The sequence below is a fragment of the Phragmites australis genome, chromosome 4 (assembly GCF_958298935.1).
Source record: "Phragmites australis chromosome 4, lpPhrAust1.1, whole genome shotgun sequence".
Taxonomy (NCBI): domain Eukaryota; kingdom Viridiplantae; phylum Streptophyta; class Magnoliopsida; order Poales; family Poaceae; genus Phragmites; species Phragmites australis.
Window position 1 is genome coordinate 49287028 of NC_084924.1, and position 70955 is coordinate 49357982.

Sequence of the window (70955 nt, forward strand, 5' to 3'; positions counted from 1 at the left end):
TCCAACGCCTTGCCAAATGGATGGTTTTGCCATTCATCTCCCCGTACCTATCAAATTATTGCATTCATGTTCTATGGCTGCTGCAACCTGCAATGGTGAAATGCATTGTGCTAGCTATGATATTAGGCTAGAGAGTGCAACCGCACGTATCCACTGCTTGCATTTGAGCTTTACGGCCATGCTTATTTTCTCACAGTTTCCTTGCACTTCCAACTTTCTGGGTCCTCGATATATTCCATGATGTTAATGCAGAACTGAAATGAGTAAGTCTTCACTGGCTTGATGTTAATACAAAGCTGAAATGTGTTGATGTTGGCACAACGCTGAAATGACTCGAATAAGTAGCGGTAAAGAGAATCACCTAGTTCTAGGCAGTAGAACTGTACAATAGCTGCTGTATTTCAGGAATTCAGGACCAGTTTGTTTTTCCCTCGTGTGGGTTGATTTCAGAATGGAAGTTGGCAAATTTCTTCTCCCTTCCTTTGTGTCCCTTAACGCCTGAAACTGAGTAGCAATTGCCAGTGCGCCTGGGTTGCGCCATCATGTTCTGATGTTCTTGCTTTTTCCTTTTGTCGGTTTCTTAACGAGACGGTCGCACTGGTTAAGCAAACATGAATGTTGTTTTGTCCATTCTGTTGAGCTGCGGTGCCCTGAAATGTTGACCTGTGCTGCTTTCTGGGCATTTCATTTCGAGTGTGCCATCATCTGACTTACGGAACTGCGTCAACCTCTCATGCGATCGAATGCTTCATGGTCTTTTAGTTGGGTCCGCGCGCGCAAAAAGGGAATTATCAGGAATTCAAACAAATGATATGATGGTTATTGCAAATGTTAATACAAAGCAAACTTATTACAACCGCTCTGGATGATATCTTAACAAGAGAAAAAAAGTTGAAACAGAACAGAAACGAAGTTCAATTACGAGGAATGGGTAGCCTACATGCATAGGGAGGTACAAAATTCAAAGAAATCAGCACGATTCACAGCAAACTTTTCGTTTACTATACATCAATCAACATTGTCATCAGATGTAGTAATGTAGTCTTCGTGAATATATATCGCATCGTTTAAAGGAACACGTCCGAAATAATAGCAAGAAACATTGCGTATCGATTGACCAAGTCCTCCAGTATTTTAGGAAAACTCTTTTAGTCAAAAGTGACGAGTATTAAAACGGCGGGAGTACATAGGTATATCTCAATGCTTGCTGAACTATATATTTCCCTCTGGATATAAGCAAATCCAGGGTGGAAGCTAACGGCCTGGTCAATCTATACTACATAAACGAAGTTACAAACAAAAACGACCAGATTTTACTCCAGGGTTCTAGCGTCCATCTTATTCGGCAGGTGGAATGAATTGCAGTATGGATGCCATCTTTATATCTGACTTGCATGAATGATTCATCTAAGGATTTAGTGGCTCATCTTCCCCAATCATTTCTTGTGCTTCTGCAAGGAATGTTAACCCATGGTTAGCAATGAAAGAAACTGAATATATATGTCGATCAAAGATAACAACTTAAGCCTTCATCAGAGCTAAATTGCTGGAATAGAAGAAAGAGAATAACATACTTGTTGATGATTTGTGTAGGTCAGAAGCAACCATTAGCCGTCTCTGCAAGATTGCTGCCATGAAGAGGAAGATAGAACACATTCCAAACATGACGGTGATAGGGAACGCATTCACCTGCAAAAACAATGTTCAAATGCAAAGTGTTACTTCTTGCCTGCGGGAAGACCAGAACAGTTGGATACGGAAAAAAAACTCCTGCTTACATTGTAAAGCACCATGCAGACAAATAAGTTGAGTGGTATGCGGAAGAAATTCATGATCGTGCTTCTTGCCTCCTCAGGAATGTACTGAGATCTCATCTTCATCATTGATGGCCAGAATATGCCAACACATGCCTCGAAGGTGCAGAAACCAAGAAGCTGAAGGGAGCCTCCAAACGAGATGCTACCTCGTTTCACAGAAGATGGCGGCACTAGAAACTGTTGAACATTAACAACCAGATATTAGCTATCATTCAAATGCAGAGAATAAACAAGCAGTAGTGACTGAAGATCTTACGTTGGTGACGACAGGGAGGACAAGGGTGACGGCTGATATTGAGAACACAATCTGCATATAACCCTCAACCTTGAGCTTTCGGGCTAATAGACGTGACGCTATGGAGCTACCCAACATTGATGACAGCATGAATGTAGCAAAGATAAAACCGTGAGGAATGTCTTCATCATTTGGGCTCAATGCCGGAGTCCATAGGAAGACAAAAGTGTACATTGAGCCCTCAAACAATGACTGTATGGCTCCCAGCAATGCAATCTTTTCATCTGGAGATTTAGTGGGCAATGTTAGAATGCAAATGGAAGTTCCACACATATATTTGATTCTCCTGCAGTCTGATGAGATGGGTTAAGCATACCTGAAGCAATTGCCTTAGCTGCAACCTTGAACTGGGCCATCAGGTCCTTGCTTTCAGATGGATCTCCGTAATTTTCACTCCATGAAGACAATATGATAGCCATACCGATTGCCAGGAAGCATGCGGCCGCATCAAAAGGAGCCACAGGACCAAAACCCAAGTTTTCAGCAAGCAGGTTCGCCAATAGCCCAGATACAATGGCAATTAAGCCATTCCCAAGAAAGATAGCCTTGGAGAATGTTATGGACAGCCATTGCGGATCAAAGCCTCTCTGCAAAAGAGAACAGCAGGGTAAATATTCACATAGCCTGTACAGATCAACAAGGTGTAATGTGTCCAACGCCAGAATTCACAAATGGAGGACCATTTGTTACTTATTAGTACAGCTTTTATCACAAGTGGAAGAACATGGCGTTTTGTATCACTGCAACAGATACTGTACTAGATCCTTGGATTCTATTGCCAATTATTGTGAGTGAGGCTAATACCGACAGCACATGGCCGAATAAAAGGACAATTCTCAATAAGACCATCCATGAGAGCTTTATTAAGACCGGGCCATGCTTGTTAAATGCTCACTCTCTCCTCTAGGCCATGTCAGGTGTCAACCACCTGATCCACCGACACAAGTAGCAGAAATCAAACAAAACATGACATGGTGGATTTTAGCTTGCATCCAGCAAGAATTCAGCCTTTTCAGATCCTGACAAAGTCACATTTTACTGGGCAGCGTCCTTCCTAGACATGTTCTCCAAATTACCATACTACGCCAGTTCAGATCCTGACAAAGTGCCCTATTGCATTAGCAGTCAAACATTTAGCTGGCTTCAACGACAAGCATGTGAATGAATCTAAGGGGTGTTCCCACTTCCCACTCTAGTAATTTATTCACAACAAGGATAGGGAATAAGCATGCATTACTTTATACGACTGCTACTACGTGCCTTCTGGATAGAGGAACACGAAAAGAAACCTTTGGATAAAGTTAAAGGCAGCCCAGCTCTAAAGCATCAGTAATTCGGTGTGATTGAGAGGCAGTGACAGTCGGATCTGGGTCGCGGCCCGTCAATTACTGTACCTTGTTGTGCTCGGCGATGAGCCAGGACTCGAACGCGGAGAAGAGCAGCGAGGTGGCGATGCCACCGAGAATGCGGCCGATCATGAGGATCTTGTACTGGGGCGAGTGCTTGGTCATGCAGCTCAGGATGTAGGTGATGCAGTAGGTGATGCACGCCCTCTTCCGCCCCCTGCAGATTAGATTCCTCAAACCCGTGAGGTGAAGCCACATTGATTGGAACATGGAATGCAGTGAAATTGTGAGAGAAAAAAATGGAGAGAAATCGAGAGGGGGGCGTACTGCTTGTCGGCGAGGGATCCGACGATGGTGCCGAAGAACATGGAGGATCCGAAGCCGGCGATGAAGAGGCGGCCAATGTCGCCCTTGTCGAAGCCGTACTGGCTGTAGAGGTAGTACACGTACGGCCCCTGCAGCCAATCCCCGGCTGCATCGCGCACAAGACAATCCGTCCGACCATGAGAACCACAACATGGAAGAGGAGGAAAGGTGTCCGTCGCTCGTAGATCTGAACGAAGAGATTGCGCTTGCGCGCGAGGGATCGAGACTACGATTTGGGGGAGGTAGGAGGAAGGGGGGCGTACACATCATGAGGGAGTAGACGAGGACGTAGTTGTTCTTGAAGGCGTTGAAGGCGGAGGTGGTGGCGACGCGGTCCTTGCCGCTCTTGCCGAGCTCGAGCCCCGCCACGACGGCGGCGAGCGCGCCGAAGACCACGCAGTAGAACACCTCCATGGCCACCACTCACGGGACGGGAGCCCGGCCCGCCCGGACCAGAGGAAGAGGGAGGAGGGACGGATCGGTGGTGCTGCTGCTGCGTTGCGCCTGGTTAATTATGGGCTCTCGGCGTCGATTTATACGCTGGTTCCTTGTGATTCCGGGGCGGCGCAGGGGCCAGGCAGGGCAGGGGTGGTGGTCGCCCGTGTGCACGTCTCTTGGTGTGCGCGTAAAAATTCCTCGTCGGGCAGTGGAGTGGCAGCAGCGAGTGTGCGTGCGCCAAATCTTTGGCCCGGCCGCACTTGCCTTGCTGTCGGGGTGGGTGGGAAGAGTGGTTTGTCTGACCTAATATCATCGGATCCGGATCCTCTACGTTAATAGATTAACACATAGGATCACTATTTGTACAGTAAAAATGAGTAGGTTACTACAGAATCATACAGTAGCTAATCATATTTACTGTAGTGACACTGTGGCATATTTACTGTGGTGACACTGTAGCATACGGATCTGATACACCCCTAGTGAAATCAACGATTCAGGTCAAACTTAATGTATTTTACTGTGGCTATAGTAGTCTCTCTGTAGTTGCTAGGATCCCAATTGAATATCATCTGGTGGGTGGGTGTAAAATCTACTGAGAATTGATTCACATGTTAACAATCATAATTTAACATCAGATGATCTCGTTTCGGTGGATGAGGTGTGGCACCGTGGCTGCTGCTGAGGGGTCAAATTGTTTACTCCTAGCGTGTGCTTGGGATCCAACTCCAATTGTTGGTGAGATTTTAACAGGTTGTTGAAGGAATCTTTGTTTTGTTGGGCTTGATACTTCAGGGTGATTTTGAAGCTGATCAAAGTGATCTAAAGGTGACATACCCGACTGTGGCTGCTCAACTGTGTAAGAGAGTAAGGGTCTGTTTGGTAGAGCTCTCCTGATTCAAATTCTCTACGGAAAGTGATTCTCTAGAGAAAATGATTCTCTGGTGATTCTCTAAAATAAAATATACGGAGTAAGTGATTTTCTGCGGGAAGTGAATCAAGTGAAGCTGATTTTTTCAGCTCCCTAACTTTTAGTTCATTTCAAAGAATCACTCCCACGGATTCCACTCAGGGAGCTAAAAGCTGAAAGCTGCTGTTTGGTAGAGCTCCTACTGATTCTAGCCGAAAAGTTGCTCAGAGAGCTCTGCCAAACATGCCCTAAGCATCCATTCACCTTTTTTTTTTTTTGCAGTTGTAGGGTTCTTAATAATTATATTACGTTTCAAATTTCAAATCGGTCCTTTTACTATTATAGAACAATTTTCTAGATCATCGTCTTATTTTCCTATAAATTATGTTATGTTATGGACTCGTGATTCTGAGTTAGTGGGATGATCAAATCCACATCGTCTTATTTTGCTCCACTACGCTCGTTACTGGTGAGTAGTAATGTGGTCATGGTTGACTTGGCACATGCTAAAACAAGAGGCAAGAGCATTGGCATTGGCCGTGTCCATCTGTGGATCTCAACGAGATTTATCTCGTTTCGCCTCTTGGTCAAGAGAACATACAGAGCTGCTATCCTACCCAGCATGTTTGGCCGTAAGCCACTGCAGCAAACCGTGCCGATATTCCGGAAGGACCAATACGATACCGTCGGTTTGGCTTTGCCGAGTCGAGACCCCACACGGTAGGCAGGCAGGCTCACATGTACGGCGACCTGACCTAGCCGGGTTTCTCTCGCGGTCTGGGCTCTGCGCAGGTCGGCAAGCCGCACTCCCGACTAGTGAACATCACTCGATGGATAAAAAAAACAGACCGTTCGAACGATCATATTCGAAAATATCTCAAGTGAACGCAAGCTTTTGGGGCCAGCCGCCAGCCTATCTTGGGAGTTGAGGGGAGCTCAGAGGCAAGAGCTTAGGCTTCAGGCAATCAGCCACGCCCATGAGGCCACGACGACGTCGGCAGCCGCGGCGCCAACAACGAACGACTGCGCCCCGGTTTGTCTGGCGGGGTCGGATAATTTTATATTTATATTTTTCAATATTTGTAAAATTATATATCTATTTTAAAATATTACACATCTAGACTACCGTCATCTGTTGATGGGTGACAGCAAAGTGTCGCTCATCCAACGGATGTCAACTTAAAAAAATAAAAAATATATGTTTTATTACTCTTAAAATTTAAAACACTATTGAAATAGTCATAAAATTTTAATTTTTTTCTCATTGTACAATTTATATTTTTATCTTTTAAGTTGCTATAATCTATCTCTCAATTTTTTTTTAACTCAAATCAATACTTTTACAATGCGAAACAAAAAAAGATAAATTTTGAGAGCAATGAAATGCAACAGTTTTTTATTTTTAAGCTGTCGCCCAACTAACATGTGACGGTGGTTTAGATGTGTAATATTTTAAATATGTATGTACTTTTGAAAATATTGAAAAATAAAAATTAAAAAATTCAGAGAACGAGGGCGGGCAGCGTGTGTTGGCCTGGCCCTTTGCTCAATGCTCACCGCGACCGCAGCCATCTGCCATGGCCCAAGCGAAACCCGACAACAGCACAATCGGTGAGAGCCCAAGTATAGTAGCATGAGGCTTTTGAGTCCACAACCCAGTTAGCCCATGGACTCCAGGCCACGAGGCCGAAAGCAATCGCTCGCGGCCCGGTTCCTACCCTCTCCGCCTTGTCCAATGTCCAAATTCCAATCCCAAAAGATCTGAGAGCCCGATAAACCTGGCGTGAAAAGCAACAAGTAAGACCTTTGGTGCTTGCCCAAACATCTCGCACTAGCTAGGCAAAACTGTTGAGTTTTAAGATGTGATAATCTCACTCATCAGCTACTATACATGCGGATAAGACGTAGACTTACTATGAAACGTTTGCCAGGAACATCGCGAAGCCACCTTTTCAAGTAATTAATGGCACAATATGTATATGTCGTGGACGATCGACGTTGTTCTTGTAGCTTGGTCTTTTATAAAAGAATCACGCAAAACTGATCCAGGATACCGTACACGATGGGTAAGCTAGCAGATTTAGTTTATGGCATACTTAGCCAATGCAAGGACACTTTTCTTCCTTGTTGATACCATCAACTGAGTTTGATGCATAAACTTAGGCACTCAATTACGCCATCTTCAATTTTCCTTGCTTTTGACCGCCTAGTCATATGGACCTTAACAAGGATAGCAAAAAATAATCGTGGTGATTGTAACTCCTGGTAACAGAACTGCACATACTATTGTCTTGTATTTGTGCGATCAAGCGCGAATTTGCTGCGCAAAGGCCTTGTATGGTGCTCAGAGATAGGGCAGAGACGCAGAGTAATTGAGTGCTGCTGCTTCTCCGTTCAGCTTGAAACTCCAACCAAGAATGTAATGCTTGCTTTCAAGAATGCCATTCGCCGAAGAAAAACCAGCATATATATATCGACGTGTTTGGCAAAACATAGGAAATACTATTTATACTGGAAAGCAGTGGCCTACTGGGTTTGGTAGACAGGAAATAGTAAGGCGCTATTGTGACATTGAGCATGGCCTGACTACTGTCGTAGTCGGCCCACACCTGCATGGGTTTCTTAGTGATGAGGCTCAAGGCCTGGAACTCACCGTCAGAAGTGTAGTAACATGCAGAACGGGAGGCAACGGAAAACAGACACCGTTCACATCGATCCCGACGTGGTTGAGTATGGTGTCGAACTCGATAGCAAGGAGATGATTCAAACCATTTCCATTCTTCAGGTACTGTCCAGGCAAGGCGCTGAACAGCTCCTTGGTGGAAGAAAGCACAAAGGCAAAGCCATGGCTGCTCAAGTCGTCGGAAGGCCCCATGTTGGAGAAGACAAACGTCGTGGAGAAGGATGGCATGGAACCATCATTCGAGACATCTGTGAATGAGGGGTTAAGTGTAGAAAGCATGGCCTTCCGACTGCTGCTGCCCGCTGGTGAGCCTCAGTAGACCGTCAGCGACCGAGGCTTCACCGTCCCGAGAAGCCATTGTAGATGAACTCATCAGCATGAACAGCAGCGCTGTTAACTGCAGAGAGTAAAAACAGCAACAGAAGCACGAGGAGAAGGTGCAGGTGAAGAGTCTAGCCCGATTCACGTCTGTGAAAGTCTCTCGCCCATCTCTATCCCCTAAGTACGTACGGCGTCTGACCTCGTCATATCTGCGGAAGCTCGGCCAACTCGATCACGTATGCGGAAGAGTCGCGCTACGAACTGGCGGCTTGATTCCCAACAGGATCGAGAAACAGAGGGCCGAGCGTGATGATGAGAAGCTAGCATTGTGAGATCAACTACTTCGCCTTGGAATCCCGAAGGCGGAGGATCTCCTTTCTCCTTGCGATTTCAGTTCGAGCAGGTGGCAAGGCGGCGCGACGGGATGAGCAACGAGACTGCAGTTCGTGCACCGGCATAGCTACGTAGCAATGGGGTTCGAGAGACGGTGAAGGCGTCTCCGCGCATGCATGGACGCACGGGCGAAGCCAGCCGAGAACGTCACCGGGTCAGCTCCATTAAACGACGGGATCAGCTCTATTAAATTACAGCGATAAACAGTAATTTATTAAGGAATTACATAATTCTGTTGAGGTCGGCTGAACCAGATAAAAAGGGCTGGCTTCGCCCCTGCATGGACGCGAGAGGTGGGAACTGTTGAGCAATGATCGATTCGTTCATGTCAATTAGGGATGTCCGTTGGGGAGAGGCGCCTTTCCAATAGCACCCTTTCATTCATATTATATATATATATATATATATATATATATATATATATATATAACAAGACACAATACAATAAATTAATGGAATCTATTCTACACTATTTACTATGTTCAATCTCTCTCTACTTAAACACATTATCATGCATTTTTACTATGTTTAAGCTCAAAAATAGAGCTCAGATGATTTATCAAAACCTCATCGATATGCTAAACAGGTAAACTCGATCATTTTATCGTCTCGACGATTACATCTAAGTTTAATTAATATTCATATTCATGTGCAGGACGTACACAAAATACCATAAAAAGAGTCTTATTCACTTTTGTCGGAGGGTAAACTCTTCAAGCGGGGATCCAGAGAGACCCCCTTTGAGATTCGGCCGGGTGGATGATTCTGAATCCATTTCGTATGTGAATTAAATTGGAGTAAATGAGATGCAGGTGGAGGTGGAATGATCGGATGCATGAAGTAGTAAATGCTCAGGGATTTTTTAGACAGGTTTGGGCCACACTGAGCGTAACACCCTACTCCTGTGTGTATGCTATAAATGCTCTGAAAATGTTTCTCTGAGGATCTACTGGGTTACAAGAATATTTGTCTAGTCTAAAGCTTCATGCTCCTTGTTCTTCGGTGTTCGTCGTCCGTTGTCTTGATTTCAATTCGGCTCCTAGACTTGTCCTCAGCCCCAACTGAACTTGTGGCTGGGCCCCTGTGGGGGTCACCGGCGAAGGACTTCTCGGGCCCTTGTGGGAGTCACCGGCGAAGGACTTCTCGGGCCCTCGGGGAACTATGAGTGCTCGGGGGCTGCCCCGAGCACTCTCTCCCGGATATGCCCTCTCTTGGTCCTCGGGGGCCACTGTTCACGGCCCCGAGCACTCTCTCCCGGAACTGACTATTTAGGTCCTCGGAGGAACCGAGTGCTCGGGGGCCACTGTTCACGACCCCAAGCACTCTCTCCCGGAACTGACTGTTTGGGTCCTCGGGGGGCCACTGTTCATGGCCCCGAGCACTCTCTCTCGTGACTTGGTTTTTCTTATCATCGGGTAACTTGGGTGCTCGGGAGCCACTGTTCGCAGCCCCGAGCACTCTCTTCCCGGTACTTGATCTTCTCGGGTCATCGGGGAACTTGGGTATTCGGGGACCACTGTTCGTGGCCCCGAGCACCCTCTCCCAAGACTTAGTCTTCTCGTACCTCGGGGAGATACCCCCGAGAGAGGACGTCACGTGGCACTCTGCTGTTCTAGCCTCAGGACTCAGAGACCCCTGGTTCCTGTGTCACTGACAACTTTCTATTCAGGAATAAGTATAATGTAAAAACTGACTTTCCGATACGTACGGAATTTTCATATCTTGTATTTCCTTTTGAATAAAAAAGTTTAATTCATTCCACTGACGAATCATTTACTCTTGAAGTGTATGAGACAGCCACCTGACAAGAATCTCTACACAGTTTGTGTTCTAACTTTCATGCACGGATTTAGCCTGGACAGAGACACTGTCAGATTCAATGATCTTGAGATATAAAATAATATATTAATGCATTATTTTTAATTTCTACACGTATTCAAGAACTAATTATTTCAATTCTTCAAATATAACGCTCCAAACTATGCACAAAAGAGTTACAACCTGTAGAAATAAATGTCCTTCAAGAATAGATCATCAGGTTCTTCATGGAACATGTTATCAACTTAAACGACGAGTTTCATGAACCGATCGTACCGTCGACCGGTGATAAACCTTTAGATTACACCGTACCTTTTAGTACAGAGTATGTGACAAGAAGAAAGTCTACCAGAGAGCTAATCGACTTATATATCGCTAAATGACATCATTTTAATGAAAGACATTAATTACTTTGTATTAATATATGATATAAATTACTATAAATTAATAAAAATATATTTTAAAGTTGATATGATCGGAAAACTCTTCAACAGAATAGTCTTGCAACAATAATACGAAGGAGCAAGAAATAATGACCCGTCTTTGCGCTTGCAAAGAAATAATAATAAACTAGTGTCTAACGCTGCGCTCGTAGAAAAGAAAAACTTACAATTGGCGCCCTCTTCTCTGACTATTAGAGTAGTCAATATAGATAACGGCTAGCTATAAAAATTGTATATGTCACTAATAGATAAATATTACATGTACATGCACCTAAACGTCCAAAAGCTTTAATTAAAATAAGTGAAAACTTACACTTAACAACCTAAAGAATTATTCGAGAGAGAAAACCTCAAGAATTGTAAGGCCTCAAGAATTCTTCGAGAGCGAAAACCTCAAGAATTGTAAGGCTTAAAATTTTTGAAGTCAAAGTGAAATCATAAATTAGAACTTTGAAGTCTAAAACTATAAAAAAATGAGTCTCATCAAGATACGAGGTTTCAAATAATAAATTCTGACTTTTTGTAACTGCAACACAAACTTTCATATAGCACATTTGAGTTTTTAGCTATACAAAATCAAAAGCTTATAGAAACTGGAAAATCAAGCTTAAACCTATGTATTTTCAAAGAATTCTTGTACCGGCTGCATTATCACAACAAAGCACTGGACATTTGTGACACACTAAGAAACGAAGCACAGCACAGGTAATATTACGACGACTAAACAACGGATTGTTGTGATAAGGAACAGTGCACAGCACAGGCATATGTAGCCACAGGTTACTTCGAGTGTTAGCCAACTCAAACAGCAACGACATGGAGACAGTGACACTTACCAAGTGTGCGATGGCTTCAACATAATACGTATCTCATTCCCCTTACGTATGTGTATCTGTGCTCGTGGCCGGATGGGAGTTCAAAGTCTGACTCATCCTCAGGTTCATCTTCATCCGAATAGTATGGATACCGCCAACATCGATCGTCAGGATGACACCAATATGGCTTGGGCACAGGCCACCTGTAGTTCAATGTAATCATTTATCCAAAACATTGTAACTAGCTAAACAGTGAGATGTTTCAGAATGCCTACCTGTTTAACCGAACTCTGCGATCTCCAAGCATTTTCCAGAACGGCGCAATAGAGGGATCACAAGCATTGTCAACTTCACCAGCCTCACTGTCAAACACACAAATAAATATATGCTTGACTGAAACGTGCTTCAGCAAGGTTCTTAAAAATATTCAGCCCAACAGCAAGGTTCTTAAAAATATTCAGCCCAACAGCAAGGTTCTTAAAAATATTCAGCCCAAGTACACATCCCTGAAACCTCAAGATTGCACATGTATGACAAGCACTTGAATACCAAAAAAATAAACCTAGGCATACCTTTTTCCCGCAAAAGATGCCAGAATTATGCTAATGTGCTTCCATAACAGGAAAGGGGTTCCTATTTTCCTACAATAGAAGTTCATGCCAATAACTTCCCCGTCCAAATTAACAAGGGGTCCTCCAATCCCAGCCTAGCAAAGTGACATGGAGAAGTTGTCATCTCTAATCCAAATAGATTATTAGTAGTTAACTCATTTCTGATGCCACTATTCACTTCCACGATGTAAAAGTAGATGAGGAAAAACAACAGCAATACCTTAGTGATTTTACACGACGAACGTACAATGAACTTGCAATCAAGTGTGCCCGACCAGGAAACCAGCTTCCCACTCGCAGCCATTAATGTGCCTGATTTGAAGCAACGCCCTACAGCCGCTACTTGGTAACACTGACTCCACTCAAGCTGAATCTTTGCTGGACGAGGAGCATGGAGAACATTGACACTAACTAGAGCAACATTGTAATGTAGACAATAATGCTGTAACGTCCCTTCTCTGCGTTGTTAGTTTGGAAGCAACACTTCAATCTGCAAATGATACAGTGAGACTCAAGCAGTACCTTCAAAAATAGCAGCAACCGCAGAACAATGAGAAGCACCGACCCTCAAGTTTTCAACAATCTTGTTTTCATCACCAGAGTTTCTAACCAAGCTCGCTGATGTCAGAATAGTCGTAGATTTATTCCATTCAATAAAAAAACCTGTGCATGCAAAAAACCTTTTTTCTCCTGCGTAACATTATTTTGATTATTAACTAGTGATGACCAAATACAAATATGAAAGAGTAAATGGCACATTACAGTAAAATCACCATCGAATGAAGCAAGAGCGACAACATTGCGATCTATGTTAGAAGCTTTTTTACTAAGTTCACTCCAGACACCTTTACCACGTACGTCACCAAAAGTCTCTTCAAAGGTATTAACCAAAATCATGCCAGCTGGTGCAAGATACATGGTAGAATAAATAGTTGTTAGTGGTACAGCAGAGCTGTAAAAAGGCGTGATGCACGAAAAGTCAGCAAATTTGAAGCACTGAGCTCACCATCTAACATAGTTATTGGTAGCTTGGGGTAACCCATGGAGTCTAGATCCTCAAACTGTTCATCGTTGGGAACATCTCCATGTACTGGCGCAACAAGGTCAAGTGATTAGCACTGACATATACTAATATCAAATATGGCAAGTAAATTCACATAATTTTGCGCATAATGATCAGCATGTAAGATTAGTTAGATTATTATGACAACCTGAGCAACAATTCATATTAGAAGTTATTCTGCTTGAGCCTACCCAAGAACATAGCATAACAATGTTAACTGACTAGCACTACCACTATGAAAGTACAAGTGAAAAAGGCCAAACTAGTTTATAGTTATTAAGTACAAATGTAAAAGGTACACTTACACTACTTGTGAAGACCTTGTAAATCGATATCATTACAAATTACAACAATTTTCATGATACCACAATGTTTAGCGGTCTCAAGAAGTGGCTGTCTGCTCACCTGCATGGCCGTTAGATATCTCATCTATGGGTCTCCCTCCAAACCTATGGAAGAACATCAACATGACTACTAACCCCAAAGTAAAACGGATCAACAAACCAGTGCGTTAATATGAAACACGGCGCCAAACCCTAATGGGTAGAATCGTAGGCAAGGAAAAAAGATAGAGAAAAGAGGACCAGAAGTTGTATGGGTATAAATATTTCACGAAAACAATAGAGACCTGAGCAAATGTCACAAAGAATCACCAGAACTGGGAAACATCATAATCCCTTTAGTGTGCACATTTCCTTTCAATAAGACAAACATACAATTTTCATTTCGAACACGTAGGAGAGCTGCACGTCATTGCATTAAGGAGGAATAAATGATTTAATAGAAAAAAGAAAAACCCACAAACACACACACTCAACCCTGGACACCACCAACACCAAGCACACTGATTACAATTCGCGCCACTATCGAGTCAAGGATGACCCTAACGACCAAGAAACTAAGAATCAGCACACAGCTAGCTGTGAAAGGCCACTAGCCCCTGCATCGCACCAAAGCCTCGCATCCTCACCGGCCCGTCGCAGGACCCTTTGAACACTCGGTGTTCAAGAAATATGACTAATGTAGTACAGGGCAACTGTGATGCATGCCAATGGACAACAGATATCTTGGTAGAGGTGGCAAAGAAACAAGTTAATATTGAAAGTAAGCACTGAAAACTGCAAAGCAATTACGGATGCCAAAAAAGCTAAGGAACAACAGCTAATGATCCAGATTATTGCATAACCATAAACCTCATACAATGTTTGGCATACAAAACAGCTTACCTTATAATCTCGTGTAGGTAAATCAATGAAAGGCAAACATTGATAAGACATACCTGACTCTCTTCAAAAATTTTGACCGTGGAAGACCTTTCTTCTTTTCCAGGGATGCCAAATAATGATCCATCCACTCGAGAATTGTGCCCCATGGTAGGAAAAAGGATCTTTCCATAACCAGAAAAAGGTTCATGCCAACAAAGTTCCCATCAAAAGAAAAAAGTGGCCCACCTTCCCAAGCCTAACACAAATAAAAGGTGACAGGCAACAAGGGTTACATTTCAATAAAATGAAGTGATATGGAACAAGAGTTACATCGGAAAAAGATCATTTTTATTGCCTCCAAGATAACAGAAACAGATTAAAATGCTCATATCACAATACAAGTGTACCTTCGTGATTTTATAAGTAGACAACATAGGATCTTCATTATCTTCAGATCCACTTGAATCGTCAGTAGGTATCACACTTGTGGCCATTAATTTGCCAGAGATGTCACGCCCTACAGCTACTACCTTACCATGGGGCAGAGTTTTCACCGCATGCTCGATAAGTCCAACATGAACATCAAGGAAGGCCCTGATGTTGATAACAACAAAGTTATGATCTAAACTATATTCTGCCAAAAACCCCTGGTACACTTCATTGCCTTCATGGCGCACTTCAATCTACAATGATAATGATCACAATTATCTTAATTAAACAAATTAGTAAAGGATGATTTGTCAGCACCAACCTTTAAGTTATCATGGCATTTTTTTGTAGCATCGAAAGCTCTGACCAAACTTGCTGAAGTCACAAACCTTGTAACACACCCCTGGCGTTCTATAGCTATGCCCGAGCATGAAAATAATACTGAGTCTCCTACAGAAGATTGTAACTTAAATCATTTATAAGTGGTGACGTTTCAATACATATTTTTTGGAAAAATATGAAAAGTATAGCAGTATATATAATCACCACTGCACAAAGCAAGTGAGGCAACACTTTTAGACATATTTGATGTAACTTCATCACTGAGCTCAGTCCAGACATCTTGATTAGAGTCCCCATGTAAGTCACCTAGTTAAGGAATAATCATACAGCACAACTATGAGTGCTCAAATAAAACTGGGAATAAAACACATGCAGAAAAGAGGAAGAACCAGCGGACCTGAGATCATTGACTCAATTATCTCTCCTCCACCATTGCAAGCTCTCCTATTATTATGCGAGCTTCTTGTGAGATGATCACCACCCCTCTTAATTTTCTGCATCTTTTGCAAAAGACTGAAGCAGGATTTTTATTTAAAAGAAAAAGGAGAAATGTGAGATCATAAACAGTAAAGCAACTTTGCAAAACTATCACAGACCAACTAATAAAAGGGACGCTAATACAGGTCTTATGTCAAGAATGATGCCCCTTTTTTTAAGAAAAGGGCAAAATGTGAGGCCATAAACAGTAAAGCAACTATGTGAAACTATCACAGACCAACCAAAGAGATGCCAATACAGGTTTTATGTCAAGAATGATGGTTTTTTTTTAAAAAAAAAGAAAAGAAAAGGGTGAAATGTGGGGTCACAAAGAGTATAGTATATTTGCAAAACTATCACAGACCAACTAAACAAAGGGACGCTAATACAGGTCTTATGTGAAGGCTGATGGTCTTGACATAATATAGGCTTAACCCTAAGCCCCAAACCCAACCTTGATAAAGCTAAATCAGAAAACAAGAGAAACACCAACTTTGGTAATTTTGGTTGGGGTCTCCAAAGAAGGTGGCCTAGCTCAACTACAGCATGGAAGGCTGACCTGAAACTGGCAACTAGCCTATTCCTTACACCTGATGTATCGAAGTATGTACCAACTAGCCTATTCCTTAGGTTGTCCCTATTCCTTAGGTTGTGTCCAACTGTATTGAAACTGGCAACTTGCTCCACAAAAAACATACATCGATGGTATCTTCGAGCAAATGGCGTTACCTCAAAACCTGGCACGACTGAAAGAAAAGAGCTCACTTAAGCCTTATCGTTTTTGGTACAGGTTGTATCATTCCTGTAAATTCTGGTAGTCAATCCTAGACCTCACCTCCATTGGACCATATGTAATATGTAGTCTAGACCGGACATACAAAACCACCATAGAAACAGTCAAGCAGCCGCACAAATGAGCAATGTTTATCTCATTTTAAGAATTCCTCTTGTCCATCTAAAAGACCCAAGGCAATGCAAAAATGTACGAAAATTTTGTAAACGGAAAAAAAAGAGAGTCAATGGAGCCTAATGAGAAACAAGGCCATAGCTGTTAATATGGTGCACCGAAACAAGCTCGGTATAATCCATAAGGATTTTTTTTTTTTTTTTGAGTGTTGGAAGCCCAGACCCTCAGCTACAGAGGAGCTGAGGGCGCCTCCGGGGGCAGCTGCCGGGGATCGAACCCGGAATACTGTGTATAATCTGAAACTGCACAAGGATATACCGAGTGCTGCTAGTATAGTAGTGCTACTTGATTTAGAAAGTAATCCTAGAAATCATGCTAGATTATTTGAGCAAACGTGGTATACAACACATTTGTACCACCAAATCAAGCGATCCTGTTGAAAAAAGTCGATGTGCCCGAGTTTGCAGTTAGATGGACACATGAAACCGCTGGATGTACCAAGAAGAAACACAATGACAAACACCCCCATTACCAGAACATTTGGGGCACAAAAGTGGGATTTCAAGGTTCCCCTCCGCGTCCGACAATTTTCTAGCTAGTCCTTGGTGGTGTGGTCAATGCTCTGTTTGCAGGAACAACATTTGGAGATCAAGGAGAGGATAAACGGCACGTCGCATCTCAGATGGTCGGACGTGAATAACATGTCTTACACCATCAAGGTAAGCTCAGGAAGATGGAAAAAAAAAATCGCCTCCGTTCATCTAAATCCTGCACGCCTGACTCCAAACACATTTCTAGATCGAAATCTGGACGTAGAGTAAGGCATCGAGCAATGGAGTGAAGCACCTCGTCCATGTAGGTGGTACTAATTAGTTCTCTCCTCCTTGGATAGGCGTTAGGAAAAATTTCCTCTATGTAATCCATCAGTTGGCGGTGAATACTGCCGTCAATTCATAGGTGCTTGCTCTCTGACATGAACAAGTTCATTTGGAAAACACAATTTCTTTTGAAAATTCATCTAGGGTTTAAGGTGGCTAATGTGACACAAGAGGGAGGGGAGGGATGAGGAGGGCGATGCACGTAGTACCTGGTGATCTAGTGTTAAACCATGTATCCGAACCAAATATTTGTTAAAGAAAATAGTGATCAGCCAGATGTAGGACGGGACACGCAATATAGCCACAATTTTGCATAAGATAATAAAGGTAGAGACAATACAAAATAATATAACATATCCTGGTAACTGATCCTTGCATATTTTTATAAAACAAGATAATAGATGATTTAAATTGACGTCACGTTATCTTGTACAATAATATAAGTTTGTTCATAGGTAACCTAGTCGAGCCAAAACTTGAGCCTATACACCTCCAAACTCTAAACTCAACATCATCCATAGAGGTCACCATCTTCAGTTACTGCAGCAGTATGTTCGGCACCTAAGACCACCCTTGAAAAGAGCTTTGGATGAAAGTTGCAGTGCTTTGAAAAGTAGAGGTGTAAATGACCAATTTTAATGAAGAGGGTCCAGATTGGACCAAGCCCAAAGTAGAGGAACCAAAAATGGGCTTTCCACTGCAAATAACCAATGAGGGGTGAACAGAATATCAACCAAAATTGTAAGAGCTTCACCAGCAAAATAAGTTGCATACCAGTCTATCACCCAGGTAAGTAACAAAAGGTTATCGATGAAGTAAAAATGGAAAGAAAAAAAAAAGCAACAGACGGGGGCAAAAAACATACGTCTTGGAAGGCCTTAGCGTGGATGTTGCAAGAATCAGCATTGCTCATTGGAGCAGCAGGGGCAGCAGCAGCAGCCTCCGAGACAATCTCATGCTGAATGGTCCGGGGACCCATTACAGCATCGACAGCTCTATGTGGCATGGCACTGCCAGTACCAAACGCCATGCCTAAAAATTATGTGCATAATAAGCATCGGAATTGTGAGCAGAGCTGACATTGTTTCCACACAAATAAGGCCAGAAAATACCCACCTTGAGCAATCGTGGACCCAATTCCTCCAAGAATGGAGCCACCACCACTCCGAGTAGGAGCAGGAGGAGCTTGGCGCGCTGCCAAAAAAAGACAAACAAATTGCAGCTGTTATAGTAAGAACTAACAAGAAAACCCGGTTACCTGGTTACTCAGTGCCGTGCATTTTAGCAAGATATCGATGTTGCATGGGACGCGCCCATAGTGCGGTGATCCTAGATGACATGGTCACGAGAAGTCGTGGCGACATCAGGCGGCTGAACAGCCCCGAGATCACCAGCTCAGGTGGCAGGCACACCTGTGGCAGAACTGAAAGACATCAGCAGGCCATCTATTTCTGAAAAGGGAGGCATACAGCCCCCCGCCTCACTGAGCTCAAGCATAAGAGCAGCCCTCCTATAGCAACTAATATTGTTCTGCATCATTTTTATCCCATCTTCTCACATGGTAATGTAGACATTAGTCTATTCAGTTGTGAATTTCTGACAATGTGCAAACCTGACAACCTCACATGGAAAGAATTCGATGATTTGAGGAGCAAAATTCAGACCCTGCAGACGAAATATCTCATGAAGAAAGGAGGATCGATGAGACCCGAGAGTTGAAACAGCGTCATTATGATGTATTCTGGCGATTACAAGTGTTGAAGAAGGAAGAACAACTCATCAGAAGATCTGGTGCTCTAAAGATGAATACACCGGAGCATTTCTTGTAAAAAGACTGCAAAGACTAGGATAGCTCAAGATAACTTACCAGAAGGTCCGATGATGGATTTGAAGACACATTGAAGTGTCTGGTGTTCACAGAGGTATTAAGTGGAGTTTCAATGGCTAATTTTTGAGTTTGTGCTCATCGGATGATCCGGTGTTAGTAATACTATTCTCACCGGATCATCCAGTGTTAATAGCTTTTCTGAGCCGTTAGGTTAACGGCTAGTGTGCGAGTTTAAGACTATAAATACCTCTTCACTCAGTTATTTGAAGGTATAACATGCTGCTAAAGTCTGAAGAAGTCCATATATATATCTGAGAAGATATCTAAGCCATTAAAATGCTTAAAGTGATTATCTAAAGCAATTAAACACAAGATTAGTGAATGATTAATGTTTATAGGTTTAGAGAGATTGTTGCTAGCTTATTACTGTCTAAAGAGTGATCCAACCGTGTACCTAGAAGTACGCCGGCACCTTAGGGTCTTGGTGACTCATCAGCAACTTGTTGACCCTCCAACTTGATCGCTTACGAGGACGCGGAGACTATTGCCTTGGTGGCTCAAGCTCTGAAGTGATCACAGCAACAAAGCACTGGAAGAGAGGTTTGTGATGAGACCTTACCTCAGTGGCTCATCCAGGTTGAGACATTATCTTTTTGACTTGTTGACTCAATAGCTGTGATCGGGTGCCGATCGGAAGTATATCCTTGGTAGAGCTCTAATATAGACTAAGGGTAGCATTTATGCTATCGATACCACGGGAAAAAAATTCTTGCGCTAAGTTTATTCTCTCTACCTTATTTACGTTTCCGTATTTACTTACTTGCAATTTATCTTCTTAAATAGGTTGCAAGCGCTTTGATATGTAGGGTAGACACACTAGATAAATATAAAATATATTTAGATAGAAATTAATATAATTTTATCTTGTGTTGTATTTAGAATCAAATAGATTCTAAATATTCTAATTCATCCTCTCCTTCAAATATCCTATGCTTGCTAGGTACCATTGCTACGAGAAACATTGGAACCTACCGTGACACATAGGATTAACCTGATCCCAAAAATCCTGAGAAGTTTATACTTCAGCGTGCATTCTTTGCAATCCTGTAAATTCTAAATTCAGGATCCTATTTTTTCTTTTAATAAAAAATATATTTAAAAAATCGGAACATTACCATATCCAGATGGAGACGAATAGAAGGGCTCAATAGTTCGGCCCAAATCACGCGGCCTGTGGTGTGCTTTTGAGCCCAGCCACAAAACAGGCTTCAAGCCCAACGAACATAGATTAGTTGAGAGCAGTCGGGGAAGCTGTTCACCCAAAGCCGCATCGACCCACGGGCACGACCGCTGCTCCTCGCCGCCGCGGCGATTTCGAAGGTTTGCCTCCTCGTGCTCCCGATTCTCCGTGAAGGAAAGGCTCGGACTTTGCTCGGCTCGAGTACGCGAGGGCGGATGAAGGCGGGGAGGAAGAATCTGCGGCGGGCGCGTGACGAGGGCGCCGCCGTCACGCTCGCTGCGGGCGAGAGCATCATGCAGGTCCTCGCGCTGCGCGGCTCAAACGTCATCGAGGTAGGCGGCTTCCTGATGCTCCCAGAGTCCCAAGACCCTCCCTGAGTCGCATCCGGCGCCGTGTCCATCGTTATTACCGCCGCGGCTTCCTCACCGCCGTGCTTTTTGTTAGGTGATGGACGGCAAGGGCGTCAAGTCCCTGGCCTTGTTCCCGGCCAAGTTCCAAAAGAGCTTCTGGATCAAGAACGGTGAGTAATTGAAGATTGTCCATGACTTGAGACTCGAGATGCAGTTGCTTGATCCAAATAACTGGTTTTATCACTAGTGCGTGACTGTGTCTGCTCTGAATACGCAGGGAGTTTCGTGGTTGTGGATGCTAGTGGGAGGGATCAAGCTCTGGAGTCAGGCAGCAAGATTGCGTGTGTTCTCTCGCAAGTCCTCTTCCATGACCAACTTCGGGCTCTGGAGAAGTCTGGTGAGTGGTAAGTTCCCAGGTTCTTCGATGCTTGATAATTGCCAAGTGCTAACAACTAGTGCTTAGGAGTGTACACAAATTTTAAGATAAGTTCGTAATGGAGAACTGTGATCGGGGCCAGCTCGTGAAAGTAACTGACATCGTAGTTTCTTTTATTTTTATATGCAAGGTGCCACAAAAGATCACATCTACATGAAAAATAAAAGGAAGAATCGGTAAAATAATTTGCACCTATTGCCATGTTTGCCGCCTTGTGTTGAAGGGCTGTGTTGAGTGGCGGATGATGAACAACAACACTGGAAAGTTTTTTTCTACTGAACCCCAGCTAGATTTAGAAAAGAAACTTATTTTTGTGACAGTGAAATTGGTCTCCCTGGCAATATACCTCAATGCGCTTGGTTCCGTTATCTCCTACGTAATTATATCCAAGTGGCAGTGCACCATTTACTGCTTACTTCTCTAGTATGTGCAATGGGTCTGGTGCCATATGTCACTGGCATGGAACTAAAATTCTGTTTTTACAACAAGCCCTCGTTTTTTAATCTTGTAATTCTCTTACATCTTGGATATAAAATTTGCTTGCCTCGTAATACAAGAAAGGGTCACTGACTAATGAATTTCAACAGCATGAATAGTTTTGTTCAAGCTTTACTTGATCAAATGTTCATGAAGAATGACTTGAAGAATTGATACAGCTGATCTTTACTTAATCAAATGTCCATGAGGAATGACTTGAAGAATTGATACAGCTGAAGTGCGATGTATCGAATAACAATGGCACAACAAAACCACTTGTGGGATTAGAGATCCTAAGCTCCTAAGTGACCTTATAAAATATCAGTTTGTGGCACATTTGTATGAGCACTGGATTGGTAGTCTCAGCTCTACCAGATGTTGCTTGCTTGACATCCTCAAATTAGTCTTCTGATTAATTCATCCTTTCTTAATATTAGGCCAGCTATGTTCAAGTCAACTCCCAAGGAAGATTCAGAGGCAGGAACACAAGGACCAACTGCCCAGATTGACGAGGAACCAAATTCTGATGAAGATGATGATCTGCCACCGCTTGAAGAAAACACGAACAGGAATAGACCATTTGAACTGTATTCTGATTCAGACAGTGGTCCTGACTCTTAAGCTAGTTTACATAGGAATAGGCCATTGATGTTATTTATGATCAGAAGTACTAGGGTAATTCTGTGATTGTTTTCAAAACATCTCAGCTTTGGGTGCCATCCACTTGTACACCTGCTGTATTTATCTATGCTCAAGTTCGGACATGTCATGATTTTCACTAAAAAATTGCCTGCGTTTTCAAGATATTTGAAGAAGTTTGTCATCTGACACATCGACTCTATTCCATATGCGTCATGTATGTTAGTGTCTGGCTGTTGATCTGGAAAATCAGAGTCGAAATGGTGGAAAAGGAATCCTCCTTGTGATGGCGTGGCGTGTTTTTCAAAAGAGTCTGTATCCAGTGAAATTTCGGTGGTCAGCGTTTTGACGATTTGTTGTTTTTGCAAGCGTTCTGTTCTCCTATCATCCTTCTCTATAAGGACTCAGCAAACTTGCCGATTGATGTGCTCGCATACTGAAAAATCTAGCAACTCGGCGGCGATCAGTCATGGAAAACTTTGTTGTCGAAGGTCAATTTTGAGACATTTTTAGCTTGAATCTTATCTAACTGCGAGTTACGGACGAAGAACGAGCACCAAGTGTTGGTCAGGAACAAGCAACTTAAATGATTAAGGAGAGTATTCGTTGATCGAAGGAAATGTACACTCGTGAAACAGAGTAGATCACTGAGAAACCTACACAAAATTTTCGATATTACACTTGAAACTAGAAAAAATCCTCTTGGCGAGACGGGATGCCCATGCCGACCGGCGATCACCAGAACGCGCGCTTCCGCCGGAACTGCCTCGCCGTGGCGAGCAGCCCGACGCCAAGGCACAACGCCCACACCCCCATCTCCATCGCCCACCTCACCGTCTCCACCTCGACCTCCTCGTCTTTCCACGCCTCGCCGTCGTCCGACTCGTCGCTGACCACCTCCCACTCCTCCCCGCACGCCCCGCACTCGCATCCCCACCCGACGTCCGTCGCTTCCTCAGGTATCCCCTCCAGCCTCGTCGCCCCGCAGCCCAACCGCCTCGATGCTCTCGCCTTGCCCGTCATCAGCACGCCACCCTCCGCGAGCACCACCACCTCCGCCACCGACGCATGCGTCGCCCGGCTACACTCCACGCGCCACCCCTCGCCGCCACGGCGCCGGCTGAAGACACCTTCCGCCGCCCTCTCCTTTCCGGTGTACACCTCAAACCTCGCGCCCTCGGCCGCGGTGACGCGGTCGGCGCTCGCGTAAGCCGCCGCGTCCCCGGCGGGCCCCGCGACCTGCCGGAGCCTCACCTCCGCGGGCGCGGCCGGCGGGAGCGCGCGGCCGTTGAGCCCCAGCGCGGCGCCGCCGATGGCCGGGAGGTAGACGAGCGTGAGCTCCGCCGGCGCCGCTGCCCGGGAGGAGAGGCGGAGGTAGAACGCGCGGATCTCGAGGGCCCGGCTCGGCCGGAAGAAGGCCGCGCCGTGGGGGCCGTCGTCCATCGTCGTCGCGCGGCACATCGCTATTCGCTAGGTCGGCGTACGTTCGTCTTCCTGGTCTCGTCTCTCGTGGTTGCTCGTGTGGTGTGGGACTGTGAGTGGTGATAAAAAGCGCGGGAGGTGGGGGAGGGAGGAGGCCGGCGGGTTCGTTCGTTCTCGTTCGGTGGGCGCGCGGGGAGGACGGCTCGTGGTTTTCCGCGTTGCGCACGGGGTTTTGTGGTGGAAACGGTCAAACTTTCTAGTGTTGAGCACACGGTTTGGTGGTCAAGTGGCCGCGCACGGTGGGCGGTGAGGTTGAAACATGTCCACCACCAGCAGTTTTGGCACGACGAGAGTTGGGCACAGGCGGCCGGGGGTACATGACTAGACTAGACTAGACTAGATGGTGCAGTGCAAAGCATCTCGGCAGAGCCTGCCGTGGTGCTTAGGACTTTGCTTTCCTGAAGCATCTTTCTCGTTCCATAACTTCGATTTCAATTAAGTTGGCAGCACCAGAAGAGCTTGTGAAATAGAGCACTTCTCTCAGCTGGAATACCGGAGAAGACGTGTTCGAACCGGGGTTATGAAATAAGAGAAGACGTATGGTAAACTACAGGCATCTAATGCGCTGCTTTGTGAAGCAATGCATTACCAGGTAACATACAAAACAGTAGTACAAATTACAAGGCAGCTTCGTCAAGGCTATTTAGCATTAAGCCGTTCGTCTAACCCAGCAAACATGCGACAACTTGTTAATCTCAAGACTGGTGCTCGGTGAGTGCAGCACAGTGACAAAAACACCACAGCACATTAGGATCAGAGATAATAACTCAACAGTATAAGATCACTCGCTCCAGAAAGTGATCTTACACCTGTTGAATCTGCAAAACGTACCAGTAATATACTCCTAATAGGCTGCACTTACATTCACTGCAAGGATGCAGCATGGCTCAGCTAAAAGTTGAGCCTTTACATCCCAACACAAGTTGTATCCGGAGTTTTCACAATGCCATCTACAGCTACCACAAGAGCACGAGCACAAAAGACAAGAGTTCTACCTAACCCATCCTCTTGTCTTGTTCCCGCCCGGTTGCTGCCTGGGGGCTCTGGAACTAGGAGCCATCTTGTGTGTAGTAGCGGCGGCCCGTGATGACGCTGTTGACCTTCCTAGATTCTTTGCCTGAGGTTCCGTTGATTTCCTCTTGGCCCTTGGCTCACTTGGCAAGCTTCTCTTCCTGGCAGCATTCTGACCCGCTGCAAGGCTGTTCTCTTGTTCACCACCAATCGATGCACTCCTTGCATCCCCCTTTCTCTTCTTCTCATTGACTGCTACTTCTGGAAGAGAAGAGTTGTCGCTGACAGGCTGCTTGTTGAGGGAATTCGAGCTCCTCAGAATGCGATTCTCCTTCTCACTCATTGCTTCCTCTCTGGAAGACGCCAGCACCTTTGCCTCTCCAGGAGTGGAAGAAACTCTTGTAGAGGTGGCGGAATCCAGCATCATGATGTTTGTATCCTGCAGTTTGGTCCTTTCTTGCAAGTTGGTTTCAAGTTCTCTTAGCTGAAATGTGGAGAGGCCAAGCTCTGCGTTACTTTTACCCACCTAAATGCAATATTGATGTAGCAGCTCTGAGAAAGAAGGCTACCTTATTCTGAAGCATTGACTCCGTTCTCTGTGTTTCCAAGAGTTCATCTCCTATTTCCCTTGCCTATATTTTTCGGGGCATAAGAGCGTCAGCTACCTGCTTTGAAAACATATAGTAGAGTCAAAGATAGCACATTTTTTGAGGAGTCACCTTATGTTCCGCAACTGATCGCTGGTGTTCTTGTTCCTTCAACTTGAGCTCCAGCTCTTTGATCTGAGGAAGGAAATGATAATCATAAAATTAATCCAACAATGTCGCTAAATCTCATTGATAGTTACTGATAAATTAGATTGGTAATAATTTAGAGTCAAAGATAGCACATCTTTCTAGGACTCACCTTGAGTTCTGCAACTGAACCCTGGTGTTCCTGTTCCTTCAACTTGAACTCCAGCTCTTTGATCTGAGAAAATAAATAATTAAAATAAAACCAATCCAACCATGTCGCTAAATCTCATTGATAATTACTGGCAAACTAGATAGATAATAAAACCAATACATATAATAGAGTCAGAGATAGCACATCTTTCTAGGAGTCACCTTTAATTCCACAACTGAACGTTGGTGTTCCTGTTCCTTCAACTTGAGCTCCAGCTCTTTGATCTGAGAAATGAATAATAATAATAAAACCAATCCAAGCATGCCGCTAAATCTAATTGATAATTATTGGTAAATTACCGTTTTCTTAAGAACTGCAACCTCAGAGTCTGATTGGTGTGGCTGTCTAAGTTTGTACTCTAACTCCACTATCTGAAAAGGGATAGCATGGGTACACATAAATTTCAAGTTTTCTAATTCAGAAGCTACAACAACAGTAACTAATGATAATCCTGGCCTGTAACAAACAGTAACTACATTCGATCGTACCTTCTGCTGAAGGGTAGTACACATTTCTTCTTTCTCCTTTAGTTTTCCAGAAAGCTGACGCTGCTGTTTCTCTGATATCATTTGAGAATGTGTCTTGGAATCTAACTGGCCTTCAAGCTCTTTTACCTATTATAAGTCAAGTACAAGTGAATAACAACAATCGAGAAACACTAGAAGAACTCTTCAAATATTACCGTAAGATATACCTTTTCTTGCAAGTTTTTGCAAAGTTGTTCTTTCCCTTTGGCTCTGGTCTCTAAATTCTGGAAGTTTTCTTCTAGCTTTCTCAAAGAATCATCCTTAAGTCTGGCTTCATGCTTAGCTCTTTCAAGCTGACATTCATCAGCAGGAAAATGTATATACATCATTAGACCAGCTTCAAGCAGGCTGCAGGCACCGTTGTGCAAGTTTATCACAAAAGTCAGCTTCAGGGAAATGCAAGTTAAAACTCACCATCTGTTTGGTCTTTTGAAGTTCGGCAGTATCGACCTGCTTCTTTGCTGGCCCCAATTCAATACGACGAACACGGCTAGCGAAGTTTAATGAACTCAAGGTTTCTGAAACATCATTGTCGGATGGACTAATTTGCACAAACATTAATGCTTTAGAGTCCCCCCCTGTTATCAATGTGAAGCACAGAAAGGGAAAATCAAACATGTGGCTAAGTGGAAAAACAAAGATAGGAAAAACAGCACAGCAGATCAACTTACCTAAAGAATCTTGCAGCAAGTGTGTCAACTTGGAATTTCTGACCAGAAAAGGTACATAAATAGTGAGCGAGATAAGAACCAATGGGTTGTCAATTTACACATGCATGTTATATGAATACCACAAACCTGTACGGTATATGGCTGCTTTTCGTAGCAAGAGCTGAAATGACATCACCCAATGCAGCAAGCGACCTGTTAATATTTTGTGCTTCCTTAAGCCTTTCACCTTGCACATCAGTCTTGGCTAAGCGCTCACTTCCAGCCAAATCTACGAGCCAAAGCTTACTACTTGTACATTCTCCACTCATCAGGTTCTTTGCTCTCACCATGATGCATAGCATGCTGAAGCAACGTGAGGAGGGTTAAAAAACAGTTGGACATCAAGCAATTAGTCCGCAAAGAAAAATATATATAAAAATTCAAATAGTGACCTACCAGTGCGAGCGACTGCTGTGCTCATTCACATTGTTTGACCCTACAGCCCTTGCATTACTTCCAGCTTGCAAGACGTCCCAAACCTCCTTTATGTTCTCAACTTTGGCCTCCACTATGCCAGGCACATGATGGGATCCTTCACTATCCTGTTTGATCTCCAGCCTAATGCAAAAAATACATGTATGAGTTACCACAAACTGATACTGTTGTAAACGAAGAAAGGATCCTAAAAGAATTTTTCATACTTTTTGGACGAGGGGGACGTCGCAAGAAGGTCTCTGATTTGCTCATTGTAAACCTCAAGAACGCTAACAGATAAGTTGTATGTGACAGTTTCTTTCCTCTCCTCCGCAATCTTGAACAGCTCTTCCAGAGTTCTATAATTTACCCCCCTATTCCTTTCAGTCCCTTCCATGGTAAAGGTCTTCCCTGTTCCTGTCTGTCCGTAGGCAAAGATGCATACGTTGTAGCCATCTAAGACCGATGTGACCAGCGGAGATGCATCGGCGTACACAACAGCTGCTCATTTATTCAACTTGCACATTAGACAACCAAACTAAAATAATGGAAATTTTGCATGCTAGCAGATATAATGCAACATAAATTTAATTAGCTAAGCTAATAGTGTCTAGCAGTTTGCTAATTAGCCAAACAACAAGTATTAGTGCTGAGCTACCAATCTAGTCCTTAATGTTAAACTCAAAGAACTGAATCGGTAGACTACAATGTCTAACATCGTGACATGATTACAATGGTAAAAGACAAGTACAATCTAATTCAGACACCGAAGTTATGACTAATATACCTTGATCATCCTTTGGTGTGAATACTCTGTCAAACTTGAATGTCTTTTTATTTGTTCCAGGGTTCGCAATTGCAATGTCACCGTCATTGGCTCCCTCAAATTCCACTACACATTTCTGACCTGATGAGGACTCATCTTTGCTTAAGGGTCGGCACCGGCAAAAAACCCTGATATTTCCTGAAATAGTAGAGATAGCCAGATAGAATGAAAAATATGAAAATAAATCTCTCAGGTAAAATTTAGAGCAAGTGCAAACATCTGAATAAAGAAATAATATATACCTTTCGTCTCCTGAACAATATTATGAAGTTTCTTTCTCTTAGCCATCTCTTCATAGTACTTCAGTTTTAGATCTTCGCACTGTGCAACTGCAATGACAAAAACATACAATGGTTATTGAACAGTTGCAAGGCTGCACAAACAACGCCACTTCAGATATTACCTAGGGCCTGAACTGCTCCAATCATCTTGCTCAAATCCGGAATTGAGTTCGCACAGTCATGTGCTTCAAGAGATAACAATGCCTGCTCTTGTTTCATGGCCTGAGGATTAAGGAGTGAACAATTATTGAAGTTAACCAATTCCATCTGTTGTTGTGATATTGCACGCTATTAAATCAGTTTACCTTGATTTTCCTTTCCAAGTTAGATATGGCAGCAGCCCACAATTTCTTGTCATTTTCATATTTCTGAGAAACATTTCTTAGTTGGTCGCTTTCTCTACCGAGGGCTTGTTCTGTCAGCAAATGAATAATAATGATTAGCATATGCAAATAATCAGGATGGGAAGATGTTTACTGCACTGACGTAATCCATACCGAGACTATCCATTTGAGTGCCCTTTTGGTGAAGCTCTATTTTAAGTCTGCCGAGCTCCAGATTGGTAGAGTCTACTGACGACCATGCCATATAACACTCATTGGACTTCATAGTGCACTGGCTGGTTAGCTCCTCAATCTGTTTCTCATACTTCGAGATCAATTTGCTTGTCCTAGTCTGCATAGTCATAGACAGTTCATGCATGAGTGCCAACAGACATGAAGTTGTAACAGCTTATGAAAGTTCTGACCTGTATAGCTGAAACATCAATATCAGCTGAACATCTATTGCACAAGATATTCCCATTTGTAACTGAGTTTGCTGCCAAAAGTGCAAGATTAAGGTTGTCTCTCTGAACATAAATAAACTGCATCAAAATCAACTCCTTACCTGCTAATGGCGGTGCTTTTCGAATACATATCCCGCAAACCATGGGACTTCCTTTTACTCCTTTGAAATTGATCATAATAGCACCATTCATCTCAACAGTAACCCTAATATCACGCACTTGAAGGGGCCTATTACCTCCAACCACAGCATACACATCGAGTTGAGACAATATCTGTGGATCAAAACGGTTAGTTTTTTTAGCTGAAGCTAAAAAGAAAATATGGGACACAATTACGAGTCTTTAACAAGTTAGTATATTTGCCTTTTCATCTTGTACAAGGACATCAAATGCACTAATTCCTTTTGGCCCGCAAGTGTAGAGTATCTCCGCAAAATGCAGATCTAGAAAATAGTCTCCTGGGGCAAGACCGTCGAATTTGTAGCTGAAACTGCCGTAACGTGCTGAGTGGTAAAGAGAGGGACAATCACCACATTCAGTTATGCTCTCATTCGTTTCTATCACATCCCCTCCTTCAAAGAATGAATCACCAGAAACTTTTACAGAGGGGTCCCAGCCTTCAACTGCACCGCCACCAGCATTAATGAACAGAACAGTGTCATCTGCTTCATGACGGGCAACAGAGAAGGGAATAAGAGGGGCAGTGGAGCTACTGAAACATAATAAAGTGACGATTTTTCAAACTACGTGTATTCTTCCGTTGAGAATTTGATATCAGGAACAATATCCTATAATTTGCGTACATGTGATAGGTGATTCAGAAACAACTAAGAAGAAATTCAAAATTCCACAGCCAGTGTTTGGCTGTTCCACCCCAAAAAAAAGTAGGTCATTGACTATAATATTTCTTGATATGCAATCTGATGGAATCAGTGACGCAATAACATATTCTGAACATAAAGGATCATCTAAATATTTTACACAAATGGTAGCAATAGTGTAAAGTGCAAATGGGCTATATATGGGGAGTAGTTCCATGGTAAAGTGGCTATTTGTACCAATCAAAGCTTCATTCTTTGTTTGACAGTGGCACAGAGCTTCGAAATTTCAAAACATGTAATACATTAGACTGTCATAACATTATCTTAGTTTCAGTTGCAATATAAAGCTCATAACTCTACTAATAGAGATGACAATCCTACTAACCTCCTGGAAATCTGTTCTTTATACATTTTGTGGGCATCAAAACAGTTAAGTACACTGATCCGCAGAAAGTAGCTATGTTGGCAGATATTACAACAAACTGCAAAATGATTTCTTGATGTAAAGGCAGCGTTCAGCAGTTTCTTATCAAGGAAACAGTGTTTTATCAAGTCTAATTTAAAGACATAAATCTCGCCACAAGAAGACTAGGTCTAAGACAGACCCACCACAATAAAGGATCCTGATAAGCTCCCTATGCAGCACAACACCCCAGGAACCTCAAATTGAATTTTACAGCTATCGCATCAATGCATGTGACAAAGCATCCCAATCTGCAAATCTGAAGAGATCTAGGTTCTAAAATTATCGGGGGAAGGAACCAATTTGGGGATATGCAGTACCTAGGATTTGTCCCCCCCCCCCACCCCTAACAATTACGAACTCAAGATCTCTACTTGGACCAACCCCTGCACCAGGAAGCCCCCAATTCCAAGAACCCGCGACAAAATAGCAGGATCCAAGGCGATTTAACCCAGCAGCAAAGAAACCCTAAGAAGAAGGTATTAGAACACGACCTGAACGACAGTCGCCCAGCGTCAGCCCGGACGCGACGACGCGCGGCCCGGACACGAGGATCATGGACTCCGCCACCTCGAGCGGAGAAAGGGCCGGGGCCGGCTCCTCCTCCTCGCGGTCGGGGCTGGCGCAATCTGCCGTCCTCTCCGCGTCCGCGTTCCAGGAAAAGTCCATGTGGTCGCTGCCGGGGCACCGCGTCTCCCCGCCTTCCATTGAATCCGAGAGCTTCAGCGAGCTACAAGGGGAGACTTGTGGTGGATTCGGAGGAGAAATGCGGCTGCTTGTTGGATGGATTTGAGGGAGGACTGCGGCTGCCTTGCTTGCTTTCCCACTTTGCCTGCCCCGCGGTTGGAATTCGAACTGCTGATATTGACGACCGTTGGGAATCGAGCGCAACGGACCGTTGCACCCACTCGACGACGGACAGGGAATCTTTCTTTGAAATAATATTATTTTACAAAAAATGTAAAAATAATATTTAAAATAAGAAAATAGTATAAATAGATGTTAGTCGGTACTTCGTTGGACCAACCATTTCTGCAAATTTTCTATTTTGAATAATATTTTGTAATCTATTAATAAAATAATATTATTTAAAACAACTCGACAGGCAGACCGATAGCTCATCCTAGATTTTTTATACTAGCGCATCAATCCTACGACTACACAGGCTAGAAATTTAGCTTACGATTGAATTATAGATATTTGTATTAATAATGGTTGTATGCTAAGATACATCGACTATTTATATTTAAATATTACAATATAAAATATAAATATAATTTTTATTCATAATATTGAAATCGTATTTATTATTTATGAATAGATCTAATTTATAATTTTTATTTTATGTGTTATGCAAATTGATTTTTATTTTTTCTTGATTTTTTGAAATTATTATTATTTTTAATGTCGTCACCGTATCTCATATTATTTTTTTAAATACACTATAAATTCTTTAATATTATTTTTGTGTGATAATCCGTAATATGTTTGCGTTCTGTTGTTTTAATTTTGTAATGTTTGATTATAATTGATTTAGAAAAGTGTGTTGATTGCTAACGTAACTAAGTTGGAGTTTAATAACTTAATCTTGTTGGACAAATGATATCTGTAAAAAAAGGAAGAAAAGGTAAGGTAAGGAGTAGCCTTGGAGCTAGACTCTATGATTTGTTTTTTAATCTTCTATTTTGTTTCATCTGGTTGTTGATCTATGATTACAGTTAGTTAATCAACTAATTCGACGGTTGGATGTTTTGCTTTTTTATGAGAATTTTTAGGATTAACGTGGAGGCATCAAAAGAAGCCTCCAATTAGTAAATATAAGATTTTTAAATTTAAAATTTACAAATATATGTGCCTTTGCAATTGTATACCATTTCCAATCAACACGGTTCTTGGGCCATTGGTACCGTAATTTTATATGATTTATAGGTAGATCTGTCCAAATATACTTGTTGAGCCAGCCTGCTATGGTCCGATAGGCTCGGCTAAGCAAATGGATCATATCGTGTCGACCTACGTGCTGGAGGCGCGACCCACGGTACGGTCCGTGGCCGACCGTGCCAGATCAGGCCGGTTCGGACACGGTTGCTGCACGACGTGCCAGCAAGGCAGGGAGGGGCGGGGGTGGGGGCGAGGCAGCCAGGCGACGCGGCTAGTGGGGTAGGGATGGCTAGGGTGGGCGACGACGATGGTCGAGTGAGACCGTGTCGGCACATCGTGCCGAGACGTCGGTCCAAACATAGTTAGCTTAGCTAGCCGTGCCGTGCCGGTCTAGCCCGTCTACCTCTTAGATGGTATCGTGCTTGATATATCTACAGTGTCGTGACTTTATCACTATTTGTAGGATTGTGCGCACTAGGTCCAGCGACCTAATAGCAACTATAGAGGTACAACCATCTCACCTTGTCCAAAATTCCAAAAACACACCTCCTGCATCCTCACCTCACTGGCTTTAAGAACACGGAGGCGCTTTGAACAGGGCCACGTCCGGGTGGCCATCTCATCTCGGCCTGGAAACCCGATGAGCGCTGCAACGACCGGGCCGGTCGTACGTAGTGGAACACCACCTCGATCCATCAGTAATTGTCTCACCGTGTGCACGCACGCACCACAGGAGCAGCGCGCGCGTCCAGTAGGCGGGTGGCTCTACGCCCGCCGCACTGTCGGCACGCGGCTAAGCAAAGGTCGCGTGCGCGCCGCCTGACCAATAGGTGAAGGCACAAGAGCTACCCGGCGGTGATGACGAGGCCCAAATCGTCGTGATCCATCCTTTCGGCGGCAGCACCACAAGGATGACGCACAACAGCATCAATTCCCCATGCTCCACCGTGTCATGTACCTGACCTTTTTCATCGTATACAAGTCATTTCCGTTGCGTCTTATGGCAGAACGAGCCTACCCGGCCCTAGATGTCAAAAAAAAAGTGCGCTAATCGTCGGAGGACGATAGACAAGCGTCTGTCCTAATCCTACGTGTTACCCTACGAACCCCGTCTGTCCATTGTCACGCATAGACCTGGTTACCTAGCCCAACATATGCTCCTTTGATATGTTTTGTTATACAAATATTTATTTAAAGTAGTAATATTTGATTATCAATTGTACGTATATAAATAAAAGTGTACCTGATTTTATGCAGGTTTAGGTCATCTTTAGAACAATAATCTTACGTCTTATTACGCCTTAATCAACCTTAGGAAAAAGCTAATTATAATAGGGATATGTCTGAATCTAATTCTAAAGATTTCAGTGAGTTTTTCTCGTGTTCTAAATCGTGAAACAGTTGTTGGATGAATATAATCGTGGCACAACTCTGTTGTAGATCTTTTAGATAAAGGAAATATAACGCTGCTGTAGATCTTAATAGGTTGTTTCTGCTCTTATCCGATTAGGCTTAGTCTGTATTATTTGTCTCGCTTCTCATTTGCAATTTGATTGTCTGTCTCTCATTCCACCTCCGTTGGTCGTACCCCTTCCTCTTATATAATTGGGTCAAACAGACGTACCATACTCAAATACTCTGTTTTCCATTGTTGATATGTTTTGTTAATGATTGGCAAAGTCTATTATACGAATATCTATTTAAAGTAGAGTTATATGATTATCAACTATGCATATAGAATAAGAGAACATAGATTTTTACAATTTTAGATCTTCTTTAAGATAATAATCTTATGTCTTATTTTATCTTGATAAAAAAGACAATTAAAATAGAGATATGTCTAGATATAATCCTAAGAATCTCGGCGAGTTCCTTCATATTCTAAATCCTGAAGTCCTTATCAGATAAATCTAATCATGACACGACTCTATTGTAGATCTTAATGGGTTGTTTATGCTAATACCAGATTAGGCTTGCTCTGTATTGCTTGTCCGACTTCTCGTTTGATATCCAATTGTCTGGCTTTCATTCGACCTCCGTTGGATGTACCCCTCCCCTCCTTATATAGTTAGGTTAAAGAGACGTACTGTATTCAAAATTTCAGAGTGTAACATTTACTGATTGTATTACTTTCGAATATATAGAATATTCTTTTCTAAAATAAGAATAGTTTTCATGTAGAACATGATAAACTGATTGAAATATCGATACATATTTTAGTTACCTATATCGGTTGTGAAACCTACCATATTTCATCATCAACGGTGGTCGAATTGATGCTTCTATGTATATGCAACATGCGAAGTAAATTATCAAGACCATCTTCGAGAGAGAAGAAAAAAACAATAACATTATCGAGACCAAGGATCTACGAAGTTTCAGTGTTTCAAGTGCAGCACAATTCCTGAAAGCTGTGCATGAAAAAATATTCTTCCTCTTGCATGTGTTAATTAAGTCCGGATTTGGGATGGCTCGATTGATACTTGACTCGTCTTCTTTTTTATAGATTATAGATATCCAATGAGCTTTGGACTGCGTGCCACGCATGTCACCAGGATGAAAAGTTCTAGAAATTAAGAAATCAGGGGATACCAGGATATGTACAGACAATGCAGTTGTTGTCATGGTAAGCACATCGTTTTGTTTCTGATATAATCAGGTGGCAAACTTCTCTTCTCCGACGAATGATCACTTTGCCATTTCCTAGACATGTCGTTGTCCAAGTATAATACAAAATACCATCTCCGTAGTCCCAATCCAAACAAAAAAGACTGCCATTGCCGTAGTACAATACAATATATCACTCTTGCAATCCATCACCCGTGGCATTGACTCATCAACCAACGAGAGTGACAGACTCCACAGACCCAAAGAAACGGATTAACAAGGCCGGTAAGATGCCAATCTAATCAGTAATCGAAGATGAACATGACAGAGATTAACCATCCGTCCAATCCCACTCACGAATCATGTCAAGGACAGCCCGGACTGGACGAAAAGACGAGAGGCAAAAAGGACGGGCACACGATGGCGCACATAAAAAGTACTGGCAGGAATCTGAGGCCTGGGAACGGGAATCGGACAGGCACGGCATAGGGATCTGAATTCCTGATCTCCGATTTCTGAAGCCGCAACTGGCGACAAGTAAAATAATGCAGGCTCCCTGTACGTGCGCCACCAACCCCACCACTGATGACTGATGAGCAGAGCAGAGGAGGAAGAAGACTGCGAGAATGATTGGAGGCCTATTGGCTCTCGTATTACACCCATGTTGCATGTCAAAAACAATGGCTGATTGGGCGAATGAGTACAAACTACGTTGCATCATGCTGGTGTGAAACAACCAACGAGATGCAGATGCTAGTATATTATACTAGGATGGTTGATGTAGCCTAGGGTTTATATTGTATTGCCCGTGTCAAAATCATGGTTTCTTTAGCTGCAGACGAGCCCAATTTGATCATAGAGTAGAGTATCACAGTGACCTAATTTATGGACATGTTGGCAAGAATATATGAGATTGTGATTGTTGTGCTGAGAAACATGGATGTTCTCTCTCTCTCTCTCTCTCTCTCTCTCTCTCGACTGTTGTATATTCAGTCAAGTGAAGGTGAAGGTGTTAAATTCATGGTAAATCAAGTGAAAGCTGAGGTTTCATGCAGAAGAAGAGCCAGGTTCGCAAACCAATCGGATTGAATGTATTGGATTCAATTCAGGTGCCGAGAGACATTAAATAAGCTTTGGCTTTTGTTACACTGGAAAGTAGAGAAAGAGGCAGCTGAAATGGCAGGAGCTGAAGAGACGTGAAGCTTTGATGGCATCGCACTGGTGGGATCGGCCTTCGCTTTTTCAGAGGTCCAGGAATCCGGTCTGCCGGAGGACGGCGTTGCGGACGCGGCGGAGGTCGCGCCCCTTGAGCGTCCGCCCGGCGCCCTCCAGCACCGACGACGACCGCGCGTGGCGCCGTGCCGCCACCACGTGCGGCGGCACCATCTCCTCCCCCTCCTCTTCGTCAGACTCATCGTCCATCCTGGCGCCCCTCCCGTCCTCCGCGCGGCGCGCCGCCTTTCCCGGCCACACTGGCACCCTCACTGGCGCCGACTGCCTCGGCGCGGCAGCGCCTGCTTCCGGCGCTACCGCCCTCACGGGCACGGCCGCCCCCGCATGGTCGCCGCCGTCAGCGAGGAGGGAGGACAGACCGAAGCTTTGCGGCACGGTGTGCGAGCGACGCCTCGCGCTCGGCGGCGGCTCGGGCACCGGTGGGGCAGCCCACCCATCCTGACCACCACCCGGCGGCCACACCACTTCCCGCTCGTCGAGCTCGAACGGCGGCGAGTCAGGGCCCGATTCCGGCTGCTTCAGGAGGCCAAGAAAACGGAGCGCGCCCGCGTCCGGCGACCGCGGCATCGCCATTGGCACCCACCAGATCGATCCAAGAACTCCCTTCAGCTCCTCTCCCTGGCCCCTGCCTTCTCACGTGGCCGTGTTCTTGAGCTTGTGCCCAAGTGTTTGTTTGTGTTGGGTCTTGAATCTTGATGCTGCTCTGGTTTTGCTTATATACAGTGGTGGGTCGGAGATTGGAAGAGGAGAGGAAGGAGAGCGAGCGAGCGAGTGCGCGAAGGAGGATGATGACGTGTCATCTGTCATCAAGGTGGGCCCCGCTTGGGGAAAGGGTCGAGGGAATCTCCACGTAGATGCAGTCGGATTCCTGTGCGGATTTTTTGTTGTCTCTCGGCGAAGAGTGCTTAAATCTTTTTCGTGCTCAAGACGAGTTCAATTTGTTTTCTCAAAGTTTTCAGAGGCCTGGTTCAAATTACATCATTGTTTCAAGAATCCATCAAAAATAACACAAACTGCATGATAAAAGAAAAATCATCCTCGCACTTCTCTAGCTGACGCAAAATGAATATACGCCGTCTTTTCGGATGAATCTAAAGGTTCTTTAATCCATTTATTTATTGGCTTTGCAAGGAGGATTTTAATCTCGTACTTCTTGAATTGACTGCACTGTCCATAGAACAACGATTGGCGGTAACCACCAGGATAGTTGGTTCTGGGCTTCTCTTTGTTGAGGTTAAGTCGCAGACGATCACCTAGGATAGCTACATCTGTAGAAAATTGTCCCGACGGTGATAGCGGCCTGCTATGGAGCGTTCCAAAACATGTTCCACGATGCAATGCACCTGCCATTCTTTTTCTTCTCTCTTTTACTACCTTTTTGGGCACAAGCAATTCATGTTGCTTCGATAGTGTGCATGAACAATATTGTATGTCGATCGTCGGTCCATGAACAATAATGCGAGCCAAATAGCTGGCGTACGTCTGCCGTCGGTCCATGGAGATGGAGGAGGAACAACACTCACCTATTGCATGTCCATCGTCGGTCCATGGAGATGGAGGAAGCACACGAGACGACACTGGAACTGGAACTGGAACTGATCTACTAGCTTTTCACATGGCAAAGTGAAAACGGACGGCCAGCTGCGGAGCTGCTGCCGGTCCCGGTCGGCTCCATGCCTGTCCGTGAATGATTTGGTGGGGTTTGGACTTTGGGATGGGACGCCCAGGCCAGATTCCGGCCACGGACGCATGCTATGTATGCTAGGCACTGTGGAATGGGCGTGTGTGTGTGTGTCGAGTGCGGCGCATCGCGCGTCACGTCGATCCCGTCGTCTCGCGGCACGGGAAACTGTCGATGGATCCGCCTCTTTTGGGAATGCAGTACACGCTCGGGACTGGGTCCGAGTCTGTCCCGAGGCACAAATTGCGTGCGTCGTTGCTGCCTGCACTGCATGATTGAGCCGGCCGTGGCAAAAGCGCCATTCATCTCTTTTGGGAAAACTTAGTTTGGTGAATGCAAAGTTTGCATGCTACATGAGGACACGATGATGATTGATGTATCGATCTTATCTATCCAGAGAGGCACGTTAGACCCTCTCCAATCATACTCCATTTATTTTATTTTCTTTCAGATTCCCTCTTCGTTTCTATGTTTTTTATTTTTCCGTAACTTCAACAGCTTCTTTAGTTCTTAACTAAAAGATGCCTCAAATTAGAGGGGACATTCTCCCCAGCACCAACGAGTCGAAGAGATCCGTGACAAGACAAGAACACACAGGCACATGCGTATCCAGTTGCGAAGCTATATTTATTAACAATTTAATTTTTTCTTTTATACACCACTTAGTCTCAAACCTATGCTCCATCTAATTTTATATATGTTAAAATGTACACTTACATCTTTAAAATTCTAGCTTCATTCCTATGAGTATCGTTACGCAAACACCATGCCCATAGGGATTGAAGATTAACAACGCTACTGCATGCTAGTCAGCAATTCGTAGAGAGAGACAGTGTAGGTTCGTGCAAGTAGGTTGGGGACCTCTAAATAGGCGGCTAATAACGGCAGAATGATGCTGCAGAATAATGCGTCGGACAAGTTGGGCCCGTCTAATCTAGTGCAAATCAGCCAGCCTGCCTTTAAAGAGTTGTGTCGCGTCGGCGTCATGTTCACTGTGCCACAGGTTTTGCCAGTGCACAAGTTGCCCGTTGCATCACACATTCGCTGTGCCACAAGTTCTGCTTCCAGTGTGTGTGTGGACAATATCAGGCAGAAGCAACATGGCAGGATGCCAGGATGGATGGGCCTCAACTAAAAAATAAATGGTAGCATGACGCTAAGGAATTCGAGAGATGGGCCTCATAAAATCCGGCCAGCTTCGATGCCGACGCCGCGGCCACACTGGCTTCGGCGCGGCACGAGTTCGGCGAGCACGGAGGCGTGAACCTGTCCATCGAGGCGTCGAAGACGTTCACGGTGATGGAGCCGGACACAACTCTTCACCGGCGAGCTCCGACCAATTCCTGTGGTCGGATGCGCATTTTGGTTACATATGCGTTGTTTTTTCCTTTGGTTTACATGGAGTATGTTATGGTCATGTATGCACTACATGCATTGCATGCTCTGTGTTACCGTTTACGTGTTGTTGTCATGGTTCATGTACACGATAGATCTAGTGATTGGATCTATGCATGGTTTGCATTATGATTGTACAGTTGACGTTGGTACTAAGTTATATGAAGTATTTCTAGTATCCTTGCTGCTGTAGTTGATAGTTGTTTTACGAATTAAAATAGTCAGGCAGTAGATCTAGTCTTCCAACAGCAACCAGCCCTTGATAGTCATGCAGTCAGAACATGAATTGGTTACTGTTTGAACACCTTAGCGTCGTCGTGCTTGTGGTTTGGTCAGGGTCGATGATCCACTGAACTCAGTTACAAATTGGCAATAATACCAGATCATTGAATAACGAAAGGCCGAACTGGACCGACCATTGAATATAATCGACTTGGGATAAGCTCGAGTGAAGGACATACAGTCCATGAGTTGCAAGTCACATTACGCTGAATGAATAATGTTATTCATGAACCGGAAGGAAACCATTGCGCTGCCTGCTACAGACTAACAGGAGTGAAAGAGTACTATGATCATTTAATATGGTCAATGTATTGTATTAAAAAAAATTAATGGTGGAATATATATAGTATAGATGGCTTGATGTCAAACAACCTTATAGATATAATGAAATTTATTCTTAACCTACCATAACAAACAGATCTTTATGTATCATATATCACATACTCCAACATCCCCCGTAGTTCCAGTGGGAGCGTCGCAGATGATAAGACTGAAAAGATAGATAATACAGATGTTGTGACTAGAGAAACTTACGAGTTGTTTATGTATATAGTATCCCTTTATGGCTGATACTGAGGTAGCCGAGAGCGATGCGAGTAGTTGTAGTTGTGGATGTTGTGCGTGAGATAGCAGTGGTCGTTGTATCGTAGTTAGGGTTATCGTGGTCAAGGGAGCCGCACATTAAACCACGGGTGCAAGAAGGCGTCATGGTCACTACCTGAGAAATTCACATTAGTGACGGGTGATAACCCTCATTAGTGACAGATGTTTTATCCGTCACTCTTAACACGTCACTAATATGGATTTATTAGTGACGGGTCTAGACCCATCACTAATGATACACTTGGGTTAGTGGCGGCTAGGGTTTGTAGTCTATGATTAAAATCTAAACTCGTGATACCATAAAAACATACAAGGATTGGTTAAAGTGGTCGATATATTGCATTAAGGCTCGATGATAGAATATATAGGGTCCAGATGACTTAGATGTCAAACAACTCTAAAGATAAAATAGAATCTAATCTTAACCTATTATAACAAACAGATCCTTTATATCTTATATCATATACTACTCTAACAAGGAACATTACCACTAGTTGGGGCGGACAAAGACGGTGAGCAGCAGGCCGAAGTGGTGGCTGGGCAGAACCTCAAATCTCTTTCCACCATCGTCGTGGTACTCGACTCCAGGGATCACGTCCGTGCCGATCATCTCCACGCTCTCGAGGATGAGGTCCTTCAGCTTGCAGTAGAACCGGTCCGGCCTCTGGAGTCTCTGGTGCACCGGCTTGCTCCCTTGCAGTTGCATCATCGGTTGGCCGTAGTGGCGGACCCAGGATTTAGCGATTGGGTATTCAGTATTAAAAAAAATATTCAATCCAAAATACGAGAAGTCCATAGTAGCGTAAATTTTAAAGTATAAATTATTCATAGTAGAGAAATTTCAACTAATTAAAAGAAATTACAAAGCATTTAAAGAAAATTATAATTTAACTTTGTGTTCCTTTATGGCTTGGAAGCGTTTAATGATGTCACTATCCTTAACTTGCACAAAAAATTCACACTCAACTGCTGATTGCCGAACTGAACAGTCACAACATAAAGATCATAAATACCTGATGTTTGTTACTATGTGGGCTCTTTTCAGTTAGGGAAAAATGCAAACCTCCCCCCAAAAGTCACTTGGATTTTAACTTTCCCCTCCAAAAATTGTTTTGTTGCAAAAAAAAACCCCCAAAAGTTTGATTTTATTGTAAAAACACGCCCAAAAATTTAAAAAATTTAAAAAAATCACAAAAAATTCTAAAAAAACTAGAGACAATTATAAGACCTTTTGTGAAATTTGTTTTCAAAAATAATATCCTTTGCATCATATTACATGGAGAGTAAGTTTAAAAAAAAAGAAAAACGTGCAACTTATTTATTAATTCGAGTTAAATGCATAGTTAATTATTTAATAATCCAAAAATTATGAAACAAAATTTTTTAGTCTTCTTACATGATCCTCTATCTTGTAAAAATACATGAAATCTTGAAATAGTTATTGTAATGTGCAGGATTGAGTAAATGTGTTGCAGATAGATTAATTCATAACTAATCCATAACACCCCAAAATTAGTGAAATCACTTTTATTAGTTTACTAAAATAATTAGTTTACGATTTGCTGAGTGGTCTGATAGATTGAAGCAGCAAAGATATATATACGTAGTATATGTGCTATATACTCAATTTTTTTTAAAAAAGTTAGGTATTTAATTGAATACCCATGCATCATGGTGGATCCGCCCATAATGGCCGTGGTGTCCATGCGTCCACCCGGCCGTCTCCCTGGGGCAGGGGGAACGGCCCGTCCAGTTTCTCGTCCCAGTTGATATCGCCACCGAGCACCACGTTGCTGGATGACCGACGGCAGGCGCTCCACGCTCCGGATGCTGGCACGAGTCGGGCCGGCGAGGCGGCAGGTGACTATATGTAAGGCGTCGTGATACCGGCGGCGGCAGCTATCATGCGGTCCCCTCCAAGAAACTTGCAAGGCATCGAGAGGCTCGTAGGTGGCTTCGTGGTATGGCACTTCTTGGCTGTCGAGAGGAAGCTTGCTTAACTACGTTTAAAAAAAAAGAAAACAATTGGCTAATATAAGTAAGTCGTACGTGGTTCTCCGAATCAGCAGGAAATAATATATATAGTAATGAATTTTACCAGCAAGCAGAAGAACTCCCTTTTCTTCTGCTGTGAAGATGTCATGTAGCTGTACTGGCTACGGATATACGGGGTCACCTCCTAGTAGTAGCACATAATAACCGGGACGAGGGAACTGTCAAATACTCCGCACAAAAAAAAAAAAACCGATGGAACGAAATGGAAAATGAAAATAAAAGAGGTGTTGGTGATAAAAGCACCTGGAAGAATGCTTTTATCACGTCTGGAGCATGCTCCATGACGAGGTCGCCGATGCTCTGCATCCTTCGGTACACAGCCGCATGCTCGTTCGACCAGACGTTGTAAGTCATGAGCTTGATCCTAGCGTTGCTCATTCTTGAAATGCTAGCTGCTAGTAGTAATTCTGGATTTAGACTGAGCACACGCAGAACTGGACTGCATGGGCGCCTTTTTTTGTAGCCACAGCTCCGCACTACTCGTGTTCGTGACTCTAGGCTCTACTGGAAGGGAGGGATTGTACTATAGGATACCAACGGGCAGCGCCACAGGCATGCAGGTGATGAGACGACGCGGATCCCTTTCCAATGGGCTGATGATTCAGCATACGAGGCGACGCTGTTAATTGTAGTAGTGTTCAATAATCGTTGTACCGCATGCAATGCAAGGGACAGGTCGTCAGTTATGCTGATTCATGTTCATGCCGGCCGTTTCTATGGGCGAGATTGGGGTCATCTGAGGACATCTCTCCGTCAGTGTTGTGTTGTCTACAACATGATCCACGCCGCCCGCGCCTCACTCTCGATCGCATCAACCAAAGTGTGAGAGAGAAGCAGCTTGGAGGCATGCAGGAAATGATATGATGCAACTAAAAACTGAATTGGAGTGGAATTGGCTGGGTTGTTTGTTGGGTTAAAGTACATTTTAGCAACATTTCGATTAAATTGATTCCGAGTTTATATGAATATATAAAAATATAAATGCCAACATATATCATATAGGTAAACATGAGTATTTCAAAAGCATATATAAAAGCACATAAGCTACTCATAGATACAAATGAATCAAAATTGACAGTTGACAAAGAGAGGCAATATAACACATAAACAATTGTTAAACAAAGTTATGGCTCTCAGAGCGAATTGCCGAATTAACGACTATCCAACATATACTAAGATGTTACCGATCAGTGTATCAAATCACCTCTAGAGCTAGACCGAGCTACCCTAGTTTATGATCAAGTGAATAACTCTGAAAATCTAAAGCATAGTACAGAGGGAGAGCCGAACACAGAGGATAGCAGGGCGCCCAAGCCCACCAGGATCAACCAGCAACAAAGACAGTCGAAGGCAACAGATCAACACAAGGTGCCACAAGGTGACACCAGATCAAGAGAAATATCCAAGGGCGCTGTCGGAGGATTAACTCCAGTTGCAGGGATCCTGAGAGACCCCTTTTTAGAGATTCGGCCAGGGGATGATCCTGAGTATGTTCGTCGGATAAATAAATAGGAATGAATGCAACTGCCGGTGGTGGTGGAATGACCTAGTGCGAAAAGAAGTAAATGCACCGGAATTTAGACAGGTTCGGACCGCGCGGGGGCGTAACACCCTACTCCTGTATGTATACTATAAATACCCTGAGGAAGTCCCTTAAGGATGTTGCTGGTTACAAGAATGTTGGTCTATCCTAGAGCCTGAGGCTCTCTATTCTTTGGACTGTCTCGTGCTGCTCACTTCTCGACCGTGTTTCTCTTGTGCTGTGTTCTTGTCTATGCTTGTGCGTCCTCTCTTTTTCCATACCCTTGCCGGATGCATTCAACTGCTTTCTTCTGTGCCGCCGGCTGCTTTAAATACCCACCGGCAGCAACGTGCCCCGAACGGGAGGGAGGGGGCACGAGTTCTGAGACACCATAAATGGAGAGGGCATCATCATTTCCTCTGGGCGAAGTGACCGGGGGTGAAAAATGCGGCACACGCCCGGTCATCCGTCACCATAAATGGCCTGGCAATAGGCGCCGTGGAGAGCGCCCACCGGGCAGCCGCAGAGCGGCCCGACGTTCCCGCCCTATCTTGTTCCCCTGCTACAGCAGCGCGACAGACGAAACGCATTGGCCCTCACGACGTTATCCTGAGACGGGCCGGATGGCACGGGACGGGACCCGTGCAATTAATAACCCCACGCCTCTCTGCCAGAACGTGGCAGGAACTGACGATTAGCGCGGCGGGAGCAGTTGGAGGTGACAGGTCACGCACGCTCTTTAAATACGGTCTCGGGCCTTTGACCGGCTGACACCTCATCGGTGGGCCCCTCGGGGGCCTCTGCCAGGGGGCTTTCTGGGTCGTCGGGGTACTGAGAGCTCGGGGTACTGTTCACCTCCCCGAGCACTCTCTCCCGATAATGCCCTTTCTTGTCCTCGGGGAACCGAGTGCTCGGGGGTACTGTTCACCTCCGCGAGCACTCTCTCCCGATCACACTTGTACGGATCCTCGGGGAACAGAGTGCTCGGGGGCTGTTGCATGCAGCCCCGAGCACTCTCTCCCGGAACTTCTTCGGTGGGTCCTCGGGATACTTGGGTGCCCAAGGGCCACTGCCGTCGGCCCCGGGCACGTTTCTCCCGGTACTTAGCTCTCCTAGTCGTCGGGGGACTAGGGTACTCGGGGGCCACCGTACATCTTCCCAAGCACTTTCTTTCCGGTACTTAGATTTCGTGGATCATCGGGGAACTGGGGTACTCGGGGGCCACGGACTGCAGCCCCGAGCGCCTTCTCCCGGGACTTGATCTTTTCTCACCTTGCGGGAGAGACCCCGCGGGATGGCGCCATATGGCGGATGGCTGGCCTAGCCTCGGGATTCGGGGACCCCCGGTTCCTGATACACCGACAGGCGCCCTTGCCAACAGGAACAGAGAACATCAAGTGCTCTCTAGAGTCACTGAGCCAACACAGAGCCACTGAACAGAGGGCGTCAAAGGCACACCACAATGGACACACAGCTGATCAACAGAGATTCCATTAGATCAATAACAGGCTACTACGGCCTAGTTTAAGAGCACAATTGATACACTAAACATACTTAGCTCGCAATCATCACAAAGCAGAATATTGCCAAATTAGAGCATGCATATACAGTGAAATTAATAGAGAATCAAAATTGCACGCTAGAATGTAAAAGAGGGGTTGGAACGAGCTTACTGTCCAGCAGGATGAAGATGGCAAGGCACACGAACACGTTGTCCCAAAAAACTGAGATTCCCCCTCTATGCTGAGGACAACTGGGAATAGCTTTCGGAGATACAATGCCACAGAGCTGGCTGCGAGGCACACCACGGCCGACACCCGAGAAGCAGAGAAGACCACAACAGCAAGAGTCCAACACCGAGTCAAGGTGAAAAAGCTGAACACTGCAAGCAATGGCATGCACGAAGGCACAGCCCAGAAACCACAAAGCCGACAACACCACGGATCTCCTCGCGCACACACACAGCCGGCAACCGAACCGCCGAGCACCGAACAAGCGGAAGGCGCCATGCCAAATCCCGCACGAGGCCGGCGAGAGAGATCCGACGGGAACTCGACCAAAGACGAGCTCTACCGCGTTGGTCAACGCCCCACCGGAAGAAGCCGGCACAGCCTCGCGCGAGAGAGAGATAGAGAGAGAGAGAACCGTGGCCGTGAGAGCAAGTGGAGAGCAGCTAGAAGAATAGACCAGGGAGGAGCTCAGGTGAGTTCACCTACATTTGAAGGGAGAGGAAGAGGTCCGGCATAAACCCCACGACGTCACAACGGCACACCGAATCCACCGGACGGCGAAAGGGTGACCGAGAAGGGCGGAGCCCCCCACGTGCCTCTGTGGCGGCTGTCGCCAGTCCCCAGGGCACGGGCATCCTTTTAGGTTAGGCAACCGACCGGGTGGGCTGCTCGGCTCGGCCTTTGGGCCTAGAAGCGACCCATTCGGTCTGGCCTCGTCCCCCCCCCCCCCCCCCTTTTCTTTTTAAGGAATTTGCTCAATTCAAATTTGACTCCAACTCAAATTCGAATTTTAAAGAAAAAACCCCTTCAAATCTCAACAGTTGCTAGTTTGCCACTTGCCAGCATCGGTTCAGCAATCAATCGGCGCCGGCAGTTCATGTTCAAACTACCACTCCTACTCCTACTACTACTAATGTATTCCATGTTATGTTTTTTTAAAGGACCAATTCCATATTCTTCACTGAGGTGGATCATCAAATTCAACACGGATCGAAATATGATAGGAACAGACAGGTGCCGAGATGATCACTATAAGCAATCGACCTGCAAGTACTTCAGTCCATGGATCTAGATCATTAGCCTTTAATTTACAGTGGAAGTGTCCACTAGTGTGGTATATACATGAGGCGAAGCTATTTAGATGAAAGGGATTTACCCGACCTGTGAAGAAGCCAAAAAATACAGAGTCGTCACGACCAAATTAAAGAAAATAAAACTGAGCGAGGTAGAAACAACAGAGATCTCCATGCTCTTCCAACATCTAACAAAGCAATAGAAGCTAGAGGTTAGTTCACGGATGGATCAAGAATATATTGGAACATGCACGAAGATGATGATGAGGTGATCACCAATGCACCATCAACGATCTTGGGGTCACCTGAGTACATCTCTCCGTTAACTGTCAAATAGGTACTGTTCACTGGTCTGAGGTCACTGCCTACCGATCTCGTCTCGACTGTTCATCTGATCGAGACACTGTTTATCTGATCAGAGTACTATTCACCCATGCACCGATCTGCATCTTATCAAGTCCATGATTCCTTTCCGGTGGTATATAGTACAGTAGTAGTGTCTACTGGAGTAGTGTGCTAGTGGCATGGATCGGTATATTTACACTCTTGCAGAGGACGGATCTGCATTTCTCCTTTGCTTGATACCATTCCTCTTCGGAAAATTAGACATTGAGTAATCCATTCAATCAAATGTACAAAGCAATCTCAATGATTATAGGTCGTAAATCAAGCACGCTGCATCCATGAATACTTGAAGAACAGAAAAATGAAGGCAAATGTGAGTATGTCATGGATCTGCAGTTTTGCCACAGAGAGAGAGAGAGAGAGAGACTTCCAAATGACAGGGTAATGATGAAAACATTCTATCACCTGCCAGAGACGCCAATAAAATCGTTGCAACAAGGAGTCAGAGCTCATAATCATTGCACCAATCTTCCTCACACTCCCGAAAAACTGAAAGGGAACAGAAGAAGATTGAAGAAATCATTGCACCAAGCGGCTGTGCCCACCCGCTTCTCGTGGGAGAACAGCAACAGCTAGCTGCAAAACTAGTAGAACAAGCAAGCGGTGCCATGCATGCTTAACAGCTAAATGAAAAGGATTAAACCAACAGCTCATGCATGGAAGCTAGCTCTGAGAGGAATGAAGCCTGGTCCGAGGCCAGGCATCCTCAAGAATCACATGCAAGGCCTAGAACCAGACAACATTCCTCCCAGAAACAACAGCTTCCTTCCTCTCTTCATCTCTCTATCTCTCTGCAAAGAAGGCAAGCAAGGCCGGGGCCTTAAGCTTATGTAGAGTCGCATAAGCTCTCTCTCACACACACCCCGATCTCTCTCTCTCTCTCTTTGATGAGGCATGGTGCCTGAATGATTAGTCACCTATAGTACAAGGAACACACTGAACAAAAGTGGAGCCGTGTACCTTGGCTCTTGTGCACACAACCACCAACAAACGGGCCGTGCTACCGTCTTCAAACACTGACAGGTAGGCCATGCTAGTAATGGCCACAGCCCCATCACGTGCTTGGAGAAAAGGGCCGGCATTTAGAGGGACGTTTGGTTGCTCGTATGAATGAGTTTGGTTTGTATATCTGAGCTAGGTTTATTTTAGTCAGGTTGAGTATAGAGAGTAACAATTTGTTTAGTTGGTTGTATGTATTTAGTCTGATTGAGAAGAGATTAAGTTTAGTTATCCGTATAAGTATATATTGTATGAGATTAAAATAAAAAAGTATTAACATAATATTTATTTTATATAAATACATTTTATAGTACTTAATTTATCATATTAAATCTTAATTTAATTTAAAATATACTAATACGAGTCAATACCCACTAATTACGCTAATTCCATCATTAACAAAGCTATGCCTGCATCTCGCGAGCTTGTCTCTAGAGAAGCGTAATTGAAATCCGTTTCCAGAGAACTAGGCTCCCACAGTGATTTTGCATCTCACAAATTAGGCTCTAAAAGTGATACGTACAATCAAATACTAAAATACTACCACATCTTGTAAATCTACGTGAGACATATACATCCAATCAAACTGGTCTAGGGTCGGTCATAAAGACTAGGGGCGACGTAGTAAATGGAGACAAGGGATGGAGCAAAGCGGTAGGCGCTACAACTGTCCCTGTCCTGTCCATGGTGAAAGAAAATTTTGTAAGACCGGGTCTCACAGAAAAACTCCCTCTTGTGCATGCTACGTGTCACTCTACTTTCTCTCAATTACATATGCTAGTCGTTGGCTTAAGAAAGAATGGTATGTATTAGAGTCTCGTAGAAATCTTTTGGTGAAGACTCTGATAGAATTTTCTTCCGTCCATGGCGGCCGAGGGTGGAGGAGTGATCGGGAGATGTTGAATTATGTGCTTGACAGCTTGCGCTTGTTTCTCTGGCTCGTGGATCTGCCAATTTAGTTGCTCCCTGGAAAAGGAAAACTGATCATTCTCTTCACCAGATTGCCGGAATGCAAACCACAACATGTGGAAGCCGATGGCCCTCTAGGTCGGCGGCTTAGGGAAGCCCAAAAAGGGCACTAGTAGCTTTGTTTCAACCTCGTTGGCCCAGGCCTATCTATCTGACTAGATGGGCTTGCAAGCAACAGGGCCCGTGCGTCCGGCGGGGTTTTTTCTCAGTAACGCTCAGGTTAAGTACAGGTTAGTTTAGGTGCACATGCATATGTATTTAGGGATACTACACGTTTCAACGCACTAAATCTTTCAATCCCTTCTAAGCGTGTACGTATGATGTAAGTGTGGAGTAGGAGAGTAGTATGTGTTCACTTTGTACGTATGATTTAGGGATACTACACGTTTCTTTCCGCGCACTAAATCTTTCAATCCCTTCTTAGCGTGTACGATGTGAGGGTAGAGTGAGGGAGTAGTGTGCCTTCACTTTGTACCCCCTTCAAAAAAAAGAGTAACTGACCGACCAACCAGCCAGCAAGGATTCTGACTTTCCGAGTCCTTCTTTTAAGAACATCTGGCTTTCGGAGTTCTGGCTGTTGCCAGTGTACCTTACACTGTGCACGTTAATGTCGTGCCATGCCGTGTCTGTGCACGTCAGGTGTCGCGCATGTTCTGTGTTTCACGGCTGAACACTGCAGCTGCACCTTGGACACGGCGCTTTCATGCGTGATCATCCCCTCCTGCCTGCGTCGTGCGCATGCGTGCCGGCTCGCGCGGTGGCAGCCGTTCGTGCACGTCCCTGGGCGACGGTCATAGCTCCTGTTCGAGAATGTATTGGCCTCCGGCTGCCATGTGCCCATGCATAATGGCCACCTCCTATTGGCATTGCTTGGCACCACCTCTGTTTGAAGGGTGTTCCACGTTAACTTGTCGGTCCATGCAACTCAGTAACAGTTTTCTAATTGTCCTGTTCTTTTTCTTTTAAAGTCTTTTCAAATTCCTATTGCAGCAAGATTATTTCTTGGTGATGTTCCAACGTCACGAGAGCATGCATATACGATGGCGCAGACACGAATCAAGCAGCACTACGAAATAAACATTATTCCCATTTCATTTCAACGCGAACGAGGTTATTGAACGACTGGTGAAGGAGGGTACTGAACGAGAATGATGGAGGAATGTATAAAGTGTGTGTTTGGTTCACTATATGTATTTCATCTTGGTTTAGTGGATAGGTAGAATTTTAAAAAGATGACTATTTGTTTGACTATATTCACTGTTGCAGCCTAACTCGACAGGTACAAATATACGATTTCATTCTGACTCAATCGTTTAGCTCTTCGTAGCTTGTATGCCCCGATATGTACAAATACTCAGTTTTATCCTAACTTAGGAGTGAAGGTTGATTCGAGCTTCACTTCGTAGCCTAGTCGAGCGTATGCAGTCTCTACATCTGCTCATGTAGGCGAACCCACTTATTAGTATCATAAGTTATCTTTATACGAGTAGAGTAATCAATCATAATAACAACTCTTATATCCGCTCATACAATCTCAAATTCAGTCAACCAAATAGAAACTCAAATCAAACTATACAGACAAATATAATTAACCAAACACTTTGTTTTTAACGAATAAAACTCTATGCAATCATCTTCCTTTCAATTTGCTTATACGATACCGTTCTAGAAAACCTCGACTGAGAAACAAACACACCCAAACATGCGGGGTCGCTGCTGAGAGAGATGGGGCGGCCATTTCCGGTGGTTTGGCTGTGTTATCACGACCAGGACGTACGCCCCACCGTGAGCCGAGCCCAAGGCCCCCGGCCGTCGGCGCCCCATGAGTTGCCGGCCGTCTGTATCGCAGGGACTCCAAGACCGGGCGTAGGTGCCCCTGAAGGGATACGACGTATGGCACAAAACTGGTGGCGCCAATGTTTCAGACATTGGGCCTGTACGCGTGACAAAATAGTTAGGTAGAACATTGCCGTTGATCGATAATACTGGTCTATACTTGATAATTATGCGGGCGACGAAGTGACAATGAGCAAAATCTTATCCATTGAACAAATATATACAGAATCTATACAATCGTGTGCTTATGGCAGGAGCCAGAAGGAAAAAACAACTAATTTAGCCCATACAGATACACGCAACACAAACCAATATGGAAGAAGCAACTCTCTTATGTACGTATCCGAATTGAAAAGTGGATCACCTTAGTTTATCTTATTGAAGTTGGTACCCTACCGGCTAGAACTCTATTGAAGATTAGATGTGGAGGAGGAACAGAGAGGAAGGAGAAAAAAAAAGAGAAAGATGAACTCTATTGAAAATTAGATGTGGACGAGGAAGAAAGAGGAAGGAGAAAAAAAAAAAAGATGAGATGAAGGTAAAGAAGGAAGAAGAAAAAATCAATCTTACCCACATGATCTTGCTTACCTTTGCTCCACAGAGTCCTTGTCCATACCAACCTTATGCCTGGTCGTTTTGGTAGGCCTGTGCACTAGTGCTTGTTCCTCACCAACCCGATAGGGGCAGCAATCGCATCCTACGGTCACAATGCTCGCCACGTCAGATTTGAGCATCTGATCCCCGACCAGCCAACATCGCCATCCCTTGTCACGGCTATCGGAAATTACAGCTTTCGTACACCGTCCGATCTTCTCCCGACGGACGAGATCGAGGCCTGCCCGTTCTGCTCCAGGGTCCGTACCACGTCGGCCATCGACGGCCTGAGGCTCGGGTTCTCGCGGACGCAAGCCGCGGCCAATGCCACCAAGACTGCAGCCTCACCGGCGTCGTACTTGCACCCCAGCCTTTGGTCAACGAGCTTGCCAACGTCGCATGAACCGACTGCGTTAATCTTCGGCGTGACGGCCGCCGTCAGGAGCCGGCCGTCGCAGAACGCCTGCACGCCGGTAAGCAGCTCGAGCAGCAGCACCCCGAAGCTGTACACGTCGCTCTTCTTGGTGACGACGCCGGAGCGGAGGTAGTGCGGGTCGACGTACCCGGGGGTCCCGAGCACGGAGAGGGCCGAGGGCCGCGGGCGCGGGTGTACAGCCGCCGAGAACCCCGCGCGCGCCGACCCGAAGTCGCAGAGCCTGGCGCCCATGGCCGCGTCGAGCAGGACGTTCGAAGCCTTCACGTCGCCGTGCACCACCTGGGGCTCGCACCGCTCGTGGAGGTACTCCAGAGCGCGGGCCACCTGCAGCGCCACCGACACTCGCCGCACCCACGGCATCGACCCGGCGCCCTTGCCTCCGCCGTGGAGCTGATCGTGCAGGTTCCCGTTCGGAGCAAACTCCAGCACGAGCACGCCTTCGTCTGCGTCGACAACCAGAGTTGTTGAAAACTTTCATGTCAGATTAATGTCAGGTTCAAAGAAATTGAGGTTCTTGGCGCGCGAATGGCGAGGTAGCACGTACTCACCTCGCTGGTCGCAGAAGGCTAGGAGGCGGACTATATGGGGATGTCGGACGCGGAGGAGGGCTTCGAGCTCCTGGCGAAACGCGCGATGGAGGCGCTCGCTGCTGCGGTGGACTTTGACGGCCGCGAGGGAGCCGGCTAGGCGGGCGAGGTAGACGGTGCTGAAGCCGCCCTCGCCGACGACGGCCGACGTGAAGCCACCCGTCATGGCCTCCACCTGGGCCCACGTCAGCTGCCTCGCCGTCCCGATCGCGGTGGCGGCCATCTTGCCGGTCGGGTTCTTGGCGCTGGACTGATCAGCAGCGTCCACAGAGGCTCCTCGCCCCCCGGTGGTGACGGTCGCAGTGGCGCTGCCCCCGCACACGCAGCAGAGGAGCCCGTGCCTGTGCAGTAGCATCTCTGCCTTCCGTAATCGTACCAGTTGGACTTTGGAAGAGGAGACGCGTGCAGCTTTTGGGGCCGCGTGTGGTGGTGCTGGTGCATATATAGGTGGGCGCGCGCGCGATGATTCGATTCGGCGGCCGCAGGGGTGTGAGCAGAGGCACAGCCAGCTTCCAAACCCACTTGAAGCAGTCTTTTCTTTGGATACTAAAACAGTTTAAATTTTCAGCACATTCTAATGCCCCATAGTCAATAACACTAAACCGTTTGCATGACATGTATTGCAGACCTTGTCGATGCTCAAATGACAGAAAAAGAGGGCAGGACTAAAACTTTTCTTTTAGCCTTTTTTTCTCGCAAGGAATGATCATAGTAAGTAAGTTACTAATACTCAAGACCTGAAATTGAACCTACTTGATTTACAACCTGAAACTTACAAGGGCAGTCGTCGTCAGTACAACAGACTACGGAATCATACTAGTACCTAACGCTACCCCTTTTGTTTTGTCAGTCCCATGGGCTGCGACGGCATGCATAAGCGTGCTTAATTTACTTCTCAACATTGATCATGCAGATGTTAATGAAACTCGTGCATTTTTTTTTGCGTGTTCTCTGAAAAAGAAGAAGGATCCGTCTTCTACAGATAGGTGCTTCTTAATCTGAAGCGCGTATCAGAGAGCTCAATTTTCCCAAAATCAACCCGCACAGTCTGAATACTGAAAAGAAGATAGTTAGAGTTACTATTGCAAAGTGTTTGGTGCGATCGATCGTTTCCACTCTGATGCTGGTTGGTCTCTGCCTCCCGTCGAATGTATTTTGTTTGCACAATAAGCAGTGGCCTGATGAGGTGAGGTGAAGAGATGACGATCGAGCTGAGATGATGCCTCACTGGTCACTAGGACCAGTGAGCAGCACAGTGTTTTGCGTTGAAGCAATAGCTAGCTTTCATGTCTCGTTTCCATCAGGCCTGCATTTAGCCATTTACCAACCATACGAATAGGATGTTTCTTCTCGTTCGTACTGCGCTGAGGAGATGTTGCAATTCATCAGATACAGTGCATGGCCTGCCTGACCTGACTGCATGCTATTGTTAATCCACCGGTAATGCTAGAATGCTGGCGTTTTGCACAACTTTGTTAGGTTCTGACTGGTAACGTCTATGGGTATTTTTAAGGTCTGTATGTTTTTTATTTGGATTGTAATTTTAGTTTTTTAAATTATAATATCAAATAAATAGGACGATTTTACAATCCACAATTTATAATCTCAGATCAGATGATATCATAATCCACAATCTAAGAAAAGATTGCTTTTAGCCGATTGTGACATATATTTACTCACCATAACATTATAAAATAACGGTTTGCTTCTTCCTCCATTTGCTTTTTTCTCCCTCCTGACCTCCACGAGCTCCTTGCCCTCGACGTGCCCTCAGGAGACGGCTTCCCGGACTACCACTCCCGCACTAGCCTCTATCTCCTCCGCTTCACCATGCAAGAGGTCTCGATCGCCATTGTCGTGACTCTGCCCGTCCCTCCCACCCTTGGCAGACAAGTAGGTTGGATGTCGCCTCCGGCTCTCGTCTCGATGTACGACTGCTATTACGTGCTGGTGATGCCCTACCTAGACGGCAATCTAGTGTTCCACGTCTCCGACTCCAGCATCATGTTTGTCAGCGCCAACATCGCGGACTTCCTCCTCCTCACTTTTTTGCCGAGCCAACCCCCGCGTGTAGCTCTGGCGCCAACTCATTGGGCCGGTGCCGTCCCCCGCGCCAATCCCGTCGCGGACAGATTATGAGAGGAAGGTGGAGAGCGAGTCTGTAGGGGAGGGAGAGAGAGAGTGGAGAGCGAGTCTGTAGGGGAGGGAGAGAGAGAGGAGAAATTATAATAATTTGGTGTTGTTTGTTTTATATTGTATAATCTAGATTTTAGCAATTTAAATTTGATATTGTGAGAATAAATACAGATCGTTAGAATCATAATAAAAAATAAAAAATCCTTAGACTTTCAAAATATTATATTCGCAACTAACAACAACTAGCAAGTGTAGCGGTATCTTTGAGAAAGATCGATGAAGAATATTATATATAGTTTAACTCATTTCAGTGAGAGGCCACTCGGCGTGACGGCGTCTACCTAATCGCCGATAACGAAAGAGATAAAGCGCACAATCACAACCAGAACCTGTTGAATCCCTCTCTCTCTCTCTCAAAAGCAAAGAAAGAAAGAAAAGGGAGGCAGAACCTGTGGCTGCATGCTATGTTTCGGGCCGTACGTCGCCATCCAACGTGTACAAATTAAATTCCACTAATCGCATCAGGAGGGATTCTACTTGTAGTCGTGGGCCGGCCATTAGTGCAAACTCATTTCAATGGGCCCATGACAGAAGAGGACATCTTAACGTAGCCTCTGACTCTGCCATTCAGTTGAGTTCCAATAAATAAACACAACAGCATATAATGCAGAGCAGTGCGAATGTGCGATCCTCGATCTCCACGGGGCCACCTCTCAATTCTCTCACATTCTCAAATCAAACAAGAGAAACTACCTCCTATATTAACAGGATTATTTTTTAAAACTGTCTATTCATCTATTGACAGTTCTTTAAATCTAATATCTATTGAATTTTAGGTTATTCATCTCGATTCAACAACTCATCTCTTCCCTCAACCCATCTATGATCCCCTTAACCCCTCCTGAGCGCCCAAGTGTTCCAACCTTATCCACTACTTAGCCCCCTGCTCTGCCCCGCCTCCCTACCACCTTGTCGGCATCGTGCCTGACTCCAACGCGGCCCGCTCACCTCCGCCACCCCTCTCCCTCCTCCGCGCCACCACTTCTCCTCCCCGCGCTCCCCCACCGTCACCGCCTCCTCGCCCGGCTCACTTTTTTGGTTCACTTTTTTTGTCAACAGATAAATATCAGTTCTGTTATTTTTTTTGATAAAAGCAGTTTTATTGGCTATTATCGAGATGATACAAATTCAAAGAGTTCATTTCTGATTTTTACATAGCTTGTATTCACACCTAAAGCTATCAATGAGGCGAGCTCAAGCAAACCCGTCACCTCAAGCTTTAGCTGGATAAAAACTCAAGCCGAGCCAAAGACCTGGTAGAGCCTACAACCAGATTTGAGATTTACATGTTAGGTATCGAGCTGAGCTCGAATCAAACCTAGAACGAGTCAAGTTTAAGTAACTCGTGAGCCTCGAGTTTTTTAATAGCCCTATCTATGAGCAAATGCGTATGTAGTCACGTCGCCTTGATGTTAGACGAGTAGACTTTGGAATTAGATCATGAGGTTTAAAAAATAAACTTGACTAAAGTAAATGGACATTGACTTTACCTTGATAGAAAGCAATTATAGTTAGCCGAGTTTTTGACGAGCTATTCAAGCTCATTGCTAGGTTTGAGCTCAGCTTGTTAAGATCTTAAACCAATCTTGAATTAAATCTATAGCGAGCCGAGTTTGAATAACTTATGAGTCTGGAGCCTTTTTAAGGGCCCTATGCACACCGCCAAAGAAAGAAAAGCGGAAACAACAAAAGCAGCAAAAACAAAAGACCACTTGACAGAATCAATTGATGGCTTGTATCATTAGTGGGTTTATCAAGTGGTTAGTGACTGCAATGGATGATAGTGCTACAAGAAGTAGGCAAATATACGTTTTTCTTTAAAGATCCAATCAAATTAAATTTAACTTTGCTAATGGGATGGATTATATAGTGTTTCCCATGATATTTTGTCGGCTAAACTGGTGCTGAATTGGAATCAAGCAAGCTTCCTTCTGCAAAAAGGAAAAAGGAATCAAGGAAGCTCCAGCACTAGAGAAACGAGTTTTTTTTATAGAAGTACATATAAAAACACAACCCATCCATTACACTCATACACACGCACATACACGTGTGCGTGTTCTAACTCAAACTAAAGACAGATTAGAAAGCTCAGACTCTTAACGTGCGAGCATACACATCCTATTAACACGCACGCGTGTGTATCTAAATCTCAGGAGCCGCTAGGGTTAAAACCCTGAGAGGAACACGCACACGAGTGAACGACGATCAACGATGGGCCAGTTTAGGCATCAGGCCCAAGCATTCATCTTACGCTCAGTTTGGGCCAAAAATCAACGATGGGCCAGCAAAAACAATTTCTCTTTCGATTCTCAAAAATGAATTCGCAAAAAAAAAAAACTAGAAAATGAACCGCCATTTTTTTCCACCGTCGGACGGTCGGAGTGACTTCTCTTATTCACCGCTGTAACCTACGATACATCAATTTAGATAGTCAAATATTTTATTAACATAAATAATATTATAACTAAAATATCGATACATTAAGTGACAAATCATAAATTTATACCTCTACCTCACCTGACTAGCCCACGCAGCCATCAGGCTTCGAAACTGCAACTCCTCTCCCGTTCGGGTTTGGCGAGAGAGCGCGAGGTGATCAGCAATGGAGGCCGCAGGGTTAGGGCTTCGGGGTTCTCCCTGCGGCTGCTCGTGCCACCGCACCGGAAAGAGGCGAGGCGATGCGGCGCTTCCCTTCTCACCTCACCTGACCAGCCCCTTCCACTCGAGTAGATTCGAGATGCTTCGTCTCGATTCAGAGGGGGCAGAGTGGTGAGCAAGAGAGCGCTCCCGTCCACATTTACCAGGGTCCAGGGCCGACCCCCGACTAGACCACAGCAGTGATAATAGCGGGAGGTAAAATCCCTGATGCTGTTGGTGAGCAAATCAGTAATCATATTTCCACTCCTTGTGCTGCTTAATGTCACTGTGCTACGCACATTGTGTTCTCTGGCTTGTACAATTCGCTGTTCTATTTTATTTTCCCTGAATGCTTACACTGCTCGATTGAATGGACATCACACCATGTTTGAGCTGTTGATGCAATAGCTATTCATCACCTCATTGTTTAGGTACTGATTTCGAATGAAAATTGTTTATATTTAAGATGCATATTTATTATAGTCACTGCATCCTTACATCTGATGTAAGTTCATTACCGTGCCGCTTTCACTACCATTCAATATTAAGTCCTTATTGGGCGCCTCTTGACAGTTCTTGTGACTGTTGTTTGTCATTTATGATTCTATCATGGCTGTTCACATTGCCACTGCCATGCCAGTCACCTTGTTGCAACCATCGTAGCTCTTCTTGATGCCAACCAAATCACTATGGTCACTGCAGTGGTCTGCATTTTTTTTTTTTGAGAAAGTTGGGAGGAAAGGCCCCTACCTATTTTCATTGCAAAAACATAAGAAAGTTCCATTACATGCATGGGAATAGATGAAGAAGGGGAAAAGGAGGGCAGAGATTACAAGTTACAAATGAGAACCTTGCAAAAGCGTTGTAGCAACCACTTAAAATTGTTACGAAGAAATTTAAACTGCTCTACAAATTAGTGTGGTAGGTGAGAGAGGGGAGAGATTACGAGTTCTGTTGTTTTGTGGGATTTTCCTCAAATTTAATTGCGCAAATTATTGCAATTCTAATTGACACCCAGAAGTTTAGATATGCACTTCAGCAAAGAGAATGATCAAACAGAACCAATTTTGGTCTAGCTATTCATGTATGAAATGAGTCAGACTTCACTTGAATTTTAGGCTCTGATCTCACTTGTTATTCAGCTGGAAATTATTGCTAGTTCATGATTTTGATTTATTTGCAATTTTGAATTCTAATCTGAACTTGAAAGCGAGCAAGCTCTCTGAAGCTTTATGAGATTTTGAATTATAGTCTGAACTAGAATTATTGCTAGTTCAGAATGCTTTATGAGATTCACATCAGGCACATGAAATTGAGATCCTATAGGATAATGGAAACAGTAGTACATGTTCAAACTTAAGGAGCACATTTTTCATTTCCCCCCTTCAAATAATTGAACACCAAGTTGTTATGATAAGACATGAAAATACATAAGTTAAGTCCAATCATATACTGATAATACAGTAGATGCTATTGTCAGTAGACTGTTTGAAAAATGTTGAAGTTTTGTGCATGCAGAATTTGCTTCTTGTCGCCATCTTTTTTTTGGTTAATATTTATACAAGTTTGAGTTTGATCAATACATACAGCATCACTACTTTTAGTTTACTCAAATGATATGTTCAGTATCTAATATACCCCTCTTGCAGCTGGCACAAAATCACATCCATATTAAATTTTCTTATTCGATGAAATTAGAGTCTCTACTGATTGAGCCAATATGTCGGCACTCTCTTGAGTTAGGGGAACAACAGTTCCTCTGCCTCCTGAAATACTGGGCTTTTAAAAATGTCCAGCAGGAGCACAATTGTGTGAGATTTATCCTTATAAATTTTAATAATTGTTCCTCAAATTCCCTAACTGCTTGGAATGTGAACTTGGTTTTCTTTTAAGGATTTCCAACTTGGTTTGGAATGCCAAACAAAGGTGATACACTTTAGAAAACATGCCACTATGCCAGGCTCGGCACACACCGAGTTATATCAAGATCCAAGGATACATAACCAATCATGTCTATACCTTTTTTTTATACTTATACTTTTATGACCAAGTTCATATTTTAGATGACTTGATTGCCCGAAATTTATTTTGGGTGAAGATTCTTAGATGTGCATCTTTTGGGTTTCATCTTTTTAATTGGATCTTGTGGGTTTCATCTCTAGCCTACCCCAACTTACTTGGGACAAAGGCTTTGTTGTTGTTGTATTCTTAGATGGGCATCTGCTTATTGAATGGCTACTTGGGCTTTTGGAAACGTGGACATATCAGTCCATTATCCATCGAACCAAACTCGGTGTGTATTGTCATATTCTGGGCTAATAGATCTGAATATCTGATCCAATACTACTTTTATTTATCTTGGCTTGCATTTTCTCCATCAAAGCTACGAGAGTGGTGTGTTTGCCTAATAAAAATAACATCTGAAAAGGCTACTCCACTCGAATGGCTGACAAAGTGGGATAATTTTTGTTCTCACACCCTCTTACTGTTTTTGATAATGTTGCCATATTTTTGTCACCGGGGGATCCTTTTCCCAGTTATAACTGTGGAGTGTGGCCCCCTTTGTGGTCTTTGATCTATTTTTATAATTATCTAATTAAACACCTAGACCACTAGCCCAAATAGTTCTGTCACATCTTATGACTGACATGATGACAACTTCTAAGGTTGCCTGAAAATGAAGGCTAGTACAGATGGGCATTAAAGTGAATTGATAAATCTTGTCACTTTCACAAGAACAGGAACTCCCACCGGTATAGAATATCTTGCATTTCCATCACCTGTCAACTAACATGTTGTTTGAGTACAAGATGCGAGATAGGTCATTCCTTGCGGATTCCCCAAAGTTTACACTTTCATTAATCTTCTTGGAATTGTTTTGTATCCTGTAATTAGTTTCTGTTCTTAGAGAAACTAGTCAGTTAGTGCATACGTCATAGATTTATTTACTTAATATGTGGTGGTTGCATTTCAAGCAATATCTTTAATTGCAGCTGCAATGTTAACTATGGGAGAAGAGAGAAAGAGAAGGGGTTAGTTATGAGACCATGTGCAAAGGAAGGGCACAACAACACAAGTGGGGAACAACAGTTGGATGGGGGTAACATGGGATGGGAGCAATGTCTGTCCATGTTATTTAGTGTGTATTTCTGTATAGCTTTCAATCTTGGCTGGGCTCCTCTGGCAAGAGAATAGCAACCACCAACTTAATACCCCCACTTCCACTTTATCTCGTTATCTTTTTTTTGTTCTTCCATTGGCAAAGATAACAGTGGGGCTTCAGTGCTGCCTCTCTTTATTTTCATTTATGGAATTTACATGAACACTATCAAGTAGGCAAGTAGGCAGACAGCAGCTTTGCAGTGTCCCTATCATATTAAACCTGGCTGATTTACAACTAAGGGTTTCCACGCTTATGATTGTGGAGAGATTTTAGGCGGCTACACGTTCAGTGAGTATTTGGCACCACTTTTAACAGGGTGAATATCAGAAACAGCTGCCTGAGGATGCATATGCAAACCGCTTTAGGAATAATGAGCACGACAACTACAGTAACTGAACACCTAACAGTTTTGGTATCACTGTTAAAGTTAAATAGGTATTTAGTTGGCATTTGGCAATGTTATGGACTGGTTATTTATGTGTCTCTATTATAGTATCATAATAGTACTATTAAATGGACTGTAAGGGATGTGGGTCCATTAACATTTTTTTTTAAAAAAAAATATTTGGATGTAATGGAGCAAATATTTTGCGCTTTGGCCTAAGGAGAAAACAGGAATTTGGTGGTTACAACATGATTATGCGGTTATTGTGGGCATAGACAAGGACAACTCTTATCACTTTGGAAGGCCCTAAATGTTGTGAATAATTCTGAGCACCAGCCTACTGGTAGACTTTAGAGACCAAGGTTCATGCATCTTAGGTATCTTCATAGAAGAATGGGAGGGGCACAGGGTGGACTTTTTCTTATTTAAGATGAGGTGTTATATTACTCTTTTTAGCAAGCTAGTGGTATTTATTTTATGTACTTCAGTGTACTCTGTAACTTCACCTATTTTCATTTTAGAACCATTCAAGCTCTGCACCTAAGATGGTGTCGAGGAGTTCTTTTTTCCGTCTGCAGGTTACCTTTTTGAGAAATTTGTTTCTGCAGAACGTTACTTTTCTAGTTATATTATTAACAAAAACTGAACAAATTTTTATCGTTGCAGTTGTAGAGTGAGCCTGCCCCTGTAAATAAATCAATGGTAGAGATCCATGACCATACCGTTTTCAAGTATGACCATACAGTGAAAACATTTGAAGTTCTATAAGTAGAGGAAAATGATAGCTTAAGGTGCGCATATTGTTACGAGAAACTGAGAAACCAAGTTGAAATGTGTCTTAGTTTTTTCTTGTGATGAGTGATTGAACATTGTCATTTATTTGGTTCGATGATCTTCGGTTTTACATGAGCTTTGATGTGATTTTGAATTGATTTGAGATTTTATTTGAGCATAATGATTATAGACTAATTGAAATTGGAGTTGAAGATATGTATTTGCTTGTCTAATGTTGTGCAGGTGATGGATGCAACTTGGCGGTCGACGGCAGGATGATCAGGGACCAAGTGAAGTGCTTGGTGCTAGACGATCAAGGAGGCCGGGCGGAGTCAAGGGTGATCCTAGCTGAACACGTGGAGGTCAAGCAAAGCATTGAAGGCGAATGGAGACGACGTGTTGACAAAGTCAAGCGAAGGGGATACCGGTGCAAGTGACAAGGCGGCCCGAGGGATCAGGAGTGGGAGAGGACTTGCCGGCAGTCAGGATCGCATGACAGAGTACACGCGTCGACATCGAAGCGCTTGCTTAAGGTGTAAGCAAGGCGGTGAGTCCACGCTTTGAGAAGCGTGCATGCGGTTTCGCGGTTTGGTCTCAAAACTGTGGGAGGATTGAAGGAGTATGTGGCACCATCGCGAAGCTTACGTCGAGGCGAAGCTAAGTCGTGAAGGCGCCGCGGTCGTCCGATGAATGAAGAAGAAAATAGACCAAAATACCCTCGGTGGTAGGTAGAAGTGTACTACAAGATAGGGGTATTTTGAGAAAAAGTTAGGAAATTTAAGGGCTAAGTTTTCTAGGCCTATAAATAGAGGGGTATGGTTAGAGAGAGCTGGGAACCAGCCACTTGAGCCCCTTTGTGTCACTTATTTGAGAGTCTTAGAGCTAGATTTTTAGATGAGAGAATGATGAGTGCTTAGCCTATGTAATAGGTGAGAGTTTTGAGAGATAAATATTTGTAATCCGTCTAAAATAGAGCTGATCTCTTTTAGTAATTAAATTTATGTTTTTACATATGCTTGAATTCCCCTTCTTCTAGTTTCCCTTTATTGGTTCCCTTGCAAGTTTGTAAGTTTTTCGATTTTCAATTTTGATTTTCGTTTTGATTTTTGGGCTGAAATTTCAGCACCTTGTGAAATCATTCTTCTTGTTGCTAGAGGCATAAAAACTCACATACGAGTATATACTCATAGGTCTTGAGTACCCTTGCCTCTAGATCATCAACTTGGAGAGATTTTTTGCCCGATGATTTTTTTCTTTGAGCTGCAATATTTCACCTTTGCAGGATTGCTTTTTTTTTATACTAGTGGCTTAAATACTTACATACTTATGTATTTGGTCTTGAGTCTTCTTGCCACTAGACTATCATCTTGGAGGATAAACTTCTCCAGTGTCCATCTTATTTAATTTCTTTGGAAGTTGTGAGTTTTTGTGCATAAAGACATATGGAATGGTTTTGAATGTAACCTATGGTTTATATTCCATCTATGGAGTTATATTGCTATATAAGTAGTTTTCTTGCTTTGTCTTTTTAATTCTTTTACTTCCGTTTGAACGTTTTGAGGTACGTTAGGTGAGAAATAGGCAATAAAACGAAACCCTGATATGACTGAGAATTCTGGAGCGTATAATTTCATTAGCCAGGCCGTTCATTAGCTCAGTATGGTATTTCCATAATTCTGTACTTACTGCCGTGCAAAGTTCATGAAAAAAGCATTGAACCTTCAGTGCTTCAGTGCAAGGTGCTATACTGTGTCAGTGTGAGCATACTATGGCTACCACAGATTTTAGTGAGATAAGACTATATATTTCGAAACAAATTTATTGAGATAACTATTCATCTCACTCTAATCGTCATTCTCATTCTTACATAAACTTTTGCTCCTATCTTTTCACCAAGGCTCATTTGAATGGATTGGGACTCGTCCACTTGAATAGGATTAGATGATCAGAACCTCGCCATTTCAGGTTCAAAGCCGAGTGGTGCAGGATGGTCGAACTGTGAAAGCACGCTACTGTTTTTTTTTTTTTTGGCGGGGAACCATTATTTTTATTACTGAATAATAATGTCTTTACAATCCCGAGCGAGGAGCTCAGCAATACACAGAGGCGATTCGAGACGCAAACCTGCAGCCTCCACACCCTTTTTTGCTAATTGTGCTAACTCATGAGCTACTCTATTCCTATCCCTGTTTACATGGTTAAAACGACGATCCGGCAAATTCAAAGCAAGATCCTTTGCCTCATTCAGTACAGAGCCAAAGCTCGACCGATCCTATCCGGTGGACAACATTCCCTGGACCAGCTTCAAAGATGACCGGTATGTTCACCCACTCATTCGCAAGTCTACAGCCAAACAGGCACGCCTGCGCTTCTGCTTCCATAGGACTGCTGCTCGCCAAGAGTCCTGACCACGCTACTGTTACTCGAACTGCATGCTGATTTGTACAAATCCTTAGAAAACTACATTAGTTACGACTTACGAGTACGACGAGGAAGATAGAGAGCATGAATGCACTCAAGAGTGTTTGCATGACAATAATGCTAGTTTTTCATTTACATTATTAGGTTTCTTAAGCAGAGAAATGTAGACGGACTGCAAGTACACTGGCCAGGAATATTCATAGTTGTTGCTTAAGTATCCCTGTCAACATTTGGTCCTAACTCCTAACATTATTAAGCATGTCATGCCGTTAATAGCGTGGCACCTAACACTTTGTAAAGGTGGAAAAGAGATTTTCTGTAATGCTAATGGTTGTCGTTAAAGCTTCTCTTAGGCAAGCTTCAACGGCATTGCAAATGCACAGATAAAAAAAGGAAGCCTTATGTTCATCTTCCTTAAGATTTGCCCCGCTCACCAATCTTTCTGCTTTCGAGTTCCATCTATTCAAGTTTGTGCCAGTTTCTTTGATTCCTTTTAGTCAGTCTGGAGAGATTTACTGGCCGGGTGGTAATATCTGCTCCAGTGGTCCATCACAAAACTTTGCTTGCAAGACTGTATATGTTTACTTTCTCACTGAATCGGGACAAGAAGAGAAAGATATGTCTAGATCGCCCCTAATAATTTAGCACGCCATCCAGCCAGGGGCGGACCTCCCTAGATTCAAGGGCATTCAGCCGAATGCCCAAATTTTTTAGTAAATAATTAAGTATATACATGCATATTTGACACACACACATATATATGCAATCAATTTGCTGCATATGATCAGGATCACTTGATTAAACTTGCTTAGTTTTATCTTATGAACTTTTCAAATAAGTATTTGATGTCTCTTAGTTACCAATTTAGACTCTTTATTAAAGATATGTGTCTAGATAAAAAGTTTACAAAGGTGAAAAATCTTAGGAACTTCCGATCATGCTCGTTAAAAGAGATAAAAGTCTCATGTATCCTATTATTTATAAGCTTCTTAGGTTGGTGTCAGAAGCTTCTTAAGTTGATTTTAATTTTCCTATGGCAACTGTTGGTATTGAAAGAGTACTTTGTCTGGTTATTTTCATTGAGCGCTAGTTTTTCTGACAAGTTATGGATAAGGTCTTGATATTGTGCATGAAGAAGCGCATAGTTAAAAATCATACTAGTTATTGTGTAATTTGTATAACTATTTGAGGTTATCTCATATAAATAATTTATATTATATTATGGTGTTTAATATTGTGAATCTTTTCTTTTTCATTAAATACTTCATACTATCGTCGAAGTTTAAATGCCTAACCCAGAAAACCTGACTCTGTCACTGCATCCAGCATCATGGGACCATAATAATGAGTCACTTGTACTGTGTCGACGAGCACCCAAATGGACCCCGAGGCATTTTATTCCCATGTGAATGATCGCCACGGCCTATCTACAGCATGGGCACCTTGCATCCATCCTGCTTACTGTCTCTTTGTGCTCCATTATAAGATGCATTACCGATACTCATTCTATCATATGTTTTGATTCTACAGAAGCGTTTAATCATATTCCACTTTGCTATCTTCCTATTATACTGTGACGATGATTATTAAACTGTTCTTGTACTTTCGGCGCAGGCGTAAATTTTATTCAGCCGTGCAGCCTTGCAAGTTAGGCAACAGCACAAAGGCAAGTGTTTCAACGCTTCTTGGCTGCGCTAGCTGCTGTGGAAGTGGAAAGGAGACGAAAGTAAACCAGCCCATGTTTGCATGATGATGTCGTTGTGAGGCGGCGTAGCAAGCCAGGTTCGTACAATTTTACACGCTGCCGAATGAAGACGCTTCGTCTTATCATTTGCGCTGTCTGTGACCCCATCATTTTGGCATCACCTTTTTTTTCTTCCTCAGCGCTTGTGGTGGATGGCCTTTTCCTTTACCAGATGCCTTTCTAGTTATGCTGCCTTTGCTTGATGCTTCACGCTGGTACAACTGTTCGTTCCCTTTTTATTTTATCTACTGCAAAACTATTTTGCAGGTGTGATATGGATTATGGAGCACTACATACTAGAGATGCAGTCTGGTAAGATTACTAGTCTTTGTGTCAAAATTTGAGGAACAATCGAACAACTATTTGTAGCAATTAATTGAAGGAAACAGCTTGCCAGGTGGGGCATTTTGATTTTGCCAAATTCTGCTCTTGCAAAAGAGCGTCGTTTTCACCGAACTGCATGGCATTAAACGATCGTCACCACTGGCGACCTGGTGTTAACTAAATAGAAATACGCAACTGTCGGTGTATTTAGAACCAGGGGTCCCTAAGTCCCGAGGCCAGACCGGCCGTCCACCACATATCACCACCCTGCAAGATAGGTAGAAACAGAGTGCTCGGGAGAGAGTGCTCGGGGCTGCACGTGGCAGCCCCCGAGGACTCGGTGCCCCGAAGGTCCCGCTGAAGTGCTCGGGAGAGAGTGCTCGGGGCTGCACGTGGCAGCCCCCGAGGACTCGGTGCCCCGAAGGTCCCGCTGAAGTGCTCGGGAGAGAGTGCTCGGGGCTGCACGTGGCAGCCCCCGAGGACTCGGTGCCCCGAAGGTCCCGCTGAAGTGCTCGGGAGAGAGTGCTCGGGGCTGCACGTGGCAGCCCCCGAAGACTCGGTGCCCCGAAGGTCCCGCTGAAGTGCTCGGGAGAGAGTGCTCGGGGCTGCACGTGGCAGCCCCCGAGGACTCGGTGCCCCGAAGGTCCCGCTGAAGTGCTCGGGAGAGAGTGCTCGGGGCTGCACGTGGCAGCCCCCGAGGACTCGGTCCCCCGAAGGTTCGCGCAAGCTCGTTCAAAGACTCGAAGGGCCCCGTCGTCAGGGTGTCATCCAGTCAAGGGCCCGATGCCGCATTTAATAGGCGCGCGTGGCCTGACATTCTGACATCCTGACATTCTCGGCTGCCCACGCCCCAGTGTCAGACCCTGCCATGCAATGGCAGGGGGGCGTGGGTCCATTAAATGCACGGGTCCCGTCCCGTTTTCGCCTGCGCGCCTCGGGATAACGTCGCCAGAATCGAAGCGCTCGGCCTGCCACCCTGCCCTGGCAGGAGAACAAGACAGGGTGGGCGCACCGGGCACCTCTGAGGCTGTCCGGTGGGCCCTTTTCAGAGCACCCCGAAGCTTCCGCAGCGGCTGGTGGTCGAATACACGCCGCCTTCCTCCACCGCCCCTGTCACTTCGCCAAAATGAAATGATTACGCCTTTCTCCGTGGCACCTGGGCATTCGCGTCCCCTCTTTCCCATTCAGGATATGTCGAGGTCGGCGCATCTATAAAAGGAAAGGATGGAGGACACCGAAAAAAAAAAGAAGAAGGGGAGGAGAGTCAGTCGAAGAACAAGAAAACAACAGCCCCCGATCGCAAGACGATCAAGAGACCAGCTAGCTAGAACATAAGAGCCTCCAGCTCTTTGTAAACAGCTCTCCTTGGAGAACCAGATATATCCTTGAAGGATCCCCTTCAAGGATAGATATAACACTCATACAGGAGTAGGGTGTTACGCCCCCGCGCGGCCCGAACCTGTTCAAAAACCCGGTGTACCCGCAAGCCAGCGCATTTACTTCCGTTCCCGCTTTTTTCCCGTACAAGCTTTTCTAGGATCATCCCCCCGGTCGAATCTCTAAAGAGGGGTCTCTCGGGATCCCTGCGACAGGAGTTCACTCTCCGACAGCAACCATCGATTTCAGATTTGATATCGTCCCAAGCATACATAATGCCAGTTTTTTAATTTGGATATTTGGTTGGAAATAGCGCTTGCGGTTGAGTTGGCATGACTGTCGACTATATGGCTATTTGGATAAATCCCAACAGTTCAGCTCTAATTTGAACTAAACCCCCCCTAATTCAAACTGGGGTCGAGTTTTCTTGGAATGGATTACTTAATTTCTCAAAAAAAGAGGATTTTTTGCCTTCCCTACATCAGCAAAAAGATCCAGCGAGATGTAATTTGGGAGCTCCTGCCACGCGCGTAACGACATGAGCACGTGCGAGCGAGGGGGTGCCCTGCCCTCGTACGTGCGGGCACTAGAATTCCCCTCCATCCCTCTGCTTTGCCTCTTTAATATTCCCTCCTTCCCCACCTAATCAAGCCATCCATCATGCTAACAAAATGGCAACCCGATATTCAAGACAAATTGGATCCATGGGCAGTATACCATCATAATGCTTGCTTGTAGAACGTACGACAACAGCGCTACGAAATTACTATAATCAATCGATTTCCGGAATTCAATTCAAATGCCTGACGCCCGCGGTTAGAAAATCAGAACGTGGCGTAGGTACAAAATTTCGCAACGCTGCAGTACTGTACCAGCAGCAGTTTTCGAGTTCTCAAGTTTCCGCCGGACAGGAACTTGGGTTGCATTATGACGTGAAGCTGCAATCGTACTCTAGTGGAATTCAAGGCGTGTTTGAAATGTAAGAAATAACAGATAGCTTTTCTGCCAGTTTGTTTTAAAAGAGAAACGCAAGAATAAACTGCTGAGAGAATTTTCTTCAAAATTACCAATTCTGTGAAACGTGGAGTATGCTCTGGTAGAGTTACTTGAGACTGGCAATGCTACTACGGTACAGTGAGCCTTGTGAAGCGTGGAGTACACCGTGCATGCAGCCAAACAGCATATGTGGCTTGATAAAAGTGATAGTAACCAGACAGAGAACAAAATGGATTTGAACTATTTTTTATTGATCTTTTATTGATATTTACACATGCTTAAGAGATGCCTACCAATCAACGAATATGAACAACGTTAGTCAGTTGCTTGATGTGCAACTGCTTGGCGGTTGTCTTGACGTGTTTCATCTATTTTCTAATACTTTTCTTTGATAAGTCTATGTACGTATAATATTGAAAGCTCATAAAAAAATCTTGTAGGAAAAATATAAGAAGAGGAGCAGTGATATGTTATTAAAACTCTTTTAAAATTTAATGAGAAAATAAGGAGAAAATGGTATAACATTTATTCATTATTGTCTTTTGTAAACTCGTATGAGAAAACCTTTTAAAAAGAAAAAACTCATAAGCGAGTTTAGAGAACAATAGATATGTCTTATATACTCATTTAAAAACGCAGATAGAAAAAATAGGAAATATGATATATGTCCTTATATAGATATTACTTCATTAAAAAAAATTTATGAGAAACTTCGTAAGTAAAACTCATAAAGGAAAAATAGTATAATATGATATATGAACAGTTTAAAATTCAAGAGAAGACACCCCTTGATCCTTACAAATCTCGAAATCGTCGCATACCAATATCATGAGTATATTTTTAGAATATTGAAGTTGGTAAGGACTTTGTAAAAAAAATCTACGAGGTTATGATAAGATTTAATTTGCAAGATGTTTATTTCTCTACTTTGTTGTAACTCATAAGGATAAAATAATTTAGGGGCAATATGCTCAGTGATATTGTTCTTTATGTAAACTGTTTGCATCTGAGCAACACAAGCAGCATTTTCTTCGTAGATAATGGTGGGTGATTCAATAAAACCAATATCACATGACCGTCGTATGTGGTTGATCATTCTGCGAAGCCACATATATTTATGTGATGCCTCATATAATACAATTATTTCAGAAGATTGGTGGATGCAGCCACTAAAGTCTGTTTGGAAGACTTTCATAAAATAGTTATCCCACCATGTAGGAACACGAAGCCTGTCTATGATTTGGTATTGTGGGGATCTGATAAATAGCCAACATCAGTGTATCCAATCATATTTGAATCTTCGTTTCTTTGAAATTGAAAGAATAGACTAAGATCTTTTGTGTTTTAGAGATATCGAAAGATATTCTTCACTCCCGCCTAATGGCGTTTAATTGAAGTTACGCTATGTCTATTGCAATTTGTAAGATATATAAGCGCTCTAATGATACTAAGATATGGAACATCGAGTCCTAGTGTCTCATCTTCATCTTCTTGTATTCTAAATGGATCTTTCTCTATGTCTAGAGATCGAACATCCATGGATGTTTTAGATAGATATAATTTATTCATATTGAATTTCTTCAATATTTTACGGATATAGGTAGCTTGGTGTACCATAATTTCTGAGGAAAGGTGTTCGAGTTGTAGAGCCAAACAAAATTTGATTTTACCCAATATATGTTGCCATATAGTGACTTATTAAGCTTTACACAATATATGTTGCGGTTTGTGTTTGGATTCAGAATTTAGATTCTATCGGGAACCTTCATGTATATGTCCGAATCAAGTGACCCATATAGATATACGGTCATTACATCCATCAACTACATAGATGATTTTGAACTGCCAATGAGATAAGATATCATAATATGATTCCACTCATTACTGGAGAATATGTTTTATTGAAATCAATGACGGGTCTCTGCGTGAACCCTTGCGCTATAAGTCTTGCTTTGTATCTCATCACCTCATTGTTCTCATTCCGTTTCTGGACTAAAACCCATTTGTATCACAAAGGAAAGACATTTGGAGGTGTAGGTATTACTTTTGTGAATACCTCTCTTTTTATGAGCGAGGCTATCTCTGCTTGGATTGCATCCTTCCATTGAGTTTAGTTTGAGCGCTTGTGGCACTCCGCCATAGTCTTAGGATCTGGATCATTGTGAAGGTCATTTGCAATCTTTAAGGAGAAGTAAGTGTCGACAATTGTAGTCTTTCTGTCAAATGATTCTCCAAAATCAATATAATTGATAGAAA

General features: G+C 44.0%; 6 protein-coding genes and 1 pseudogene across 6 annotated transcripts; 1 reads left to right on the forward strand and 6 right to left on the reverse strand.

Annotated features, from left to right (window-relative positions):
• Positions 1-1029: 1029 nt before the first annotated feature.
• On the reverse strand, positions 1030-4547 carry LOC133917091 (uncharacterized). Its single transcript, XM_062361063.1, has 8 exons — positions 4088-4547; positions 3786-3930; positions 3507-3675; positions 2429-2699; positions 2074-2336; positions 1779-1994; positions 1575-1689; positions 1030-1451 (listed from the first exon to the last, which is right to left on the reverse strand). Exons 1-8 carry the CDS (start codon positions 4236-4238, stop codon positions 1408-1410), a joined length of 1374 nt encoding a protein of 457 aa, XP_062217047.1. The 5' UTR covers positions 4239-4547; the 3' UTR covers positions 1030-1407.
• A 3260-nt stretch (positions 4548-7807) lies between these two features.
• On the reverse strand, positions 7808-15795 carry LOC133914913 (uncharacterized; annotated as a pseudogene).
• A 4904-nt stretch (positions 15796-20699) lies between these two features.
• On the forward strand, positions 20700-22652 carry LOC133917094 (uncharacterized). The gene is made up of 4 exons (XM_062361067.1): positions 20700-20957; positions 21070-21145; positions 21253-21379; positions 22326-22652. Exons 1-4 carry the CDS (start codon positions 20841-20843, stop codon positions 22507-22509), a joined length of 504 nt encoding a protein of 167 aa, XP_062217051.1. The 5' UTR covers positions 20700-20840; the 3' UTR covers positions 22510-22652.
• A 461-nt stretch (positions 22653-23113) lies between these two features.
• LOC133917093 (uncharacterized) lies at positions 23114-24131 on the reverse strand. Its single transcript, XM_062361065.1, has one exon. It carries the CDS (start codon positions 23986-23988, stop codon positions 23263-23265), a length of 726 nt encoding a protein of 241 aa, XP_062217049.1. The 5' UTR covers positions 23989-24131; the 3' UTR covers positions 23114-23262.
• Positions 24132-24622: 491 nt separating this feature from the next.
• Positions 24623-31689, reverse strand: LOC133917095 (kinesin-like protein KIN-14E). Its single transcript, XM_062361068.1, has 22 exons — positions 31289-31689; positions 29874-30172; positions 29612-29783; positions 29472-29542; positions 29221-29398; positions 29029-29138; positions 28846-28945; positions 28685-28771; positions 28404-28580; positions 27844-28117; positions 27599-27760; positions 27290-27505; positions 27164-27201; positions 26907-27070; positions 26660-26785; positions 26454-26579; positions 26265-26336; positions 26127-26189; positions 25927-25989; positions 25740-25802; positions 25590-25652; positions 24623-25504 (listed from the first exon to the last, which is right to left on the reverse strand). Exons 1-22 carry the CDS (start codon positions 31500-31502, stop codon positions 25001-25003), a joined length of 3342 nt encoding a protein of 1113 aa, XP_062217052.1. The 5' UTR covers positions 31503-31689; the 3' UTR covers positions 24623-25000.
• A 4661-nt stretch (positions 31690-36350) lies between these two features.
• LOC133917096 (protein S40-7-like) lies at positions 36351-37298 on the reverse strand. Its single transcript, XM_062361069.1, has one exon. The coding sequence runs from the start codon at positions 37086-37088 to the stop codon at positions 36525-36527; it is 564 nt and encodes a 187-aa protein (XP_062217053.1). The 5' UTR covers positions 37089-37298; the 3' UTR covers positions 36351-36524.
• A 13957-nt stretch (positions 37299-51255) lies between these two features.
• Positions 51256-53216, reverse strand: LOC133917097 (salt tolerance receptor-like cytoplasmic kinase 1). The gene is made up of 2 exons (XM_062361070.1): positions 52644-53216; positions 51256-52538 (listed from the first exon to the last, which is right to left on the reverse strand). Exons 1-2 carry the CDS (start codon positions 53035-53037, stop codon positions 51850-51852), a joined length of 1083 nt encoding a protein of 360 aa, XP_062217054.1. The 5' UTR covers positions 53038-53216; the 3' UTR covers positions 51256-51849.
• Between the last annotated feature and the right edge of the window lie 17739 nt (positions 53217-70955).

Coding starts and splice junctions, on each gene's coding strand:
- LOC133917095 (XM_062361068.1), bottom strand. CDS start 31,502: ATGGAAGGCGGGGAGACGCGGTGCCCCGGCAGCGACCACATGGACTTT. Junction 28,772..28,845: donor TGGAGCAGTTCAGGCCCTAG/GTAATATCTGAA, acceptor TTGTCATTGCAG/TTGCACAGTGCGAAGATCTA. Junction 26,190..26,264: donor TTGCAGTTCTTAAGAAAACG/GTAATTTACCAA, acceptor TTCATTTCTCAG/ATCAAAGAGCTGGAGCTCAA.
- LOC133917094 (XM_062361067.1), top strand. CDS start 20,841: ATGAAGGCGGGGAGGAAGAATCTGCGGCGGGCGCGTGACGAGGGCGCC. Junction 20,958..21,069: donor GCGGCTCAAACGTCATCGAG/GTAGGCGGCTTC, acceptor GCTTTTTGTTAG/GTGATGGACGGCAAGGGCGT. Junction 21,146..21,252: donor GAGCTTCTGGATCAAGAACG/GTGAGTAATTGA, acceptor CTGAATACGCAG/GGAGTTTCGTGGTTGTGGAT.
- LOC133917096 (XM_062361069.1), bottom strand. CDS start 37,088: ATGGCGATGCCGCGGTCGCCGGACGCGGGCGCGCTCCGTTTTCTTGGC.
- LOC133917097 (XM_062361070.1), bottom strand. CDS start 53,037: ATGCTACTGCACAGGCACGGGCTCCTCTGCTGCGTGTGCGGGGGCAGC. Junction 52,539..52,643: donor AGCCTTCTGCGACCAGCGAG/GTGAGTACGTGC, acceptor TTGTCGACGCAG/ACGAAGGCGTGCTCGTGCTG.
- LOC133917093 (XM_062361065.1), bottom strand. CDS start 23,988: ATGTGCCGCGCGACGACGATGGACGACGGCCCCCACGGCGCGGCCTTC.
- LOC133917091 (XM_062361063.1), bottom strand. CDS start 4,238: ATGGAGGTGTTCTACTGCGTGGTCTTCGGCGCGCTCGCCGCCGTCGTG. Junction 3,931..4,087: donor CGTCTACTCCCTCATGATGT/GTACGCCCCCCT, acceptor TGCGCGATGCAG/CCGGGGATTGGCTGCAGGGG. Junction 2,700..3,506: donor TCATCGCCGAGCACAACAAG/GTACAGTAATTG, acceptor TCTCTTTTGCAG/AGAGGCTTTGATCCGCAATG.